The sequence below is a fragment of the Arachis ipaensis genome, chromosome B10 (genome assembly GCF_059453495.1).
Source record: "Arachis ipaensis isolate K30076 ecotype BB chromosome B10, ASM5945349v1, whole genome shotgun sequence".
Lineage (NCBI taxonomy): Eukaryota > Viridiplantae > Streptophyta > Magnoliopsida > Fabales > Fabaceae > Arachis > Arachis ipaensis.
This window is the reverse complement of record NC_142435.1, coordinates 14,691,361-14,744,529: the sequence shown is the minus strand read 5'-3', so window position 1 is coordinate 14,744,529 and position 53,169 is coordinate 14,691,361. Positions and strand designations below refer to the sequence as shown.

At 31.2% G+C, this 53,169-nt stretch overlaps 1 protein-coding gene, 1 long non-coding RNA gene and 2 pseudogenes across 3 annotated transcripts; 2 read left to right on the top strand and 2 right to left on the bottom strand.

Annotated features, from left to right (window-relative positions):
• Positions 1-894: 894 nt before the first annotated feature.
• On the bottom strand, positions 895-1,257 carry LOC148579216 (uncharacterized). The gene has a single exon (XM_088489199.1). The coding sequence runs from the start codon at positions 1,255-1,257 to the stop codon at positions 895-897; it is 363 nt and encodes a 120-aa protein (XP_088345325.1).
• A 16,572-nt stretch (positions 1,258-17,829) lies between these two features.
• On the top strand, positions 17,830-20,891 carry LOC148579215 (uncharacterized). Its single transcript, XR_015905606.1, has 4 exons — positions 17,830-18,269; positions 19,130-19,368; positions 20,074-20,219; positions 20,471-20,891. It is a non-coding gene; the product is annotated as an uncharacterized LOC148579215 (long non-coding RNA).
• A 1,624-nt stretch (positions 20,892-22,515) lies between these two features.
• LOC107620187 (lysine histidine transporter 2-like) lies at positions 22,516-23,882 on the top strand (annotated as a pseudogene). The gene is made up of 5 exons (XR_015905590.1): positions 22,516-22,756; positions 22,824-22,929; positions 23,013-23,104; positions 23,536-23,604; positions 23,706-23,882. The product of XR_015905590.1 is annotated as a lysine histidine transporter 2-like (transcript).
• A 1,734-nt stretch (positions 23,883-25,616) lies between these two features.
• On the bottom strand, positions 25,617-28,016 carry LOC107620186 (protein Iojap-related, mitochondrial pseudogene; annotated as a pseudogene).
• Positions 28,017-53,169: the final 25,153 nt, after the last annotated feature.

The following is a 53,169-nucleotide window of genomic DNA, read 5'->3' as shown; positions in this document are numbered from 1 at the left end:
TTCAATTAAAAAATTAATAATTTTTAGTAAATATCTATCAATTTTTTTAATTATATTGTTATTATAAAGTTTAAATATTAAACTTTAAATTCTAATTTTTAATTTAAATTCTAAATTTTAATTTAAACTCTAAACTTAATCTCCAAAATTAAAAGATTAAAAAATAATTTTATACTCAATTTTGTACTTTTTTTTAATCGATATTTTTATTTATCAGTATTTTTATCGGACATTCTCAATATATGTAAACTACTAAAAAATAAAAAAAATTCATTAAATTTTAATTGATGAGTACTTATTACAAGATTTCATTATCTCAAATCATCAACTAGAGTCAATTATAGATTTCTCAAATCATCAATTAAAGTCAATTATCTTATACTCCATTTGATATGTACAATTTTTTAAAGTCTAACTAGTGTATGAACCGTGCTTAGCACGGAAAAATTTATAAAAGTAAAATATATATATATATATATATATATGTTTGGATATTTTAAAAAAAATACAAAATAATTATGTTAAAAAATTTATAAAATTATTATCAAAATCAAAGTTTAAATTAAAAATAGTGAGTAATAATTATTTTACACTTTTTTTTTAAGTAAAATAATTATATATTGATACAAAATTTAAAATAAAATTAAAATATTTATATTAGAATCCTATTTTTTCAAAGGCTTCTCTGTAAACAACATTGATGGTTGAATTTGCAGACATTCCTACGTAATTCATAAGTAAAATTTTTAAACATCTCTTACTCTTAACTCTTGAAAGTGCCACATATAGTTGGCCATGTGTAAAAATTGGTTTGGGCAAGTACAATCCAACATGAGATAAAGTTTGTCCTTGAGACTTATTAATTGTCATGGCAAACGATACTACTATGAGAAACTATCTTTGTTGGAATCTAACTGGGACGATTTCATTTGTTGGTACCATATTCATTATTGGAATCAAAGCAATATGACCAACATTGTTACCCGTTAAGACTTCACATTCTATGACATGATTTCTAAGCTTCCTAACTTGTAGCCTTATACCATTACAAAGACCACTGGATTGGTCAATAATCCTCAGTAACATCACTGAAACACCAACCTTGAGTATTAATTTATGTGGAGGCAAACCAGAGCAATTTATGCTATTCAGTAATTTAGGACTATAGAGATCTAGTTGACTCTCCATATTCCCTTCATCCATACAAATCGAATCCGAACTGAGATATAATTTTCTCCCTCCAGGAATGATAGCCATCAGATGGTTGTTGACCTCTTCAATGATGTCCAACGTGGGAGCCAGTATATTTCTTGCTTTGAAAAATCCTTTGGGGACATGTCATCCAAAATATTTGGATAAGAAAAATGAACCAACTCATCAAATGCCTGGTTCGAAGAAGGAATAACAATATCTTCTAGAAGACATATCTCAGATTCACCATCCATATTGTCACATATTAGACCATCACAAACTTTCAATAACCACTCACCAAATTGCTTTGTCTCATCTTGATCTGAAGTAGTCGTTCCTATAGAGAGTCTCATATTTTTTGTTAGTTTGAGCACCTGACAAAATTTTCAAAGGTAAGACAAATCACGGTTGAATGAACAATATCTTGTCTCAATCCTCGTGAAATGACAGAAAGAATTTGTCTAAAGTCTCCACCTAGTACAACCACTTTTTCTCCAAAGGACAAATCTTTGTTATATGTTGGAGAAAACCTCATGATATCACATAAGCATTTATCAAGCACTTCATAGTAGTACCTACTAACCATTAGAGCCTCATCCCAAATTATAAGTTTAGCTTTCAACAACAGTATTGCTTAAGGGGAACCAGGTTTGATGTTACATACAGAATCCTCAATTATATTTAGCAGTATTTTGAACCTTGAGTGTGCCGTTCTTCCATTGGGAATAAGTAAAGATGCAATATCACTTGAAGCAATGTTTAACAAAATGTCACCCTTGAGCGAATCTCAGTAGACATAAGGTTTCAAAGAAATTTTTCCAGTACCCCATGACCATACACAAAAAAAACCCTTCATCACAATACATAGGTAATGCTGCCAACAATATCTCAACGTATCTAGTGACTCTCTATAATAATATCTCTATCTTTGCTTAGTTGTTCGACATCGTCAACAATCAATTCAGTCACTTTAGATGCAGATGGCAAGTTGTATGTCTTGCCATCTGTGGTCCTTTTACTAATCAACTTAAGCTTTATGTTTGTGCAATTTTTCTGTTGGTACCTATTTCTTGCATAGCAAAAATTTTTTGCCAAACTATTATATTTATCTAGCATGTTTCTTAATATTGCCACAATTTTCTTATCCCGCTCATTTATAGCTTCATTGAAACTGTACACACACAAAAAAACACACAATAAATTTTATGTTATTTTCTCTCACAGATAAAAAATAACTAAAATATTTGATTGATTGCATGAAAATTACCGAAGTGTGCGTATCTGATTATCAATCTCATTTTCTGTGTCATAGATATATAGTTGGGCAAATATTGGTCGCAGACTATCCGAAGGAAGTAAGCTACCAATGCTATGGTAGTTTTGACCCCCAGACTTAAAAATTGGAGAAGCAGTCCCATTGTTCACCCCACGGTTAATTTTTTCGGCCATTGATGTAAAACAAAACATTGAATTAAATGCCCTTATATTTTTTAAGAAATGAATACTTCTTTGATCTCCTCCAGTATGAAGCTGAATGAGCTCATCAGGTGGCACAAAAAGTAGAGGAAGCTCGATCTTTTCTTCCATACGACATAATGAAAACTTTGGTTGGGGCAACTGTTTGAATTTAGCAAGCCTTTTTTTAGACCACATCCATGCTTTACAGTGTTGACATTGATAAATAGGATTTTCTATATCCCACACATCTGCCGAATGAACTCTCTTTAGATACTCAGTTGTCATACCGATGCAATTTAGTCCATTATGTACACAAAGATGCAAATAAATATATAGATAAAATTTTTACATATCGTCTAAAATTTCTGAGCATGGTATAAATTTATCTTCTATATTCACATCCGACATTGAATCATCATCACCATTCAAATGGTTTCAACAGCAGAAACCACATACATTGAACCCTTTCACCATCTCAATACAGGTCCGTCCGAATAGAGCTGTGACCTCCTTATCGAACACAACAAAAGTTGTTGTAGCAGTACCATAAAAAATCAACAAATTCAATTTATACTTGCTTTTTTTATTTAAAAACATCAATTAACACTTGGCATGTCACCCTTTAGTTACAATAAAATCATAAAAATTATATTCAACATAATTTAGTCTAGCAGAGGAGACTTTAGTATAAAATTGTTGTAGGTATATGAATTTTTTCTATGTACTCTATCACATTTTGCCAATTTTTCTTTTTGTGGATAGACGATATTTTCATCAATCAAAGCAGTTTTTGTTTTTAATAAATTATTCTCTTATTGTCTTCTAATTGTTGGTATTAAGCTAGATATTGCTAAATAAATTAAAAAGAGACATAATCAATTATATAACTATATTACTTTTTTATGAAAAGATTGCACAAATAAGTCCAATTAGAGTCGTACCTATCAACCACATTATTCACGTCCTTATTACAGTCATCGCATAAGTATGTATCCGCATTAGCTTCTGCCTTCACGCTGCAAACACAATATTTATACCAACAACTTAGAACGGGTTCAACATTAAGAACAGTGGCCAGAATAACATAGAATCCAACCTACATAGGAACAGTTTGAAAGTAAAAAAAAAAACAAACAATGAACCAAACATAAAAAAAAGTAGTTTTCTATAAGACACTCGCATCCGCAGCCACATGTAATTTCTTTATTATCTTCCTCTCAGTGGAATATAAAACTTCATCTTCGTTAACATACCCCGGTTTGCCATAAAGTACAGACACGTACTGCGAGATCTCTCTATACTACACGCTATTTATCAATCACAACGCCATAAAAATACAGTCAATATGCACAACCATAAATAATTCACAATATTGGTACAATACTTTTTTCGAAGCATCATAGCCTCAGGAACATCTGAATTTATCATGAGCCTGGTACCATACATAATGTTCTGTAAAATATTGGTACCTATGTACAATAATCATTGCTTAAATGAGTTGTACAATTATACATGACAGAAAAATTATCGAAAAAAAAGTAACCAGAAGTGTCCTTAGATTTAAAACAACTATAATCTACTCTGAACCTAATTAATTAGTAAAATTTTTTATTCTAGCAATGAGCTATACAAAAAATATTTATTGTAAATATAAAATAATAAAAAGTATTATATAATAACAAAAATATAGCTTGTAATTATATATTAATTAATTAATTCTTGAGTAATTCAACATAGAATTTACAATAAAAAAAACTGGTGATACAATTTATCCACGTGTATATAATAATATTTTTTATTACTTCAAATTTTAATTTCTAGAATGCTAGCCATTTGCCGGAATGGTTATTACTGTTTTCTATAATTTCACTTGTAATTTCACATGATCAAAAGTATAAAAACACAAAATATAATACTTATAATTTTGCTTCCATCACATGTAGTATCACACTCTAAAATTTAAAAACAAAAAAAATTATTATTATATATAACATCACACTATAAAATTTTAAAACTAAAAGTATCTATTGAATTGCATCCCAATAATTAGTAGAAATTGCTACAATAAGATATAACCATTCGATAGTGGTCTAATCTTCACATACCTCGAAAATTCTTTACTCTTGCAAATTAAAAAATAACTACCAGTAGCTGTTGCTCACCCACTGCCACAAGACCTTTGATCCGGTCTACCATCTCTCCAATAACAGTAATATTAAGCTTTAAACTGGAGAGAAAATATAAATTATTTAGAAAATAAAAAAATTGTTTATATAAACATATTAAGTGCTGAGTAAAGGCATCGAAAAAATGCCCCCGTCATTCTCAATATGAATGACCAACATGTCAATAAATTTTTTATCCTTCACATATTTCCTCTCACCTTCTACACCGGTCATAACTCCAACAACGTCTAAAATAAATATCAAATAGAAGATTGTGCACAAATCACCTGTCTTAGTGATATTTTATCATAAAAACAAAAGAAAAATCAACTTATGTACTTGTCATAAATCATACACTTACCAACCAAAAAAGGATATTGAGGAGAGTATCCCATAATTTTTCTAAAAGGGACTAACTTAATACCATATAACGGTATTGCATCACAGAAAGAGAGTAAGATATAGTAATTCTTTTTTGAAAAAATAATCGAAAATGATGTGATGTTGTGCGGTACAATCCACAGTTGTTGCCAACTCTAAAGTATGTAAAAACATACACAACTCTCTCCAATATCAATGATTCGAACACAGATATCAGATCCTTACCTACAGAAGTATACATAGTTGTTTTCTATTTTTTCACGAAGCAAAATATTTTATTATTCACTTTCTACACACAGTACCAATAAGGTCCAACTAAATAAACAAACAAAATTTATATAAAATATTTCTTTCAACAAAAATAACTGAATAAATTAAAAATATAGTTTAATTCCAAAATATTAAGTATTAAGTATTAACTAACAGATTTATATTCACCCAAAAGGAAGAATATACATATAATGGATTCAAATATTTAATACTTTAATGTATACTATCATTATATTTTATACAAAAAAATTAATTATGTATTAACACAATAATTAAAATATTTAATTTAAAATGACTAATTTTATTGTTTATTAACTTTCACTTGAGTATAAAATTTTTGTACTTGACTTTTTTTCACACAACTCATATGAAAAACAGGTTGAGAAAACTTTTGATTTATTTTTTTAACCATAGATATTAAAAAAAAAATTATGATGACAATCATGCATCAGAATTAAATGTTATGTAGAAGAGGGTTAAGACCATCTCCAGTAGGGAACTCATCCAAGTTCCTATTTATGGCCCATCTGTCATAAAAAAGTAACTCCACATCAGCTTTTGCGTCATAAACAATAAATAGGAACTCAAAGCATCTCTCTCTTCTCCATTAGGAGGAACTAAGTTTAGTCCCTATTGTGGTCCCACTTAATTAATTAATTAAAATACTTAAAATTAATTAAATTAATTTTTTTCAATAATATTATTTAAATTTATAAATTTAAAAATAATTCATTATTAAAAGATATTAATATTAAATAAATTCATATATAATAATAATAATACACAATATATAATTCGAGATTATACTAATTTATAGTTTTATGTTTACAACTGCTAATTTTAATAATATCATTAGCATTTTAAATTTTAAAAATAAAAATAACCAACTCAACTAAAAATTATTTTATAAGGTATAAAAATTAAATTTATTTTTTAATGTAAGTAAATTTAATTAATTATAATTTAATATAATAATATAAATAATATTCAATATTAATTATAATATAAATAATTAATATAAATTATTAATTAAATAAAAACTTAATTATTTAATTTAATTAATTATTATTTAAATAATTAATATAAATTATTAATTAAATAAAATATAATTATTTAATATAATTTTTATTATAATTATTACTAATTTAATTATTATTTAATTATTTAATTATTTCAGATTTTATATTATTTTTTTTTTATAATAACTTGCCAAATGGCAAGTTATTATTGGTTAATTTGAGTCCGAGGGACTCCCTTACCTTGATCCTTGTGCGGGAACTCACTCCTCCGCTCCTCCAATGGTTTGAGTTCCTATATGTCAGAAAAAAGTCAAAGAGAAACTCACCATTGGAGGTGCTCTAAGACTAATGACAATCATGCATATGCGTTAGTCATGCTCTTATTATTTTTTTCTCTTTTTTTTCCTCCATATGCATCTTTGTTTAATGTGATTGATTTAGTCTAAAAATTTGAATGTTAAATCAGTGGAAGCTATACTGCTTAGTTTATTTTTCTCTCTTTTTTTTTCCTTCATATGCATCTTTGTTTATTTTTTCTCTTTTTTTCCTACTTTTTTATTTTCTTTTTATCATAATTCACAAGTTCTATGCTTTGTTTGATTGTTATATAAATTATAGATCTACATTGGGCTGCTTAGGAAATTAATTTATTTTGCTTACGTTTTAGAATGAGTTTAATTAATAATTTGTTATATAAAATTAATTCATATTTTTAATAAATCAAATCTAATGATATTAGTTAATAATACATAGAATAATTCTATTTAAAATGAAGAAAGTCTTGCCTTATATTATTTTTGCTTAACAAAATATAAAAATTAAAACTTAACAATTCATGGAATATAAAAGGCCAAGGAAATAAGATAATTTATAAATTATCTTTAATTTATATATAATATAATTAAATTTAATAAATTTAATTAGAATAAACAACAAATTATTTATTTTATTTCAGACTTTATAAATGAATAAACCAATTAATTAATATAAGGAATTACAATTAATGTAGTAAAATTAATTAAGTATTATATACTATAATAAATTATATTGATATTTAAATATCTAATCAAATCAATTAGCTGATATAATTAAATCATATCAAAACACTTAAAAATGCACTATTCTTAATTAAATACTATCTATACTATATAAACCACATTTAAATCCATTTTTCCGTGTGTATATAATTTAAAGTAATTTACAATTTATTTGATTGAATATTATAATATAAAATAATTTATAAATTAACGTTAATTCATATATAATATATAATTAAATTTAATGAATTTAATTAGAATAAACAATAAATTATTTATCTTATTTTAGAATTCATAAATGAAAAAACCAATTTTCTAATATAACGAATTACGATTAATATAGTATAATTAATTAAGTAATATAAATTATAATAATTATATTGATATTTAAATATTTAATCAAATTAATTGGTTGAAATAATTAAGTCATTATAATAAATTGTATTGAATGAGTTAAAATAATTAAATCAGAAAATACTCTTCAGAGCATGCCACGTCAGCTCCATCATTAAGTGCAGAAATCCAATTTTTGTATAAATAGAATAGATATGACAAAATAAATTAAAGTTTGAGTTTAATCATAGCAAGAATTCAAATTTAAATTTTTATAAATTAATTTATTTGTGTTAAAGTGAATTACACAATAAAAAATTCATAAAAATTTCTAATATTGAAGTAGACAACAATTTATTTATAAATACAAAAAGTGTATTTAATAAGTAAGAAATTATTTTATTTTAATTTGGTCCATAATTCACATTATTTGAATTTAGCTCAATATATATGATTTGATTTGATTTGATTTAATTATTAGTTGAAAATATCTCAGTTGCCTATTTTATTCATAGATTTATTATTTTAATGACTAATAAATTAATCAAATTAATTAATTAGTACACACAATAAATTTGGATTAATAAATTAAAATAAATAAATTAAAAAATACTACCAAATCAAATTGATATAAATTACAATAAATTATATAATATTTAAATATTTAATCAAATTAATTAATTGATATAGTTAATTTATCGTAATAACTTATAGTTAATGAGTTAAAAGAAATAAACCGAAAAACATTCTCAGAAGCATGCTACGTCAGCTTCATCATTAAGTACAAAAATTCGATTTTTATATAATAGAATAGATAAATTTAAATGCGTAATATTATTCTTATTAAAATTATCTAATTATATTTATGCAACTTAAACTTTTAGAGAAGATTATTAATGGCATCTTATTGGTCAAAAAATTTATTAATGACTCTAGAGTCTAAATAACTTGATGTGAATTTCTTTTTATTTTTTACATTAACTTTAGATAAAAAAAAATTAGTTCTCACATATAATTGAAAACTTAAAATGCAATTAATAAAAAAAATTTATCTATAATTATTAATGAGATGTAAGCTAGATATAATGAGATAGAAATAAATTATATAAATAAAAATTTTGTATAATAGATAGAGTTAAATTCAAGGATAAGGATATTTTTTAATTAATTTTTTAATTTATTCAATTACAATAATAATAATAATAATAATAATAATAATAATAATAATAATAATATATTTGTGTAACTTAATTTAACTTTCTCGTAGACAATTCCTAATCTATTTTATATTTATCTACATTAAAAAAAAAGAAATGAAGAATATACAATCTTTAACACGGTGCTCTTGCTTGACTTGCTTTCGAATGCAATAGAGAAGACACACGCAATTTCTATCTCGTCGCCGTTATTCCACCTGTCCAGTCATTACCGTTGTCGTGTCTGCTCCGCCGTTGTGTGCGTTGCTATGCGTCATCCAATTTAATGAATTTAATTAGAATAAACAATAAATTATTTATTTTATTTTAGACTTCATAAATGAAAAAACCAATTCACTGATACAATGAATTACGATTAACGTAGTCTAATTAATTAAGTAATATAAATTATAATAAATTATATTAATATTTAAATATCTAATCAAATCAATTAGTTGATATAATTAAGTCATTGTAATAAATTGTATTAAATGAGTTAAAATAATTAAATTGAAAAATACTCTCTGGAGCATGCTACGTCAGCTCCATCATTAAGTGCAGAAACCCAATAATATAAATAAGTAAGTAAGTATTTGCACTATTATACTTCCTGTTCTACATAATGACTTAAGATATTTATTTTGTATGTTAAATAATATAAATAATATTTTATATCTTATATTCATTAAATGTTGATACTAAGAGGAGAAAATTATGTAATAAATTTTATAAATAGTAATTAAAAAAATAAATAATTATTTATTATATATAATAATTCTTGGTATACATAGGATCATGTATATATTAGGATATCTATTTTAATTATGTGAGTAATTATTATTTTTTTTTATTATATTAGTAAATAATATTTAAAACTAAAAGAAAGAAAAATAACTAAAAAATTTTCTTAATTTGAATAAAAACTCTCTTATAAATATAGTAAAAATATAAGATGTGATGTAGAAAAAGCTAAAGCGACATAAATTTTTACTGAAAATAAAAATATTTTTTTGTTCATTTTTTTTAGACACATAATTATTTTATTCAAGGTATAAATTTTAATTGATATAAATTAATGATAGTTAAGTATACCAAAAAAAAAGCAATCAATAAAAAAATAAAACTTAAATAAGGCAAATATGTTCTGAAAAAAATTAGAATAAAATAAAAACTCCAATTATACCCATTAATCATAATCATATATATTTATTTTAAGATTTATACTTCAAAAATTCATAATATTAATATTTTTTATTTTTTATTTTTTTAATTTTAGACTATTATAAATATTAGTTGTTCTCTAATAATAGCAATCTTTTTAAAAGAATAAACTTAATTAAATAATTTTAAAAATATATCATGATTTTTAAAATAACAAAAAATGTACAATTACCTAAAATATATTACTTTTGTGTAGCAATTGAAATTTAATTGCCAATATAAAATTTATATATAATATCCTATCATAAACAAATAAGTGTTTAATAAAAGAATTTAATATTTATATAATATAAAAAATAAATTAAAATTTGAACTTAATCATAGTAAACGCTCAATTTTAAATTTTTATAAATAAAATTTTATCATTTTTTTCTCAAAGTAACTTATACAATAAAAAATTCCTAACGCATTATTGATACTCAAATAATAGAAATAATATATTAATAAATAAAAAATATTATCAAAAGTTAAATATACAGATAAAAAATTATAACTTGCAAAAATATTTTTAGAATTTATTACACAAATATTAAAAGTCATGTATTTATATAAATTAAATTATATTAAATTGTAAGATATTTAGATATTTAATTAAATTTAAAAATAAATAGTATGCCAATTCAAATAATTTAGATTGGAGATAAAAAAGATATATAATCAAATTATATCATATAACATAACATTTCTATAAGTTTTTTTTATAAGAGATTTAATACAAAAATATTTATCATTATCTATTTAACGTAACACTTTAAATTTAGGTGAATTGTTTCAAAAAATACCCTTTTTGAATTATTTATTGTTAATATCTGGTCAATTTCATAACATTCAATAATGACATAAATGATTATATTTGAACTACAAAGTTAACCTAAAATAAAATATAGAAATTGATGAGAACAAAATATTAAGACAAAAATGATTAGAAGCCTAAAAATAGAAAAAAATATCAAATTTAAATAATGTCAAAAAGAATCTAATATATAAAGATGTGAATTGTAAAAATAGAGGGATACATATATAAAGGAGAATAGCATGCATGCATAGACGTTTTTTCGCTATATCATAATTTGCTCCAGCTATACAATGAATTCAGTGGTAGTCGGCAGCTCCATTGAGCAACGGTAATGCTTAAATTGAGACATTTTCGAGTTATAAACAAACAATCAACGAAACATTATTTATCCATACCTTTTCATTTATCCATAAAAAAAATTTACATAAAAAAAAAAGAAGAAAAGAAGAGTTGAAATAGCAAGAGCGATAAAAATGATTATTCTTATCATTTTGTTTGACCGTCTATATAGAAGACCAAAAAATCATGATTATCTAACAAAATTAGTTTGTATTTATTTCATTTAATTTGAATAAGCAAGAAATGATCATATTTTAGTTTAGTATTTAATTCACATTATTTGAATTTGACTCAATACATATAATTTAATTTGATTTAATTATTAGTTAAAAATATCTCAATTGCTTATTTTATTTATAGATTTATTATTTTAATTATTAATAATTTAATCAAATCAATTAATTAATATACATAATTTATACCTAATTTGATTTAATAAATTAAAAAATATTACCAGAAAATTAAAAGAAATAAATTAGAAAATACTATTAAAACAAATTGATATAAATTATAATAATCATGTAATATTTAAATATCTAATCAAATCAATTAGTTGATATAATTAATCTCATAATAAATTATATTTAATGAGTTAAAAGAAATAAATCGAGAAACACTCTCAGAAGCATGTCACGTCAGCTCTATCATTAAGTGTAGAAATCCAATTTTTATATAATAGAATAGACGTTAATTCATATATAGTATATAAACAAATTTAATTAGAATAAATAACAATTTATTTATTTTATTTTAGACTTTATAAATGAAAAGATTAATTCACTAATATAACGAATTATAATTAATGTAGTATAATTAATTAAGTAATATAAATTATAATAAATTATATTAAAAAAAGAAATATTTAAATATATAATCAAATCAATTAGTTGATATAATTAAGTCAGTGCAATAAATTATATTGAATGAGTTAAAATAATTAAATTGGGAAACACTCTCCGAAACATGCCACGTCAACTTCATCATTAAGTGCAGACATCCGATTTTTATATAATAGAATAGATTTGCAAGTTAAGTGACACATGTCTGTTGATTATTTTAAGGTGAATTCTACCATGTAGAAGAAAGATTCCTTCTATATGTGTAGAAATGTGTTGTCATATTTTGAGTAAAACAAGTGTCTAGAGAGAGAGTACAATTATAAGTATAGTGGGAGACAAAAGCTGATATGTGGACCCCACTGCAATGAATTAATTTTTTTAATAATTTAATAATGTAAAGTTGATTAGGTATTAATGATGAATGATAATGATGGGCTGTTTTTGTTTTTTTTTCTGTAATGGATTTAAGTTTTTGGGTCAGGCCATTTTTTTTCTCTGGATTTGGGTCTTAATTGAATTTTTTTTATGAAAAATATTATTCTAATTTATCTTTTAGTTGGGTTAATTGTCTCTAATATAAATTAATAATTAAAACATATCTTCTTTTATTAATTCAAGCGCCTCCTAACTGGGTATATCTAAAATGAGCTCAACACTTATGTGCTTATTGAATGTGCCATATTTATATAGACCATTAGATTTGTTTAGATTAAAATCAAAGGCTAATATAAAAGAAGAGTATTGATGGACTCTAATAAATACAGAATATCATAGTACATAAATAAATGCTTTAAATAACAATACTTTAATACACAATACTTTAAATAGCAACATAATCTTTTATTCTTAAATAATTAAATATAAAATATATAAATACAAAATATCTAAATATTTTTATTTATTAAAATTAATTATTATGTAAAATTTTTTTATAATATTAAAAAATTATATTAAAATAATATTTTAAACTGTAACATAAAAATATAAAATTATTAAAATTTTATTTTATATTACTTGATAAATAATTCGATTATTATATTCAAAATTTATTAACTACCTATTTTTATTAAAGTATATAATATAATTTTCCATAAAAATATTTTTAAAATATAATTTACGTATATATAGAATTTTATAATCTGTGTGTGTATATATATATATATATATATATATATAATGTATTATATATAATATTTTAAATAAATTATATTTTATTATATATAGGTTAATAGTAATTAGTTAGTTATTATTTATTAGACTATTAATTTTATTTAACACATTTCAGATATTTCTATATCGAATAATGCCAGTTTAATTGATCCTTAAGTCCTGTTTGGTTTTCTTCAGCATACTTCACTTCACTGTGAGAGTTTGATTTGGGTAGTGTGCTGAAAAAAAATGAAATAAAAAAATCTTTATAGAATTATTTTATCAAATTTATTTTTTTTTCTATAATAATTTATTCATTAGGTACGAATTTAATTCCTATATACTGATAAGAGTAAATTTTTTTATATATATACATTTACGTGTATTATTATGTCATTAAAAATATAATTTACGTATATATAAGATTGTATAATCAACGTATATATATCATGTATTATATATAATATTTTAAATAAATTATATTTTAAAAATATTTTTATGAAAAATTATATTATATACTTTAATAAAAGTAGTTAGTTAATAAATTTTGAATATAATAATTGAATTATTTATCAAGTAATATAAAATAAAATTTTAATAATTTTATATTTTTATGTTATAGTTTAAAATATTATTTTAATATAATTTTTTAATATTATAAAAAATTTTGCATAATAATTAATTTTAATAAATAAAAATATTTAGATATTTTGTATTTATATATTTTATATTTAATTATTTAAGAATAAAAGATTATGTTGTCATTTAAAGTATTGTGTATTAAAGTATTGTCATTTAAAATATTTATTTATGTACTATGATATTCTGTATTTATTAGAACCTATCAATACTCTTCTTTTATATTAGCCTTTGATTTTAATCTAAACAAATCTAATGGTCTATATAAATGTGGCACATTCAATAAGCACATAAGTGTTGAGCTCATTTTAGACATACCCCTCCTAACTTATGAGAATCACTTTTAGTATCTCTTCCTCAACAATACTGAACATATTACTATCATCATAATTTGTCACGTCCCAAGAGCAATCTTCTGTCAATACAAAAATAAAATTTTGACCAGCAATAAGTATATCTATTATCAAATATTAACAGCTTTAAATTTAACTGACACATAAGAAATTAAATTCTAAATTCAAATAACCATTCTAACCAATAAAACAATAATTTTTTACAAATTCAATTATTCACCGTATTTTTATTTTAAAAATAATTTACTAGCAAATAAAAATTTAAATAACAATGACTTAAATATTTTTTTCACATTAACCAGTAACCTACACATAATTTACGTTATCATTAAATTAACCTACACATAAATGAATTAACAACTAAATTAACATTGTTAAGTATAAAAAATATAATCATCAACACTGTATCTATTTTTAAAATTTTATAAAAAATGTCAATCGTAAACACTAAACCCCTTATCATTAAATATTAAAATATTTAGCAATCCAATTTTAGAATGAAAAACTTAAACCATCTAATTTTAATCTCTAATAATAAACAACAAATCCTGATTTCTTAATCATAAAACTTAAACTAATCCAATCTTGAGCTCTAAACCATCCAACCCTAAATTCTAAACAATATATTTCTAAATTCTAAATTCTAAAATTTTCTACACTAAAACCTAAATCCTAAAGCATCTTACACTAAACCCTAAATCAAGTAACAATAAATTTGAATAACTAAACCATTTTATTCATAAGTTTAAAAATAATGAAACAACAAAAAGAATTTAAATGACTTTTAATCCAATTTTAATATGTTAGACTTTATTTAAATATTATGAATACAAAGTACATAATTATTTTTAAAAAATTTTTATAAGGCTCATTTTTTAAAGGATTCATTTTTATAACAGTACTTATCATTTCATAATTTTAGAACGAATTAAATATAAAAAGAAAGAAAAAAAATTGCAATAAAATTCACCTAAATGAATCATGAAAGAATGATATCATATCATATCCAATAATAGATAATACTCTACTTAATCTCTATATTAACTAATTTAACGTATAAAAGTGACAACATTCATTTTAAGGATAAATTACATAAATAAACAGAACGAATTTCAAATTTACATGAATGTTCAATTACATGTGATTCGAATTAGTAGGTATATTAGTAAATGGAATTCATTGGAATCAATTTACTATGAAAAAATATTTTAGTGAAGACTATCTCATGTAAATCGAATCTATTCGATTTAATTTAGGTAAACGAAGTCAATAGCTTCAATTTAATAGGAGCAGCTTCTATGGAGATAAATCGAAATTATAATAATCGAACCACACTCAAAGTAAATCAAATTCTTGGGTTTAGATTTAATGATTTTGACAAAAATTTGTAATAAATTCATATAACCGTTTTGCATTTTAGACATTCATATAAATTTAGAACACATTCAGTTTGTTTATGTGATTTACCCTCATTTTAATCTTTCCGGTCATACACACACATACACACACACACACACATATATATATATATATATATATATATATATATATATATCATTCTAAATTAACATTCATCTAACATATTCTTTTTATGATCGTTTTTACGTCAATAAATTATTTATTGTCAAGCATGAATATAACTTGTTAAATAACATGATGCCATTTAGTAAAATACTCATGAAAAATACATACATATTTCATTTTTTAGTAAAAATTATAAATTATATTTTGAAATTCTAACAACTATATTAACTAAATATATTCAAAATTTTTACGAAAGTTTTATGAAAAGAATTCTAATTAAACACTAAATTCTATCATCGATTTACAATTGTTACAATACAAAAATTTTATCACGTACCAAATATATTATCATCAAAATAAACCCTAAACGAACCAAAATTAAATTCTAAATGCTAAACCATTTTATTCTTGTACACTATTATAATTTTTTTATAACGTAAATTATGTATCTTACTACAAAAATTAACCATATAACTAATGATTAATTTACCTACTACAAAATTAACCATATAACTAATAATAAAATCACAACTAAGGAATGATTGTAGTCTAAAATATTATTAACAATAAGATTATTAATAGTATTAGAATAAAAATAATATGTGCAAAACACTAAACTAATATTTTCAAGAACACAAAAATACATCTTTTATGACAAAAAAAAAGTGTCCACTTTTCATAAAAAAAAATCAATCAACACCTACATCTACACAGAAAAAATTAATTAAGACCCAAACAAAAAAAAATTCAAATAACTCCCAAATCCATAAGATATTATGTTTATTATTTTGGTTTTTCATAAAAATAATTCAATTAAGACCCAAATCCAGAGAAAAAAAATGGCCTGGCCCAAAAACTTAAATCCATTACAGAAAAAAAAAATAAAAACAGCCCATCATTATCATTCATCATTAATACCTAATCAACTTTACATTATTAAATTATTAAAAAAATTAATTCATTGCAGTGGGGTCCACATATCAGTTTTTGTTTCCCACTGTACTTATAATTATACTCTCTCTCTAGACACTTATTTTACTCAAAACATGACAACACATTTCTACACATATAGAAGGAATCTTTCTTCTACATGATAGAATTCACCTTATTTTAATATTGATAGCTTTAATATGTGTTTTACTATTTTGCATAGGATTTTTTTTTTAATTATAGTTCATGTCAAAATTGGCAATTAGGTAGAGTAGTTTTTAAAGTGAAGACTCTGAATTATTTTGTTTGTGTACTAGAGAAGACTAGAATTATTACAATCATAATCGCAATTTTATGGTGTAGTGACAACTCACAGAAACCTAGCTATTATTGTCTCAACACTTTTATCCATATTTTGAAAATTCAAAGAGTTCAACATGATCGATTCTTCACCGTCGATCACCAGAAGAATATGATGTAAAATAAATATTGAATTACCGTATATTAACTTAATCATTTTATATAAAAAAGATGAAAAGAATCCAGAAACATTTCCTTTATTCTTCTATTTATTTTTCGGGTGATCATTCCATTTTTTTTTATTCTGCTCATGGGTGGCCATTTGCTATCCTCTTGGATGATTTCTTACCTTCTTAAATAAGTATCAACCTCTTTTTTTAGACATAAATATCTACATTAACTTATTTTTTGACATAACTTCGGTATACAATCAATCCAATTAAAAATTCTATGAAAGAAACGGTGAAGGCCCATGCAAAACTTCTTGAACTGACCCATAAGAGTATCTTCTGTTACGCCATAAACTTTGTGGACGTGTGTGGTTGGGAGAATTATAGAACATTCTCATAAATTTTAAGATGGAAATGTGAAATTCTTATATGTGGTTCAAAATAAAATAAAAAAACATTTTAAAATAACTTTTATTTCTTGAAATTGAATTACCACTAATTCAATTTTCATCTCCCCTCATTCTAATGGAAATGGAATGTAAATAATGAAATAAAAAGACTAAATTATCCCTCTTATTTAATACTAGGCTTCACCTTCTTCTTCATTTTTCTCTGGAGAATGAAACCCTAGCAGAGCAGTTTTTTTTCCAAATCAGTGAGCTTCACCAACGCCACCCCCACCAGAGCCGGCACCGGCGCCGCCGTTACTCTAAACAGAAGATTCGTCTCCTTCTCTTCTCCAATTCATGTTCGCACTGCTTTTCTCTGTGAATTTTCTTCGAATGTCATATTAAGGTTTGAGTTTTTTCCCAAAACAGTGGAGGCTTCACCAACGCCACCGCCATCGGAGCTACACCGGCGCCACCGTTACCCTAAACGGAAGATTGGTTTCCTTCTCTTCTTCGAGTTCATGTTCGCATTGCGTCTCTCTGCGAATTCTCTTTGAATCTCTCATTAAGGTTTGGGTTCTTTTTATGCTTTCTACATCATATTACACTAATTTCCTGCAATAGACTGCTAATTTGATTAGTTATTTTTAATTTTGCTTGCTTTCTTATACGCTCTCTGTGATTATGTTGCATGCAAACAACATGTTTGATGATTTGCCTCAATAAAGAGTTTAAGTTTGTGACATATTTTTACATGCTTAATTTGGCTTGAATCTGACAAAAACATATTTTTACATGCTTAATTTACCTCAATAAAGAGTTTAAGCTTATGGTTTCTTTTCTTGAATCTGACAAAAATATATTTTTACATCCTTAATTTGGTTTGAATGACTGCTCAATCTTCCTCATCTCCCCTTTGTTTGCCTCCTCTGTTTAAGGCTTCACTTCTTTTCTCATTTAGAATCTTCTTATATAACTTGCAAAGCATTTAATTTCATTTCTTATCTTGTTGCATATTAAGGATCTTGTTCGGTTTTATGTTGGTTGAAATGAAGTAGTTGTAGCTTAGGAACTTATGATATTAGCATAATAGTAGTAGTAGTAAAGTTCCTAATTGCTACTTTGTTTTCATTTATGCCTGAAATCAATCTCTTTAAAAACATGCTAATTTTTGTTCCTTTTTTCTGCCTTCATTTATTATTATCTTTAATTCTCTGCCAATCTGTTGTTGAAATGCAATACAACAATAAATTTAGATTTCAAGAACATTGAAGGAGTTTTTTTTATGGATTTTCAGTTTTTCATTTCAAGTCTAAATTTAAACCTGGCATATTAGAGTAGAATTATTATTCAAAGAGTAGAAATTATTCTTATTTATTAATTTGATTGTTAAAAAACTAAAACAATTCCTGCATTGCATACTCCTTTAGCTTGATCTTGTCATCTATGACTTGCTCCATTTCCTCCGTCACGTGATGGAGTTTCATTATCCTTCTTCTCTTCTCTAAGTAATTGGCAAAGCACCTCTTCATATGGTACCTACTCTGCCTCAATGCATCCAGCATGTTCTCCGTTAATAGAATTCGTGCGCTTCAACTTCGGTGCTGAAGAAGAAGTAGCAGCCATTTCTGAGAAAGTTCCTGATCACAAAACAATAGCTCGTCTTCAGGTTCGTGTCAGCTCTTTGTTATTTGCTTTTCATTTACCACTAAAACTCTACTTGTTGACTATTTGGTATTTATGTTAAACAAAGTAGAGGGTAGATTCGAGATTCACATGTACATAACTGATAAAGAAAAGGGAAATTACATGTGACAAAAAGAGAGGGACTTAAGAAATAATTAAATCATTGAGAAGAGAGTTGAAAGAGAAGGGTGTGTGAATTGAAAAAGGGGTGCATGAGACAGACTACTCTGCTGTTTATATTATGAATACGAAAGGCCACCTTAACATTAACATTGACATAGATAGAAAGATAGATATATAGAATTATAGATAGATATATGAAGTGAAATGAAGAAAGGACAAAAGGGTATGTGTGTCTTTGATTGCATTGTGAACTCAACTTGATGGCCATAATTTTAGAACCGTACAGTTACAAAAGTTGGAGAATTAGCGGTGCAGAAGACCAGAGAGCTCTATGCTGTATTTTATATATATATATATATATATATATATATATATTTCATCTCAGGAATTTGGCTAGTTATGCTGTTATGGCCACAATTGGCTTTTACCTCCATTAATATGCAGACATTGTTTATACTAAAAAATTAGCAACTGAAAGGTAGGTTGTGTTGGAAATAAATTTTATGACTACGATTTAATTTATTTTTATGTTATTTTATATGGTTAATTGTTTAAATTTTTTCAGGCTGTATGTTTCTTCAACACACGTTATCGGACAAATTGATTTCACATCTTTGAAACCAAATTCAGTTGGCAGATGCAAGGGATGTATTGGAAGGCATTCAAGATGTGAAAGGTGTTAGTTTTCCTATATTAACTCCAAACCTCAAAGTAAGATATATATGCTTTAAAAATTATTATTGCCATCATAGTAAATTATATAATCAGCCATTTGACTGGTTTGAACTCTGTTTATTTTATTTGTCAAATAACTTGCTAAACTCTGGTTTGAATTCTGTTTATTTCTTTTGCTGAACTCTGTGATTTGAATTCTGTTTATTTTATTTTTCAAATAAATTGTTGCTTCAACTTGGTGGGTGCTTTTCTCCATATATATACATGCTCGATTGATTGTTTTTCAGCATACCATTCATGATGGAGGAGATGTTCCGGTCTTTGAGTGACATCAGACTATCAAATATGGAAGTGGATCCACCACCAATCTTCAGTCAAAGGTCTGATTTCCAATTTTTGCTGCAAGACATTGAAAGCGATTCTCAGTAACCTAGCAAAACTTTAGTGTTCATACACAGTTATACTTTCTGATTTTTATTGATTTGATTTGAGTTTGGTGTGAGGAGTGTAAATTGAGTGAAGAGGTGAGGGATTGTAATTATTTTTTTGTATCTATTCCTTTTCATTTGTTTTCTGGAAGTTTCCTATTTTTTATTCTTCTAGGGCTTCTTTTCAAGAAGAAGGAATGCCATGGTGAAATTTGATATTGTTGTACAGTATAACTTTTGAAAGGAATGAAATGAAGGAAAGCTTAATTTTTGTTATGTATATTTGATTTGATATTGTTTTTAATATATATATGTGTTTAGAAAGGTAGAGATTTGTTTTGTATACGCTCAATTATGAATTATGAGACAAATTATGGATTACGTGATTTTTTTAAATTTAGATAAGTATTTGTGCTAATTTTAGTTGTAATATTTGTTATTAGAGATATTTTAGTAAATTTAATTGTGATAATGTTAATTTTAATTAAAGATATTGTTATTAGGGGTATTTTAGTAAATTAAAAAAATTAGAATCGATAATAATTTTAATTAAACATATTTGTTATTAGGGGTATTTTAGTAAATTTAATTGTGAAAAAATAATAATATTCGCTTAGTTTTATATTTAAATTTAAAAAAATTAAAAAAAATTCAATATTAGGGATATTTTTATCTAAAAATGATTATATTAAATTTATCTTAAAATATGTTTATAGGTAAATTTTTTCATGTATTTATTAAGTTTAGTCATGAACCTTTTAATTTAAATGAGTAAGGGTAATTTTGACATATTAAATATATTTAATATTATGAATATTTTAATAAATTTAAAAAAATTAAAATCAGTAATAATTTTAATTAAATAGATTTGATATTAAAGATATTTTAATAAATTTAAAAATAAAATAAAAAATAATATTTTATTATATTTATATTTATTTAAAAAATTAGAGTCTAAAAAAATTGATTAAAAATATTTTATTTTATTATATTTATATTTTATTATATATATTTACTAAATTTAATCATTAATATTCTAATTGAAAATTATAAGGACATTTTGGACAAAATATTTATAATTTTTAAATATATTAAATATGAACTAAACAAAAACTAAAATATTTTTAGATATATTATTAATATTTTATAGATTTTATTTTTACAAATCAAATATAAAAATGCTATATACTTTGTAATACTATTCCAAGAAATTATATTCTTAATAATGATATTCTTAGGCATAAAAATTAATCTTTTAATCAGGATTTGGATTTTCTAAAGTTTAAATTTCACTTTAGAGACTAAAGTATGATCTCTCACCATTTATTTTATAGATGGGACTAAAAATAAATATAAGAAAAAAATTATTCAAAAATAAAAGATTATACTTTATTTATAAAGGACAAATCTAAAATTTAGAGAATCTAAATTTCTTCAACCACACACACCTGTAAGGCTCAACTAAACCATGCGAGCCTATGCCGGCAAGGAAGACGCGTATCTGAAAGTTGGGAATAGGTAGGGGCATTAAGGTAATTGCATACTCACCGAATCCTCTATATAAATAAACCCCTCCCTCTTTCTCAAAAGCCATAACAACCCAATCGGCCTCTAAATACGTTTTAAGAACGAATAAGATAGAGTTAAGATGATTTTCTTTTTCTGAATGAGAAAGGAACATACATACATGTTTATAGTTTGTTTGGTCACATTTTTTTTCGTTGAAGTGGGAGAGGGAAAACTAAAGCAGAAGAAACTAAGGCTTGACTTCTAATTGCTAAAAAGAACTTTAGTTTTCCCTCTCCCGCTTCAACTGTAAAAATGAAAAGCACGAACGATGGTGTGTTCAATTTCTTCTCTGCATTGGGAGATGTGGCATTTGCATACGCAGGCCACAATGTGGTTCTTGAAATCCAAGCCACAATGCCTTCAACTGCGGATAAACCTTCTAAGATACCAATGTGGAGAGGGTGTGTTTTGGCATACATTGGAGTTGCATTATGCTACTTCCCTGTTGCCTTTATTGGGTACTACATGTTTGGAAATTCTGTGGATGATAACATCCTCATCACACTCCAACGCCCTGCTTGGCTTATTGGCATTGCTAACTTGTTTGTTGTCATCCATGTTGTTGGAGGCTACCAGGTCACTTTTCACTTTCACACTTACTCCTTTTATTACTTCATTTTTATAACTATTTTTTGTAAAACAGGTATTTGCAATGCCAGTGTTTGATATGATTGAAACCTTCTTGGTTACACGCTTGAATTTCTCACCTTCTACTACCCTGTGATTCACAACTTGCTTTCTATATGTTGGTATGTTCTTCATTTATCACTTGATTTGGAATGGCTTCTAGCAACAAAACTCCAACTTTTCTAATTCTATATATATTGTGCAGGAATTACAATGTTCATAGGAATTTGTGTCCCATTTTTTGGGTCTCTTCTTGGATTTCTTGGTGGATTCGCATTTGCTCCCACCTCTTACTATGTAAGTAGGATATGTTATTATTATTTGATATTTTAAATAGAAATATTAAATGCATATAAAAAAACCAGTCAACAAATTATTTTTTATTTATTAAATACATGTATTATTTAATTTATTTTTAATTTGTATTTATTTTTTTAATATATATTTTGTAGGCATAACTGGTTTTTTTTGTATATATGTAATATGATTGTATTCTAAAAGTATTTGTGAAATATAATTTTGGAGAGAGATAAAAAAAAAGAATTTTAGAAAAAATAACATTTTTTGCTTCATTTCTTAGAAATCTAATCTACAAAGACACTGATGGAGAATGTGAAAAAATATGAATAAATAATAATAGATATTTATATTTGATCCAACCTAGTACATACTATGCATATACATGTTTAGCTATTATTGGTCTTATATAATTTTATGGCTACTTGCAGCTTCCATGCATCATATGGCTTAAGCTCAAGAAACCTAAAAAATATGGCTTGTCCTGGACGATTAATTGGGTAAATTTATTTGTATTTGATTATTAATAAGTTCATCTTCAATTTGAAAAATTATTCGTAAAGACAGAAGCTAATTTTGTTCTTTTATCATTGAATTTCAGATATGCATTATTATTGGACTATTAATAATGACACTATCTCCTATTGGTGCAACGAGGAATATCATTATGTCAGCCAAGGATTACAAATTTTTCTCATGAGCTTTAAGGAATCATTATTCTGTTAATGGGTTCAAAGTTGGTTGATGGAAGAATGCAAAAAAGAAAAAGAATTAAGCACTTTTGAGGCACTGTGCAAAGATGAATTCTTGATATGATCAATAAATTTTTATGAAATATATATATATAAGACATTGCATTGTTTTGCCTAGCCTTGTAAAAATATGTCTTTATAAATTTAAGGTCTAGCTTTAATTTAGTAGGATTTTATTTTGCCTTATAATCAAGTGCATATAGGGCGCTTTTTAATTTACATATGGCGCTAGAGTACGTGTTGGACTCCATTATGGAGAAGGGGTGTGCTTAACATGTTTGTGGTGTTAGGAGGGAACAACTCGGACCCTGCGAGTTGACACCACCCCCACGGACAGTCCGATTTCATTCACCATGTGATTTCAGCTCTCAGTTCACCAAAACAATTTCGATCTGTACTCAAAACGGAGGGTCCGAGTTCTTTTCAAAATCAAAGCATGGAACTCGGACCATGCGACTTGTACTACATTGCATATTAAAAAACCACGTTAAGGTAACACGGAGGGTCCGATTTATAGCACCCCAAATTTTATTTCTCATTAGCATACAAATCGGACCGTGCGATTTGATAGGCAAAATTTATAAACAAAGAAAACGCACGGTCCGAGTTCTTCTCTGTGACACTGACAAAAAGCTGTCCCACATATACGTCTAGTCCCCCATGCTTCCATATCCAAGAAAAGCACACGTATAGGTTCCATTTCGATAAAATTGAGCCCATATAGGGGTGTGCATGGCCGACCCGGCTCGAAGATCCGACTCGGTCCCGAATACTTTAGGGGCTATTTTGGTGTGATTTTACCGGGTCTAGGGTCGGATCCAGGCCATGGTTCGGGTCACCCGAAGTCGGCCCGGTGACCCGTCATCATACACCATTAATATTCTGTGTTATTAGTGATGTATGATGGCTATTCTTATATGGAATTTAAGTATTGTAAACCTTAATATTTTGTGTTATTAGTTAGTATAAGACTATAAGTTAATGTTTTATATTTAAAATACATAAGATTTTAGACTATTGTATAATATTGTGTTATTTATATTGATTTAACTATTTGGTGTTATTAGACAATATTAGTATTGATTATGATTATGCTTTAATTTTAGAGAAGAGTTGGTTCTTGTTATATTTTCTAAGTGAATTTTACCATGTTAAATAATGGTTGGAGTCTTGGAAATTTGGATATTTTTACATGCTAGCTTATAAGAATGTATCAAGGTAATATAGTGTTAACGGCCCGGTTTTCACCCAGTTTTTACCCGGTATAATCGTGGCCCGAAAGTGTATAGGTTTCATCGGGTCTAGGGCCGAGTTCGGGTCTAATAAATAGGCCCGATATATATTTCGGGTCGGGTCTGGGTCACATCAAACCCGGTTTCACCCGGCCCATGCACACCCCTAAGTGCATATATATTACAAGAGAGGTTATTAGACGGATTCGGATTCTCTAAATTTTGAATTTCACTTTAGAAAGTAAAGTGTGATCTTTTACCATTTATTTCATAAGTGGGACCAAAAGTAAATATGAGAGAAAAACCATTCAAAAATAGAAGATCACACTTTACTTTCTAAAGTAAAAATTCAAAATGTAGATGATCCAAATTCTTATTAGACAGTCAAGTGCTTTAATGAATTTATTAATATTGGTGTACGCAAATATTTATTTCTTCTAAAATTTGGAAGAAAAAGAGAATGTGACAAATCAATTCTTGTTGAACATTTGTGAATTTAGTGTGTACTTTGTTTAAATAAAAAATCAACTACTCATGTCTGAATCTCTCGAGTGCATGAACTACCACTTTACCTAAATCCCAAAGGAAAAGAAAAAAAATGTTTAGAATAAGAAAACCCAACAAATAAATTGACATTTACTTTTATAACAAAAGTTAAAAAGGCAAAGATAAAAATTAAAAATAGAAAATACTATGCAAGATAAAAGCACATTTCTTTTTCTTAACCAATATGGGAATGTATTTTGAGTGTTGCATGTCATTCTGAATATCATTACCTGTGTGCAGACTTAGATTTCACCTCGGTTTGTTGTATTTCTAAATTTTACAAGAAAATTTGAAAAGAGACAAAGAATGATGGAAAAGAATATAATAATAATAAATAGAGTATATATCCATTTTGGTCCTCAAAGAATTTTAGACCGGACACTTTAGTTCCTAACTAAAATTAATTATTCGATTGGTCCTTAACAATTAATTCCGTCAGTCATTTAGGTCCTTTACTCCGTTAACTCTAACGGAGGACAAAATAGTCCCTGACAACTCTAACAGGGGACAAAATGGTCCCTGATCTTCTCTGTTCGAAAACAACACTGTTCTCTCCCAATTTCCATCATATCTCGCATAACACTAGCAGTCTAACACTGTAATTTCAAACTACACATTGCACACTCTATAAATTTAATGTTCACAAGAAAAAAATCCTCAACTTGTTCTCAACCAATTCATACTCAGGAAACTAATGCCTATGTCTCTCAACTAGTTATCGTCTTCGATGGATCCCATGAATCTAGACAGCAAGTCTGATTTGTTAAGACCCGTCATCGTCGTTGCCATCTCCCTCTTCCTCTGCCCTATCATCTCCATGACCACATTGTCCACCACTCCAATCGCTTCCTTCAGTTTCTTCTCTGAACTAATGTTCAGTAATCGCTTCAGTTTCCATATGAGCGGCAACGACGATATTGCTTGTTGTACTGATAGCTTGGATGCGAGGTCAAAGATGTCTGCTAACTTGGACTTTGAAAAAGAAGGAATCAAGCACTCGCTGTCTATTTCAAATGAGAATTTGCATATGATGTCGAAGGAGAATCTTCTCATGATGTCCTAATGTCCAACAATCTATATTGCTTGTTGGAGAGTGGAGAAAGGCGTGCCTTTGGAGTAGTTGTGGAACTTGGTCTTGATGATGTCATGGACGTGTCGGGGTTGGAGGTGATGTTATCGAAGACGTGGAAGTGGATGCTTTTGGTGGGTGAAGTGCAGAGGAGGTGGATGTACCAGTCACAAAGATTTAGGAAGTGTGTAGTCCATGACATGTTGAGGTAGGTGCGATACGTGTGACAATTATACCATAGCTTAATCTTGGAGCTAAAGAGGAGGAAGGAAAAGATGGAAAAGAAGACTGTGAAGGTGAAGAAGGAGAGTATGAAAATGTTAGGGTTATGCGAGATATGATAAAAATTGGAGAAGAACAGTGTCATTTTCGAATAAAGGGGTCAGGGATCATTTTATCCCTTGTTAGAGTTGTCAGGGACCATTTTGTCCCCTGTTAGAATTGTCAGGGACTATTTTGTCCTCCGTTAGAGTTAACGAAGTAAAAGACCTAAGTGACTGATGTAATTAATTGTTAGGGACCAATCAACTAATTAATTTTAGTTGGGGACTAAAGTGTCCAGTTTGAAATTCTTTGAGGACCAAAATGGGTATATACTCTAATAAATAAGTACCAGAGTCAATTACAATCCACTTTCCTCCTGCTTGACCTTCCACACTAGGTAGCATCATTCGGTCTGCACCTTTTTGCTTCTGCTTAGCCTGCTTATAACAAAAACGAACAAAATAAATAAATAAATAAATAAATTTTGAATTTCTTTAAAAAATAATACAAGGCAAAAAAATGCATCAGCAGTTTTATTCATAAATCATAACATAGCAAGAACTAAACCTAGAAACTACAAAATGATAGACATGTTTGGTTTCTTATTTGGCAGCATTAAACCCATAAAAATGGCCAATTCAAGTATCAAAATTTTCAGGTTTCAATACCAAAAACCTTTTACTTTTCAACCTATTGAAAAGTAAATAGGGATGTGAAAAAAGAACGAGCAGACCTACCTTGTAAATTAGAGCTTGAGCGATGTTCTTGACATACCACGTGGACCTGCCGGTTGCTAGAACCATGAAATCAGCCCAATCACAGTACTTGGGAGACGGTATAACCTTAACGTCGTCAGCTTTAACATCCGTTAGAACCTTCTCAATCTCGTGAAGATCAAGGGTGCATTTTCCAACGGCAGAAGAGGAAGACGAAAATGCTAGCTTCCATTGCCGTGAAGAAAGCCACCACGACGAAACTGATGCTCGAGCTTGTAGGGCTGCCCACATTGTACAGTGCACACTGATAGGCTGTTTGGAATGTCTATATGTGGGCCTGCGAGATCATTGAATTGAACTCCATGATTTAGAATGAACCTTTAATGATTCTTCTTTTTTTTTGCTTCAACAATTTTACCCCTTATTAATAACACACTATATTCTAAATTTCTAATTATAGGATTATATGCTCAATTATCCATCAAATTATATGTTATAACGGAAACCAAATCAAAGTGCTCTACAATATAAATCGCACTACAACATTATATTTCCCCAGAAAACACTAGAAAATAATTAAATTACGAAACTCCAATTTTATTTTCATGACAACAGATCTCTAAAAAATCACAGTTTCCTTTTAATTAGTTAAAAGTTTGCATGTCTTATAGAACTAGATATGCCTTTTAAGTGCCTCTACGGCTCTAACTTCAAACTTCCCTGAAAGCTAACATAGCTAACGCGACTGCTTTGACATATCAAAATCTATTATATATAAAATCTATTTCTCAATATTGACACTGCTCTACACATAGGATTTTTAATTATTCAAGTTTTAAAAAGTACAAATTGATTTGAATTGGAGAAATCAGAGGAAAAAAATAAAAAGGAAGTGCTGGAATGTAATTGAGCTTGTGTATTCCTAACAGAACAAGTAATTGTGGATGGAAAGGAAAGCTTCTTCACCAATCATCATATACAACAAGGCTTTTCACTCAAAACTCAATCACAATAGACATTAATAACTGAACCAAAAGGTTTAGTGTGACTACTTAAGAGAAAAAATTAAAAGTATGTAAGAAGAGAACCAAAAAAATTTCTCCAACCCAAACTCATAGTTACTACAAACATCATCCAAGTCTGTCACATCCTTAATCTAATTTCAGATACTATATAATGTCTCATATCAAATTTCAGAACCAGCTCACCAATCAAAAATCATTTACCAAAAATAAAATTTTTCTACTGGATATAATCAAAATGGCAAAATCCCCTGGTAGGTTCGTTTCATGTTCAACAGGGTATGACAACAAATAATATAAAACTGAAAGCTAAAAGGAGAACCAGGGATGAGAGGACCTACCCGAACTGAGGTAACAATGGAAGAAGGACACAGTAAAAGCAAGGGACAAGACTCAAGCTCCGAACGATGGAAGGAAGGAAGGAAGGCAAATAGAGGAGTGAGAAGAGGGGTGAATGGAGAATAGAAAAGAGAATGGGGGTTCGGAGTTTTGGGGATTACTAGGTTAAGCATAGTTGTCAGAACCCACCCATCGAATCGGTTAGGCTGCTGGTTACTGGGTCTCAGGTTCACTGGTTGAACAGGTTAAAAATATAAAATATTCAAAAAATTAAAATTAAATTTAAAATTTAAATACATGTCTTCAAATTAGTGTATTTGATTAAACCATCTTAAAAGCAAAAAAAAAATATCATCTAACTATAGTATCACATTAGTACATCACCTAATTAATTGACAGAGCCTATCATCTAATCATACTATCAGCAGATTCAAATCATCTAAACAGCAAGCATCAATCAGGAAAAGAAAACAGCAAGCATCAATCAGAGAAAAACCAGCAATCACAAAAAAAAAACAGCAACAGTTAGCATCAATCAACCTAAAAGCAAGCATCAAGAAACGCTAAACAACAACAATCACAAAAAAGAGCAACAATAAAAAAAACAGCAAAAAACCAACCATGGCAACTAATGAAAACAGGATCAGCAGCAACAATCACCCAAAATTTTAAACAATAATGATTGAATAACTAAAAATAAAAATAAAAAAAAACTCACCTTAGCCACACGCAGATGGAGAGAACCGAGCCAGAGAAGAAAAGAGGGAGGCAGAGGAGACAAGAGAATAGGGCAGAGGGTGAGTAGAGATGGAGGCAGCAGCGAGCAGTGAGGGCGAGCAAAGAGACAGCGCAGTGACGCAGAGGGGCCGGCGAGCGGCGGCGACGAGATGGAGGCCGGCGAGAGGCGCTGACAGAGAAGGTTGAGGAAAGCTCGCCTCTGTGCTGTGAGTGTGAGAGAGTATGTTGGGGGACTTCTTTGAAGATTAGGCTTCGGGTCTTTTTTTTTTCTTAACACGAATGACTTCCTTTAGCGAGTTAATACTCAAATTGGCCCCTGAAATTTGATCCCGACTCAATTTAGCCCTCAAGATTTCAATTGACTCTAATTGTATCCTGAAATTTTGACCCGCGCCTCAAATTGGTCCTTCCGGCGTTTTTCATCACTGAAAAGCTGACCTGTCAATTTTAGTTGGCACCTGGCACCCTTGCAATTAGATGACGTGGCAAAATATTTGAAGGCATTAATTTAACCCCTAAAAATTTCAAATAAAACCTAGAAGTTCCAATTTTTCCAAATCACAAGAGTGTCTCCAAAAGTTGAGAAGAATGTTGGGAAGCAGCAGCCAAGGCTCAGGTAGCTCTAGTAAGCTCGTTCGCATGGTGGCTGGGTGAAGAACACACACCGTGACAGAGGTGGAAAGGTTCCGCATTGGTGCGGTTGTGGGTTGCGTCCTATTCTTCAGTGGTCTAGGACGGATTCCAATCCAGAAAGACCATTGTATGGATGCTCTAACTATAATGTGAGTTGGTTGAATTGTTGCAAGTTGATTGTGTGTCTTATTTTTCAAATGCTTGTTGGTTTTGTAGTTGTTCTTCCTCTCAATTTTTTTTGGATTTTTGGTGTTATAGACTACCGGTATGAGATGGTGCGACTTTTTTAAATGGCAGATGTTGAAGAAGAAGAAGCCATAGTTGACAGAAATGAAAGTTCAGTTAGTGAAGACCATTGGAAAATATCTTTGGGATGGAAAATTAGTGCAGTTAAAGCTGAAACTAGAATATTAAAAATGTGAAATATTATGTTGTCTGTGTTTGTTATTATTTTTAGAATTGTGATTGTAGCTTATGGATTCGGTGGGATGAAATATATGTAATTGTGATATCAGTTATGTGAATGAAGCATTGTTATGTATTTAATGACAAAATAGAAATGAAATTTTATGTTCTCTTGATAATGATATATCCTATAAAAATTCTTTAAAACTGAGATTATACAAAAGAGGAGGTATAACTTATGACCAAATAAGTATCAGAAGAGCATAGTTTGATCAAATTGGTCAAGTTGTTATGAGTCTGTATATGAAGACAAGATCAGGAGCTGGCTCTGATAATTATATATGTAGTATGCACTTCCATTAGTGAATAAATTTAAGTGTATAGTTTATTTGTGAAAACATTGAATACAAAATAATAACTTCGGCTCTCAATGATTATCTTCTTTGTTCCTATGCAAACAAAAATAGATGAGATGTTATGACAAAAGAAAATCTAATAGAACCTTTTGTGGTTCTTGCACTTGACAGAGGACCCACAAATAAGTAATTCATTAAGTAATTCATAGTCATTAATCATTGTTAATATCACAGCATTAGCAATAGCAGTATCTGTATCATACTTCAAATACCCTAGATAACATAGTTTCAAATATCCTAAACCAAAACAGATTACTCTACATAATATAGTAACAAAATATCAAAAGAGCATAGTTTGATCAAATTCTCTCTACAAAATATGTTCTACACAACTTCCAGTCAACATTGCAAATCGTTTTCTATTTTGTTGTTGGTGGTTTGAAGCCCGGGGTGGGGACGAATGTCATAAACTTTGCCAAGCGTGTAGTTATCCCAGAACTTGCTCCTTGCATTAGGTCCACATTAAAAGTTTTTTTCCTCTTAGATTGCAACTTGTCAGGCCTTGTGACCTGTTGTGGAGGTGGATGTGGGTCTGATGGAGGGACCTAGTGAAATTGTTAACAGAATTAGTGACCAATACAACCCAATAAAAACCAATCAATATATTATCAAATAGTATCAATCAATTGGATCTACCCAACATTTACTCATGTATTATAAACCAATACAAACCAGTTAACAGTTAATCAAATATTAGAAACAAATCACTACCTATTCCTGATTTTCTGGCTGTGAGTAAGTGGGTTGGGTGAGTACAATCTCTGAAGCATTTGCATCATCATCAGCTTGTCCTGGTGCTAATGGAGCATTTTCATTAATCTCAGCAGCTTGAGTGTTAGTAGTACCAGCATTTGCTGAATCTGTAGTCTCTCCAGCCTTAGAACCTTTTTCTTTTGCAACAACAGCCGCTGCTGCATTAACAAGGGCACTAGCAAGGTCATCAGCTTTCCTATGAGCGCAACTTCTCTTTGTATGCCCTCTCGTACCACAGTAAATACATGTGAATTCTTTGTATTTCCTCTTCAACTTGGTTTCAGTTTTTGACTTCTTAACATTAGATGGCTCTTCATCAGCATCCTTCCGTCATTTTTGGGTTATCGACCCTGGCTTTCGCTTCATTTTAGGTGCATGAGGCCTATTTTGTTCACTTCTCTCCCAAAGATCTTGTGCTGGTATTGGATTGAGAGAGTGCTTGTAGGTATCTCTATAGGCTTCCATGGTCAGCCAATGATTACAAAAATCCTCAGGATTTCGATTTATCTTGGAGATGGTTGCACATACATGGACACACGACATGCCTACGAAGACATATGTTATGAAACATTATCTAACAATCTATTTAAATAAAGACCAATCACCAGAGACAAATAAAATAGTTAAACAAATAACAACACTTAAATGAATACAAACCAGTCACTATCTAATCTAAACTATGTTTAATCAAATGATACAAACAAATAGAAATAAGCAATTATTGGCTACCTCAGTACCTGTTATTTGCCAAAACCTACAGGTGCATATGCTCTTTCCCAAGTCAACAGCCATATTGGTAGGCCAACCGTGGATTTCAAATCTTTGATACTCTTCATCTCCACTCCAAATCGGTGTCTATTTTTGAGATTCTTTCTGGATTTTCTGCAATCTACTATGTTGGATTGGTGGGAGCTTACCAACATGGTGGGATAACTTAACCTTGTTTTTTGCAATGGACCGCATCGCAAACATCCAAACCTCCTCTAACAAGGTGATTATTGGTTTAGCTCTGTATTCCTTGATCCTCGAGTTAAAAACCTCGCACGCATTGTTACAAATATTATCAATTTTTTGATCGTGTCAGAAATATGCCCTAGTTCATGCTTCTCTAGGCCACTTATCCAAATATACCCAAGCTCCCTCGTTGAGTCTCTTTAACCTATCCATCTTCTGATCAAAACCATGGCGAGTTGTTTCCCTAGCACACTCCCATAATAGTCCTCTGTACTCCTGCTCTTTCTTTTGTTTGTTAAAATTCTTCCATAGATGCCAGACACAGAATCAATGGTGTACATTGGGCATGAGCTCCTTTACTGTTGAAGCCAAACCCTAAACCAGTAACACATGAAATTTCAATTATCGTGCCTCAAACAGTCCCCTAAAAAAATATTAAGTGACCTCAAACAGACCACCCAAATATATTAAGTGACCTCAAACAGACCCTCGCAACGAATACATTTACTAATCACAGTCCTCACAGCAAATATGAATTGATTATATAAATACATTTACTAATCACAGTCCTCAGAGCAAGTATGAATTGATTATACAAATAAATCTTTTTAATCACAGTCGTCACAGCATATATGAATTGATTATACAAATACATTTACTCATTTAACTTTTGCATGTCTAACATAAAAGCCCATTTGTTAGCCATGTAGTCACCCAAGTCATCAAGAAGCAGGTCCAAAAACCACCTTCAATTCTCTTTATTCTCAACATCAACAATTGCCCACGCAATTGAATATATATGGTTGTTGGCGTCCTGAGCCACTGCTGAGAGTATTTGTCCACCAAATTGAGTCTTCAAGAAGGCTCCGTCGAGTCCGATCAGTGGGCGGCAGCCAGCCTTAAAACCCTTCTTACATCCATCCAGGCATACATACATTTTTTCAAATATAGGATCATTCCCTTGAAGATATGTACCAATCTTTACTGTTGAACCAGGATTACTCTTAAGTAGAGTTTCTGCATAATCTCTAACCAAACCATACTGGGCAGCTGCATCACCGTAAACAATATTTCTTGCGTCCATTAAAGCTCTGGTTAGTGATGATTTGTTTAGATCCAGGTCACACCTTCTCCTGAAATATGCTTTAGCTTCACTGTGCTTTAAGCTCAGATACCTCCTCAATTTCTTTACCAACTTGCCAGCAAGCCATCTCCTGTTGGCTGCCCTGTTTTTGCTCATCCTAGGACATATGTGTTCATTCTTAAATGTTTTTAGTTGCCAGCATGTCTCCTCAGAATCTCTGGATGCATAAGCAACCCATGGACATCTAACCATATCCTCATCTTCTCCAGTTGTCCACTTGTAAATAGCTCTGACTCTGTAGCTCTCATTCCTTCTAAATTTAATCTCCCTACCCTCTTGAATGGTGAATTCTCTCACAGCATCTATAAATTCATTCTTGTTACTGAACTTCATTCCAACTTGTAGCTTTAGTTCACCGAATCGGCCACCCTCGGAGAAGATTGGGTGCACATCATCATCACTCCACTCTTCATCTGAGTTTGGGGGAGTTTTCAATTCTTCAGACTTTCAAGAGTCGTTTCCATCAGAATCATCATGAATTGGATCATATGCATCATAAGATTCTTGGTTGTTTTCTCTGTTGCCCAGCACTTGCGCCCAATCTACTTCTTCATCAGAATTCTCCACAACCAGACCGTCATCTTCTTCTACTATTTTCTCCTTGTCCTTCTTCCAGGCAGCACCTGGAGCATGCTTCAACTTAAATTTCCTCAACCTAGCTTCCGAAAGACCACCTTCAATATCTGATTCAGTAGAACTGTCTTGTGGTCCAGGCTTCTATAGGCTGTCTTCTGCAGATTCATACGAGTCATGTGAATCACTGTCACTGCCATTGTTGTCATCGAGGCTTATATAGGTTTTTTTGCTGCCAGTATCTTGTTTTTGTCCCACTACTCTTCCTTTTAGTCTAGCAGAGGATCTTGTTGCAGTATGAATTGATTTGGATGAAGTGGCTTTAGATTTGGGGGCTGATTTGGGTGTTGGATTGGGCTTGGATGCTGATTTGGGTGTTGGATTGGGTTTGGACCCAAACTTGGGTGTGGACTTAATTGTATTTGATGTGGGATTGGGTTGAGGTGCTGGTTTGGATGTGGACTTGGGCTTAGGTGTAGGTTTGGATATGGGCTTAGGTGTCTCCTTAGGTGCAGGTTTGGGCTTAGGTGTAGGCTTAGTTTTCTCCTTAGTTGCTGGCCTGGGCTTAGATGTGGGTTTAGGTGCTGGTTTTGGTTGAGGTATCTTCTTCACCAGGGGGATGGAAGCAGATGCTGGTAGGGACTTGGATGCCTCTTCGGAAGGGCCTTCACTTGTGTTATTGATGGGTGATTTGATATGGGATGGAATGGTTGGTGTATCATTCTTTGGGCTAGGTGTGGTCCCCTTGACAACGTTTTCTACACCAGTGGCATTGGATGTTAGCTCTATCAATTCAGGTGCTTCTTCCTCTACCATGGGTTGGGAAACTCCATGCTCATAGTATATGTGCACTGTTCCCCCATTGTTCTTTGCATAGAAGTCCATCTCTACTAGCTCTTTGTCATGACTTAGTGCTCGCAGTCCACTCTTCATAGGTCTACCAGGAACAAGCCACCAACACTCAACCATGTTATCATAACCTAGGATCTTGTAGTAATCTCTTAGTGAAAATACATCTAATACGTCCTCATCCAGCCCAGTCAACTCATCAGTGTGATCATTGTCATAAACCAAACTGCCATTTAGTTTGGTGACAAAATTGCCTCCATGATGATACACAATTGTTATACCTTCATCCATCTATAAATAAGATTCAGGAGACATAATAGTTAAAAACAACACTAACTTCAATAAATTGAAAATAGTAATTCAGATTACAGACAATTCAGTTGGGGCTTAGTTCTAATATATTAAACAACTTAATCAATTAAAAGTGTTTTGGCTACCATTAAAAAACATGAATATTTTGTTAAAGGTATTTGGTTTAATTTTAATATGTCTCATACAATCCTTAATCATGAAACATGAAAGAATAAAGCAAGTAAAATCAACAATATTTGGATACAATTACAACTTTGCTAATCAAAGTAAATTCAACTCTGGCTCAAGTATCAAACTATTATGCCATACAACACTACTCAACATTGCCAATACTTCACAGAATATAATGAAACAAGTACAATCCATTTTACTTTATGAATGGCCAAAATGAATAGGGACTAGGAGACTGGGGGTCTTTAACCATAATAATAATAATAATAATAATAATAAACAGGAAAACCTTCAACAAAATATACCAGCTTGATCTGCGTTTTAATTATTGTTAAAACCAATGAGCATTTTTTTCAATCTTCAAGTGGAAAAGCAAATAAGAGAAACTCATTGTCCTATCTAAAAAAAAGAGAATAAAAGGGCAAAGATTTTTCACAACTGATTGCCAAAGTAGAACAAAGAAGTTAAAATCTTCACACAATCAATTACATAACTAACAGTCACAAGTATCTGAAATACCTAAACATGAAGGATTATGCTTTTTACAAGGATAATTAATGGCAGAGTAATTCAGACACCAAAAGCAAAAAAAATCCATTTTATTTCCCATTTAACAGCTTATTTGCTGTACCACTTAATGCAATAATCTGCACAATAATTATGCATGGAACAACAATATAATGTTCACATCTTAACAAGAACAAGTAATTTGTAATGAATCTCGTAAAAATTTTTTAAGGAATTACGAAAAAGTAAACTATCACATGCATTATCGAAAATATTAAGCATTTAAAAAGATGCCTTTTTTGCTTTTTAACAAGTGCCGTGTTAAAATACTCATGCAGAAAATTTAAGGGAAGGGTTCTTGAGAAATAAAATAGACTCCACTTTAATCATTAAGTCATTCCTTCCCTCAAAGATTCCAACTAGTAATCATACCCTTAAAGTTCATATATAAAAGTAGGATTTTTTTTTATCAAAATTATATTCTTGTTATGATCATTATATAATGCAGTACTCCCTTTCTACTATATCAATACTCTTGTAAATAACAGAACAAGAAGGAACAAGGAAACACATGAAAGCAAAATTATCATGTGTGTTCATTAGTCGAGGGACAAAAATTCAAGGATCCCATTTTAATATATAAATGCACTGAAATCTTAAATATGATCATCTATGACACTTCCAAGTCATAGTACTAATGTCAATGTCCAAGAAAAATCAAGAAGTTCATTATCACTTAATTTCAAATGTATAATAAAATACTTATGGTGGTCATTGATGCAGACAATGTTCAGCACAAAAAATACTTTATTTTTACAAGAAATTACCCAGTCAACAATTAAATTAAAATGGGATATGAAGGAGTAAAATTGTTATTTTAAAATGGAATATGAAGAATCAAAGACTGCTCAAACGGACAAAGAACTGAACGATTCAGTTGATCACAGTCACACACATGCAAAAAAATTAAACCCTAACAAACAAAAACTCTATCATCATCAACAACCATAATCAACCACATTCTCCCAAAGTTTCACTGATGAAGTAGACTGAAAATGTAACATCCTGACTATCAAAATGTCACGCTTCCGGCTGCGCCACTCTAATAGCTCAGGTATTACGATGACTTTTAAAATATTTAATACTAAAATATGAGCCTATTTAAAATTTTAAACCGTATAACTGCTCAAGAGACTTCTTATCTGACAACATACAACTACATTTACAAAACAAACCACAATACTTACAAAAGATATATATATATATACATCATACTAATATAAACTTCACACATCGAAACTCCTATCCCTCTTGCGAAAATTGCTAGAGATAAAGGCGAGGAAAAAATAAAAACTAAGATAATACAAAATAATGTCGAATAAACAGAAAACGAATATAACCCTTCTAAAGCTTCGTCGTCCATATCCTGAAAAGGGAAAAACCTGTAGGGGAGTGAGAACATCGTCCTCGAAAGGGTTCTCACTATAAGGTTACAGAATTGCTATAATAAGATACGAAAATAAAACCGTTTTTAAAGTACAGTGATTAATAACCGCCTTATGCTTCTTTTCAAAACCAAAGATTTAATCTTCAAAATACAAAATCCTTTCTAAAAGGGAAAGCTGTTAATTTCTCAAAAATCTAAAAACCTTTTTAAAAGTTTTTCCTAGACAGCATGAATGACCAAACTGTTCCGCGCATAGGTTCATTAAGTCTATGCTGAACCAGTAAGAAGGTTCAAACACAATCAAGCAGTTATATCAAGTAGAGCAATTAGCAATTAAACATAACTATTCACATAGGCAAACCAAATACAATATGCACACCCAAACAATGTCATATAAATACATATGATGCATGCATGTCCTATGACTAATGAGCTCATCTGTCGGTTATCCAGCCAACCCGACAAGTCCGAAAACCTTAGACTGTCCCCCGTCGCGCATCCCCATGAGTCTATGCATAGATTTTACATTCATATATCATTCAAATCACTCACTGGGGGCTATCCATACCCGAAAATTTATACATGCCCGGTCACCCTTACGACGTAGGGTCAACAGAGTATCGAGATTCAACCTGGAACACGTGGTGGCAAGCCACGGTTCTTACCCAGGGAAACTCGTATCTCAGATATCATTATTCATAAGCCATTTCATAATCATAATCATTATTTAATCATTCATCAAAGCCATAAGTCACTTTCTATTTCTCAAATCTCTTCAAACTCATAAATCAACTTTTCCTCAAAATTAATTCTCTTTCAAATCTTAGTCACTTAATATAACATTTTACAAAACTTCTAAGAGACTTTCAATCATCACCTTAAAACGGAACTTTCTTGAGAAGACACAAGACTCTAGGGAAGAATAATCTGCCTCACTTCTTAAACTCTTTAGAAATCCTCAGAATCATAATTACTCAAACTGAAATCATTTAAAATGGAGACTTGAAACCAAAACCAAGGCATATAGGCCAAAAGTTTCGAACCAGTTTCAAAACCAACATTATTTAAGTCCAAAGACTCAATTTCTTTTCATTCTTAAATTGGAAACTTTCCCAAAGGCTCGATTTTGTTTAGTTAAGATTTAAAGAATACTTCAAAAGCAATGCGAAATTAAGTAATCAAAGTTCAATTTCCTTTAAAATCCGCAAAAACTCCTCCAAAGGTACTTCTTTGACCAAACCGCAAAACATAGGTCCCCTCATGTTTAAATCAAACTTAAAACATAAGCTTTCCTTAAAAGATTAAACTTGAATCACCTGTTTCTTAATAAATCAAAAACCCAACAATAGAACCTCTTGAATCCAATTCTTTTCTAAATCATATTTTAAAACAAAATCTTGAATTTCATAAAATTTCGGCAACATCTCCTCTAAAACTTGGACTTTGCCACCCATTTTGGGTCCCAACCAAACCAGTATACAACCCATTCCACGGGTTCAAAACCAAATCAGTTTAAAATCAGACTAATTTCAAAAATTCATATCCTTCTCATAATTCAAGAAATCAAAGCCAAACTCAATCCATTTTCAATGAACCAAACTCGTTTTCCAAAATTGTAATGAAATATTTCAGCAACCAACCATATAACCAAATCAAACAACAATCCAATCTAACCATAAATACGTTCATCACAAAACGGCCCAGCAATACATAAGGCTTATACAACCACCAAAAGTACATTTATCACATTAATATCTATTTATAACAACTCCAAATCATAAAATTAAGTTCTTTGAAAAGGCCCCTAACTCGAATACGACTTAACCACGCGATAGAAACTCTTTTTCTCACAGCCCGCAACAACACAACTTCAACCATAGCAACTTTAATCACGGCACGTAAAAGATGAATAAGCCAGAGAACATAGCAGTGGCAACTCCGATGACGATGCAGCAGCTTGATGTCTCATGCAACCGTCTTAGAACCCAGCATGCAAGACCCGTAACTCAATCCTATGACACCAAAATCTCATATCCCTAAACAACTTAAAACGGAAGTACTATTTCAAAGGTTCCGGAATGAAACGCTTACCCAAATAAGGAAGGACGGCTGAACTGAAACAGTGGTAACTCCGATGGTGGTTTCGGTGATCACAGCCATGTTCCCAGTGACCCGAACGGTGGCAGAGGATCCAAACGGTGACTGCGCATGCAGATCGGTGTCGGCAGCAGCTTCTGACGGCGACTGGAGCTATGGCGATGGCTACGGTTCTCCCCGGCGGCTCTGCTCGACGGTGACGAACCCAGAGGCGGCGACGATCACACGTGCAGCAGCAGCAGCCCGCAATGATGGCGATGGCGGCGGCTCTGCACGATGACGACGAAAGCTTCGAGGACAGTGACATGCGGCCTCCTCTCCTTCGCGTCTCTGTTCTCGACGGTGACGCAGCGTGGTTGTGGCGCGACAGATGGTGGCGACGGTGACGCGGTGGTGGCACTGGCTTCCCTCGGTGACGATGGCATGGATGGCTGCAGCGACGCAAATCCTTCTCCCTTTTTGAGTCTCTCTCTCTGTCGATCTCTCTCTCCTCCGGCGTGGGTGGCTGGCGCGACGGCAAGCTGGGCAGCAAGGCGTGGCAGATTCGGCGGATCGGTGGGAGGCGGCAGCTCCCTTTCTTCTCCCTCACCCCCTCGACGCTTCCTCTCTTTTCCCCCTTTCCCCGATTCTATTTCCCCCTCTTCCCTTTCTTTCTTCTTTTCTTTCTTGTTTCCACTCACAAAACCGTGTCTGTGTGTGTTGGTGAGGAAGAGTGAGGTGTGTGCTGAGTGTGTGAGCCGTGGGTGGAGGATTGGGTGAGAGAGATGAGTGTAGTGTTAGGGTTTAGGGGTAGTTTAGGTATTTTCATTAAAAATAGGATTAGTAGTGTAATTTCATAAAATAATTAGGAAGATAAAATAATAATCAAAAAACCAAATTAAGTATAAAATTTCTATCTTTAACATACCTTCCAATTACAAGTTGTAAATTATTTTCCATTCGAATACTAATTTAATAAAAATTAGAGATAAGTAAATTAATTCTCCTTTATTTATAAAATAAGGTCAAAAATCTAAATATTAAAATTAAGGTATATAAAATATTCACTATTTTTTTCAATTATAAGAACTCTATATAATAAATAATAATTTACTCAACTTATATATAAAAATCTCTAAAAATAAAATTTTAAAATAAATACAATAGCTCATAAATAATTTATTAATAACTTTTTAAAATCTGAGGTTTTACAGAAAAAAAAAAAAAAAAAACAACCCACAACCAACATTTTGAGAAAAACAGAGCATGGTAGTTGAGAGCAGCATTTTTGTTGCTAACCTGTTTTCCAAAAGATGACTCTCAGGTAATTAATCTTCACAATGAGGAGCGAAACAAGTAAGAAAAGCTTCAAACCTCCATTACTGCGACACCATGGTGCTTCTCTGACGGGAACGTATACGGCGGGAAGAGAAGGAAGAGAAATGGTCAATTGGGTTTCACTTTTGAAGTGGTTAATGTTTGGATTTCATTTAACCCATTTTCTCATGTCAACGACGTCGTTTCTAAGGATTTCGGTGCCAACAGTAAAACGGCGTCATTTTGAGACTGCCAGGTGTCATTTAAAATTACCAAGTCAGCTCTCCGGTGACGGAAAACGATATAAGGGCCAATTTGAGGCGCGTGTCAAAATTTCATGGTACAATTAGAGTCAATTGAAACCTTGAGGGATAAATTATGTCGAGGGTCAAATTTTAGGGGCCAATTTGAGTATTAACTCTCCTTTGGCGGAGGGGTTAAAAAACAAAAAAAGAATAAAGAGTAATTATCAACGTTGCGAGATTCAATAGTCTAATCAGAATTAAATCGTAATTAAATCTATTTAATTAAATATAAAATAAAATTATTAAAAGATCAATTCTGTATATATAAATTTTTGCAAGCCAATCAAGTCACTCATCTAAAATATCCAAAAAATGCATCCAACATAAAAATCATAAACATAATTCAACAAAATCATATGAAGCTATATAGTAAATCTAATATAGAATTGTGGTAATATTTTTATTTTGAATCAATAACAGTCAAACAAAAAAATTTAACAAAACAATAAGTACAACAGATTGGATTTAAGATTCAATCTCAGCAAAATTAATAAATTAAACAATTGAATTTATAACTCAATATCAACACACTGAATTCAAATAAAAATTCAAAAAATTAATATCTCAAAATTCTGCAGAATCATCAATAATACATCATATGCATATTTAGAATAAATTTCAAATTTCAGAGGGATAGAATCACAGAGATATACTTAGAGAGAGTTAGAGATTGAGACTTGATACTTGAGACTTGAGACTTGAGACTTGAGACTTGAGACTTGAGAGGGTTGAAAATTTAAAAATATTGGCCATGGAGATAAAATGTAAAAGTGAGTGAGGTTTAGACACGACGAAGGGCAGAAAATCAACGACTACGAGACACCACGCGAAGAAGAGAAGCAACGACGGTGATACACAGTGCGGAACAGAGATCGATAACAAGACTACCAGGGAGCAAAAAAGTAGAAATGAGGCACAGTGTTGGAGATGATATTAATTTGGTATCTAATGGCTCACAAAAGTAAGCTGTAACTGATTATGGTTGAATAATTTTTTGATAGTATTCATTTTTGTAACTTAGTTAGAATGATAGAAAAGTTTGTTTTGGTTAGAGGTTAAAGCTAGCAATAGTAATTACCTCATAACCATAGTTAATTTATTTACCATATTGAGTTAGGTTTTAGTAAGGTTAATTTTTTAATAGCTATAAATAGTGGATAACAACATGTACTCTAATGTACTCTGTGGTCTTTCTTTCAATTTTAGGTTTTATATTTGTTCATATGACAAATTCACTTTCTCTGAGTCTTCTTCTTCATTTCAATCTTATTTTCTTCAATAAAATCAGATCCAGATCACGATTTTATCATGGTGCGGTAAGCGTGGAGGATCGTGAAAGAGGTGAAGTTTTTTAATACAAATAGAGCATTGAATTAGCATCAATGGCCAATACTCCTTCTGACCTAATGTCGAGGGACGGCTCACATGAGAGCTTTCAGCTTCGAAATCTAGCTCGCATTATAAGCCAACTATCAAGTTTGCAGCCACAATTGAGTACCAATTTACTTGCAGATCTAGCAAGTGTTTACTTCCTACACCCAACTTTGGGCAATTTAGTTCATAATTTCAACAATAATCCAAGCAATGTTTCTAGAGAAAGAGGACGAGGAACTCGTGGAAGTAGATGTGGAAGGAATTCAGCACCTAAGACCTGTTCTTATTGTTACAAGGCAGGGTATCTTGTGGATACTTGTTACCACAAACATGGATTTCTACCTTATCTACAAAGGCAGAAATGGCCACAAGAGACTAGCAACGGAGTTATGGCTAATCATATTGCTGCTGGAATTGAAGAGAGCCGCACCCACAATGTCAAGTAGGACAAGGAAGCTGATGGTCAATCCTAATTCCATCAGAATTTGAGAGATGCACTGTTTACCTTTCTTCGGTAGGAGTGTGCATAGTTTTTTCAAGGAGCAAATGTGAGAGATGTCAGTCAATCAAATGCATGGAGTGGAGGTATACCTGTAGAGATTTATAAACTTTACATGAGCTCTCATATTGCACGATTTTTGTCAGTAAAAAGTTTTTTCTCAAATTCTTGGGTGCTTGATACAGGAGCTATTGATCATGTATCACACTCATTGCATTTTTTACAAATTTTAGACATATTAGACTAATTCTGGTAAAATTATCAAATAGAACACACACAACTGTAACTATAAGTGGAACTGTGATATTTTCAGCTACATTCAATCTCACGGATGTGCTGTACATACCAAGTTTTAACTTCAATCTTTTATCTATTTCCAAACTTACAAAAGGCCTGCATTGCAAATGTGTTTTTAATAACAAACTTTGTGAGATATATAATTGGACCTCTTTGAAGATGATTGGACAACTAGAGCAAAGCATGGATTATACATGCTAGATTTTCCTGCATTAGAGTTAGCACATAAAGACAACATGGAAAATACAACATATAATAGGAGTACTAGGATTCTAGACATGCAAAGTCATAATGACAAGATTTTACTTTCTTCTAATCTTAGGACAGCAAATTTGATTACAGAAACTTCAAATTTTTCTATTGAGAATTTATGGCATTTTAGATTGGGTCATGTACCCTAAAGCGAATTTGATATTATCAAACAAATATATCCTTGTGTGCAGTTTCCTGTATCTACTTGCTCTAAACCATGTGATTTTTGCCATTGTGCTAAGCAGAAACGGTTACCATATACCCTTAGTGAAACAACAAGTTTAAACAGTTTTGATCCCATGGCTCGCACTAAGAACCTCTCTAGGTTTCCACCCTCAGCCAAGCAGATGCCTAAGAACCTCCTTCAAAACCTAGTTCATCGAAGCCAAGTACCTCGAAAGGGAAACGGCCAGCTGCTGCCGAACCTATCTCTGAGCCCACTCAACCTAAGACAAGGTCTGTTCCACTCGTTCTCAGAGAGGTAAACCTCGTATCCCTCTTAAATCTGTTAGAGAACCAGACATTGATCCCTTTGCACAAAAATCACACTTCATGACCTCCCACTCAAACTATAACCCTTACAGATTTAAATCTACCATGAATAATGATTTTTATGAAGGGGTTGTTAAGTACTGTATCCTGTGTCCCTCTTTTGTAGCTGATTTACCAAATCTGAAAAAGAAAAGTTTTTTTTTTGTTGAAAATTTAGAATTTCTGGACTAGAATCATCTCTTTAACATCAAAAAGCTTGTTTACCCACTTTTGGTCAAAGAGTTTTATGCTAACATGACTTATCATGAGGGCAAAATTTATTCTTATGTCAAAAGCCGAGACATTGTGTTAAACAATGAAACAATCAGTGATTCATTGAAATACACTAATGTTGGGGATTGTGCATATACCTCTGGTAAGTGGGATGAAGTAGTTGGTATCTCTTTCAATGATGCTCTCGCTCATATTTGTGAACATATTTCTCTGATTGATGGCATCACCCCTACTCACAAAGCCCTGGGTTATGAACGTGCTCAGTTGCACCGTATTTTTAATCATATCATCCTTCCTCAGAGTGGTTCATATCAAAGGGTATCTTACACTGACACTCTTGTTTTGTATGCCCTTCTCACTAAAACAGAAATCTCTTTTGCTTATTTGATGGTAAGATACATGTTTGATTCTGTTAGAAGTGAGAAAGATAAAGCTCTTTCTTATGGCATGTTCTTAATTTGCATTTTTGAACATTTTGGTGTTGATTTGTCTAATGAGTCATATGAGAATAGACACTCTTATCTAAAGGGAGGTGGTTCAGTAAAACAGCATAAGGGACCTACTCTCTTTGAAAGGGTGGTTCTAAATGATGAAGATGATGAGTTCATTCCTGAGGATTCTCCTCCTCCTTCCACCGAGGGTACCTCCATCTCCACTGGACAAAAATCTGCTCTGTTTAATGTTGTTAAAGATGTGGTCTAAGAGTTTGTCTCCCAATCCAATCATATGATTTCCAGGAGTAAGGAACAAAGGAAGCTAGCAAGCAAGCATGAGAACTTCCTCCGAAAATCAAGAGATCGAGTGGCTGTTTTCCTCAAGTTCATTGATAATCTCCAACAAGATGAGGATGCTGCCATTGATGCTGAAGAGGAAGCTGATTCTGAGGACAATGGTTCAGATGCCTAGATTTGTCTCATGTCGCTGCTGCGCTGTTTTCACTTTTGTCTCATGAAATTGTTTCTCTTGTTACTTTTGAACTACTTTCTATTTATTTCAGATGACTGTAATATTTTAACTACTGCTACATTTACTTTCAATTAATTTGCTATTTAGACTATGCATTAACACTTTCTTGCAGGTTTTAAGATGCGGTTTTTACTTGATCTTGACTATTTTGCACCCTTGATGACAAAAGGGGAGTAGTAGCATGAATTTATGAATTTTTATTGTGGATTTTGATTGCTGCTACTATGATATTTTTAAATTTAGCTGCTGTCATGTGAATTTTGAATGTGCTGTCATATGAATTCTGAAAGTGAATTTCAGTTTATGAATCTGCCTTACATGATAAGCTTCTATGTCTTGCTTAGTTTTGCACATCTGAACTTGAATTGATTATTGTTGTTTTGCCATTGTTAGACTTAATACTCTATTTGTTGAATGTTGAAAATTTATGAACTAAAGATTAGTTATTTTGGCTTTGAGATGGACATTCAGATGTCAAACTTTTCAAAAATATTGTTGTTTGATTCATTCACAACAGGTTGTGTATAGTCAAATTGTTATTCTTCCAATAAAAATATGCATACAGGAAAGAAAAGAGTACAAATTTAGGGGGAGCAACACAAAAGCAAATGACAAAAATCAAAGGGAAGTCTCTTAACTCTATCCAATTCTAAATCCTTTTGATTAAATGCTACAATTATGTTTGTCATCAAGGGGGAGATTGTTGAGTTAAAAAATTAACTAAATTAATTGATGATGACAAATATTATTTTATTAGACTAATTACCCAATTAGTGCTGATTATTTCTGTTAAGTGTTGCAGGCTAAAATTCATTGTTGCAGCAGCCCAATATAGAACAAGCTGAATCTATGTATGTGGGCAACAAGTTCAAACAAACCCAATTGCAAATAACAAAGAAATCAAATGGGTTGAATGGTAAGTGAATATGATCCAAACCTAAGGCATTCCTCTCAAGCTGTTCTCTCCAAAGTGTTGCCTCCAAAGCAACGCCCACTTTTTCTCTTTGGTCAAAACTCAGAGAAGAAAGAGAGAGAGCTTCGTTCCTAAGCATTTACCAAAGAAGAAAGAAAGAGAAGGGTTAAGCAAAAAGGTTGAGGTCTAATCACCCACATCAAACCATATCAAGTAAGTCAGAAGCTAAAGGTGATTCATTTTATTCTACATGCATTTTATTTTCTTCTCTTCATCTCCAACTTTCTGCCAATCCAATTTGGGATACATGGAAAAGGTGATCTCTGATAAACACTTATGTGAAGTAAAGGCCAAGATTATTTCTTGGGGACTGAGTAGTATCTCAAGGATTCAGATCTAGGTTTACCATTGAAAACATTTTTCTTTGCTGTCCTGAGGGTTTCGGTCAAGAAAGAAGGTCAGAACCAAAGTTCTTAATTTGAGGATTAATGGAAGAAAGTGAAAAAGTAAGTTGGTGAAGCACAAAGCTCAAAGAGTTAACTTGGAAGAGAGCAACTCAGCAACATGCAAGGTGATACAAAAAGAAAAATTTTGTTTCTGCTGAAGCAAGGAGAGAGAACCAGTGTTTTGAGGTTTATGTTCTGAGAAGAGTTCTCTAAAGAAGTTCATCAACTTGGATAGTGCTTCCTAGTCAAAGGAGCATTCCGCCAGAATGAGGAACTAAATCAGAGGCAAGCAAATCTGGTTCATCACATAGCAAAAAGGCTGTTGAAGCATTAATCTCCTTCATGTTTTACAGATTGTAATTTTCTTTTCAATGTTTATCTTTATGTAATTTCTTGAGGTAAAAGGTAGAATGAGAGAGCTCAAGTAAAAGCCTAAGAGTGGAAAGAGACAGAGAGAAACACTTGAGTGAAAAGCCTAGAGTGATTTCAGATTTTTTTAGGTTGATTCTATGTCTTGTATCTTGTACTTGTGAGGTACCCCTTTCTTAGTTGGGTGAGCGCTAAGAGTGAAGTGTTAGGTATTAGTATAACCAATTCAAGTTAGGTTAGAACTTGAGAGTGAAAGGATTGTGTCGATCCTATAGAATTGGTGTATATAATATTTTAACTATAGTGGAAATTCCACCACTGTTGTGGTGGAGACTGGATATAGGTTGCATTGCACAAGGTAACTGAACCAGGATACATGATGGTGTCAGCTTCTCTCTTCCCTGCTCTATTCTGTTTTCTGATATTCATGAGACAAAATGAAATTGTCTCATAAATTTTTTGCTGCTGAGTTCAAACAGATTCAGACTGAAAGTTTATTTTAATGGGTTATTTAATTAAAGTAAAAAAGGTCATAGATTCAACCCCCTTTCTCTAAGCCTTCTACAACCTTTAACTTTGATACATTTAGTCCGGTTGTAAAAATTACCACTTTACGACTTATTCTTACTCTTGCTGCTGTCCATGGCTGGAGACTTCACTAATTAGACGTTAATACAACAGTCTTGCATGGTGAGTTGCAAGAAGAGGTTTATATGAAACCTCCCCAAGGTCTCGATGTTCCAAATGATGCTATTTGTAAGTTGAATCGTTCTTTATATGGCTTGAAACAGGCAAGCCGTCAATGAAATTTAAGATTAATTGGTTTTTTTCAACAACATGGTTTTATCAAGTCTCCTCATGATCATTCTCTGTTCATCAAGCACACTAAGCTTGAAATCGAAGCTATTTGAAAGGGCTCTTGATGCTGAATTTAGTATTAAGGACTTAGGCCGATTGAAATATTTTCTTGGAATGGAAGTTGCTCGTAGTTTCAAAGGAATTGCTTTGTATTAATGTAAGTACACTCTTGATTTGCTTGAGGAATATGGTATGTTGAAAGCTAAACCTGCTTCAGTTCCTATGCTGTATAATGGGAAACTTTCTAAGGAGAGTGGCATAAGATTGCCAGATCCATTACAATATAGAAGACTACTCAGACGACTCCTGTATCTCACCAATACTTGTTTGGACATTACTTTTGATGTTGGGAAGCTCAGCCAATTTTTGGATTGTGCAACTGATGAGCATTACAAGGCAGCACTACACGTTCTTCGATACATCAAGAAATCTCCTTCTAAAGGTCTTTTCTTCTCTTCAAATAATGATCTCAAATTGACTGGTTATGTTGATTCGGATTGGGCAATTTGTTCTAATACTCGTCGATCAATAACTGGGTATTGTTTTTTCCTAGGTTTTTCATTAGTGTCTTGGAAGAGTAAGAAGAAAACAACTGTAGCATGTTCTTTCTCAGAAGCTGAATATCGTGCCATGGCACAAGCAACTCGGGAAGGTCAATGGCTTCTTTATCTTCTTAATGACTACCATGTATCTCATCCTCAACCAATCAATCTCTATTGTGACAATCAATATGCGCTGTATATTGCAGCTAATCTGGTCTTTCACGAAAGAACCAAGCACATTGAATTAGATTGTCACATTGTTCGTGAAAAGTCTCAAACAAGGGTGCTGAAATTGCTACCTATTAAATCAGCTCATCAAACGGATGATTTACTTACTAAAGCGTTATCACCAGGTGTCTTTGAACCTTTACTTTTCAAGTTGGGCATGCTTGACTTACACGCCCCACTTGTGGGAGGATATTCTGTGGATGATAAGAGGTTAAAGGTTTCAATAAGTCTTAATTCAAGGGAGGATGATTATAATGTTGCTGAACTTGCAACTAATTCATTCAGTTTCAACATGAGGGAGGATGTTAGAGATGATATTAAGCTGGTATCTAATGGCTCATAAAAGCAAGCTGTAACTGATTATGGTTAAATAATTTTTTGATAGTATTCATTTTTGTAACTTTAGTTATAATGATAGAAAAGTTTATTTTGGTTAGAGGTTAAAGCTAGCAATAGTAATTACCTCATAACCATAGTTAATTTATTTACCATATTGAGTTAGGTTTTCGTAAGGTTAATTTTCTAATAGCTATAAATAGTGGATAACAATATGTACTCTAATGTACTCTGTGCTCTTTCTTTCAATTTTAGGTTTTGTATTTGTTCATATGACAAATTCACTTTCTCTGAGTCTTCTTCCACTTCAATCTTATTTTCTTCAATAAAATCAGAATCAGATCACAATTTTATCACACGGTGAGGAGGGAAGAAATGGCGACGACCCACTGCGAGAAGCGAAGAAGCGGCGACGACCCACCGCTAGGAGCAGCGAAAGAGAGAGCTCCAATAGAGAGGGCGACAGAGAGAGAGAAGGGAAATGAGGGTTGGGGCGTTGGGCGATGAATTTGAGCTCTGTGGGATGGTGGATGGTGGATGGTAGCTGTTCTTCAAAGAAAAGAGATTCTTGCCTTCGATATTGGGAGAGAGAGAGAGAGACACACACAGAGAGAGAGAAGGGGTGGGGTGGGTGTTCTCCTAGGTTTTGATTTTTTTTTTTTAAAAACGGCGCCAATTAGGATGGAGGAAAATTGAATCGGACCTTCGAAAATATGGATCAGTTCACCGGTTAATTGTCGATTCGATTGATTTTTTATCGTTTTTGGCAAGACGACTTTATAGGTCAATCGAACCGGTCAAAGGACCGGTTTCCAAAACCTTGGTAATTATCCAAATCAGTCTCTAAGATTTTTAAAATTTATACTTTAATTTTTAAAATTTTAAAATACACATAGAGAAAGAGGCGGACAGTAAAATTGATGAGCTAGTGTATAACCTAAAGCAACAATGTAGCTATCTTTCTTTTCTTGTGACCAGCTAACTGAGTCATCTCCTTCAACAATTTCTATTTGCAAAATTTCTTGGATAATGTCTGGACTAAGACTGAACTGTTTTGTGATAAGTTGATGATTTCATTGTCTATTTTGGGTTTTGGAGCTGGTTAACCAAAATTAATTGAGAGTCACTGTTAGGTAATATCTGAGTAGCTAAGGGTGGAAAATTTTTAATCCATGAGTATTCTATGATACGCACGAAATGTCCATCCCCAATCCTCCATTTAACTCCTTTTTTAACCACCTTCCTGCCTTCTAATAAGCTCTTCCATCCCCAAGAGAGATTTTTCCCAATCTCTGCTCTTAAAAAATCAGAATACGTAAAATATTTTCTTTTGTATATTTGGTGCACTAGCGAGTTTGTTCTTGTTTGTAGCCACCAACCTTGCTTTCCTAACATAGTTAAATTGAAGGCTCTGAGATCTTTAAAGTTCAGACATCCTCAGTTCTTTGGTCTGCATACTATGTTCCATCTTACCCATTGTATTCTTCTCTTCACATCCCATTGGCCTCACCAAAACTGCATGATTATTTTGTGAATTTCTTTCATGAGGGTCTCTTGAAGCTTGAAATAGCTGAGTGTATAAATAGGTATTGTCATTGCCATTGCTTTGATAAGTACCTCTCACCCACTCGCTGATAATAGAGACCGTTTCCACTATTGAAGCTTATTAGAAACTTTGTCTTTAATATAGGTAAATGTAGCTTTCTTAGACCTGTGAATCATCAACGGAAAACCTAGATACTTGTCTTGATTTCCTACATAAGGCACCAGAAGGATTGCAGCCAAATGATCCATTATCTCTGCCAGAGAGTTGTGACTAAAAAACATCGGAGATTTATCTAAGTTGATGACTTGACCACTAATTAGTGAGTAGGTGTTTAGAACATTCATTAAATTATGACAGTCTTCCTCAGAAGCTCTACTAAATAAAATAGAATCATCTGCAAAAAATAAGTGATTAATAGTAGGACATCTGCGATTTAGTCTCAGTCCAACAATTTTGTGTCTTTGTTCTCCTCTGTGGAGTAGATAGGAGAGACCCTCTGCAAAAAAAAAAAGAGATAGGGAGAGAGGGGATTGCCTTGGTGCAACCCCTACAATATGGTCTAAAATCGCCATGAGGTTGACCTTTCACAATAACAGAATACGAGACCGTCATCACACACTCCTTTAGCCAGTACACCTATTTTCGACAGAAACCCATTTTCTCTAGGATAGTCCACAGAAAATTCCATTCAACTTTGTCATATGCCTTACTCATATCCAATTTAAGCGTTAAATCATGCCCTCCAAACCTCTTGTTTTTAAGGAAGTGCATAAATTTGTGCGCAATAAGAACATTATAACTGATTAGCCTGCCCTTAATAAACGCACTCTGATTTCCACTGATGACTTTATCCACAGCGTTCTGCAATCTATGAACCAGGATTTTTGAGTTGATCTTGTAGACAACACTATTAAGACTAATTGACCAGATTTGTTTCATGCTGCTAATGTTAGGTGATGGTTATCAGTGGCTAAGAGAAGGGGGTTGAATCTTAGTCCCCTTTTTGCTTATTAACACTTGCTGGCCTTTGAAATAACTTTTGGAAACTTTTTGCTTTTTGTCTCGTATCTAGCCACGAGACTTTTTCTTTTTTATCTCGTAACCAAGCAAGAGATATTTTTCAGTTTTATCTTCTATGCAGCAGAAACAGAAATGGAGTAGAATAGAGAGGGAGAATCACACCACGAAGTATCCTGGTTCAGCTGCCAAGTGCAATGCAGCCTACATCCAGTCTCCATCACAATAATGATGGAATTTCACTATAATCATCATGATTACATACACCAATTCTCCCTAGGAACTACCCTTCCTATCCGGGACAAGTCCAGAATCTAACCCTAATCCTGAACTTGACTTGGTCACCTACCAAGCTTTCAACTGCTAAGTGCTAACCCAAATTGCAAGGAAATTCCCACAGAATCATGAAACACAACACAGATGTACAAAAGACCTCTAGGATATATATGGCTTTTTCTTTTAATTCTATATACTCTGGATTTTTCTTACAAACCTCACTGTTTGCCTTTTTCCATGAGACTCAAGACAGACAAAACTAAACAGAAAAATTACAAAATGAAGAACATTGAAGGAGAAGAACTTCTGTTAGCTTAGGTAGCTATGAGAACTCTGTGTTTACTCTCCTTACCTCAAACCCTGGCTGTTCTCCCTTATTTATAGAAGGGGAAGCCTCTAAGATTGAACTGTTGAACCAAGCTAATCTTCTTCTTCTTCAAACCAAAAACCGGTTCCGCTAGAGAGAGAGGAGAGGAAACCGAATGTAAAATCTAACATGCAATTACCTCTGTGTCTTCCCTTCACACCAAGCATCATCAATCCGGGCCTTCCATCTTGACTTGCTCTCGAGGATGGATTCCTAGCCCTTGATGAGTTCTTGATGCTTGACAGCTCCTCCTGCCCTTATCCTCTGCCTCATCCTCCACGTAGCTACACTAGCTACCTCCTGTAGTGGTTGAGCAAAGGTAGAGACGAGCCATGCTTCCAAGGGATCTTCTTCCTCTGATCGAATTGGATCTTCACCATTTTTGGTATGGAGAGCTTGAGATCACTTCACCACATCTTACCTTTGTGGCAAAAATTTTAGTCACACCATACTTCAGATTTTCTTTTTCTTGAT

Excerpts from the sequence above, each read along its gene's own strand:
- LOC148579216 (XM_088489199.1), bottom strand. The coding sequence starts at position 1,257 with ATGGCTATCATTCCTGGAGGGAGAAAATTATATCTCAGTTCGGATTCG.